Genomic DNA, 63,936 nt, shown 5'->3' with positions numbered 1-63,936 from the left:
TACTATTCAACCACATCAGGATGGATAGCGCCATTGCGAAACAGGCTTTCAACAGTAAACAGTGCAACATGCACCGTCCAATTCGTATAGGATTAGCTTCGGTACTATCCGTCGATGTAGCCGCAACTGACCGGCTGAAGGCGGGCGTAAACATGACGATTGACCGAAAGCAGCTACATACAGAGCGTTTAATGTATTGCCCACCGTGTGTCGCTTCCTGCCGCCGTCATCCGAATCGAGTCCATTAGTTCGGTCGACCGTCGGCTCCCGAAATCCGTTGCAATTAAAATCAAATCGACTTTTGCACCAATCACCAACCGGCTGGTGGCGACCACCGCGAGTAGGTCTGATTTACGGATTTGCCATTAGTAGCGCTTTGCCGCAGGTGGGAACTGTGTTCTGCTCTTGAGGTTCCAATGCGGATGTGGCTACAGTGAAGGTAAACAAAGCTCTAAATCCCGTCGGCTGCGCATTTCTCTGAGGCTACACTCGCGCGAATGGGACTAACATTGCATTGTATTGTTGCCTCGCCGATCACAACTGCACTGACTATCGGTCCAAATTAGGCTTATCCATTTCCGGGTATAAACAATGTCGCTTCAATACTGTGTTATACATAGTTGTCAGGAAATAGGGATGCCACCACGAGGTCACCATAACAACCCATGGGGGCCATGGTCTCGCAATATCATCCAGAGGCACATGGTCATTGTATTACACTTGTAACTGAAAATTAATGTAAGGATTTAAATGTTATTAATTTGAATTAATTAATGACTCGATGTTAGCACCATTTTAGTTGAAAATAATCACACCAATCATACCAGCAATTTGGACTGGCGAATTCCTTTAAATTAACGCATTCCAGAATTATTGGTAAAATTATGAACTAAAATGTATTTGCGCATGACATTTTCCTACTGGTTTTAATGTAACTTCATCATTTTAACTCACTTCCAAACATCCACCCTATACCAAATAAATCGATGATTCACAAACAGCTATAAAACAATTTATCAAACTAAAGGTGTTCGGAACAAACCCAGCGGAAGTGATTACCAATGAATAGTTTCGACAAACTGCTCTGTTGTTCAAGATCCAATTCCTATCATCACTCCATTAGCTTTAAGCGTGAGAAAATTTCCGCCGTGGAGCGTAGTAAAAAAAACTTTTTTCCGGTTGTCTTACCGGTTTTAGAACAGCACCACTCACCAGGCACCGCCTGAGCAAAACCAATAACGACCTATACTGCTGCGAAAAGTTCCATGTTGCTCAGGAAAAAAAGCACCGATTGATTTGCATAATTGGAAAACAGCATTGGCCTCAAGCCTATACAAAACAACACAGTGAAAAGTGTGGGGTGGCGTCGCGTATAGTATCACGCGGGCGGGGGCTTCGACTAGCGATTGGTAGCAGCAAGCAGCACAGTGAAGTCGAGAAGAGTGCAAATAGCTGATCCGAGGGAGCCCTGCAAATTGAGGACAAATAGTTTACATTTCAAAGATGAAGTTTAAATGTAATTACAACTTCCGGTTCGCGAGGTCGTCGCAGCTGGTTTTCCTCTTACTATTTTATAGTAGGTATGTAGGAACTGGCAGTACAGAATCAAATTGAGAGAATGTGCATCTTGTTTTTCCTCAATCAATTGTTGTTTGCTCAATCATGTGCAAATGAACTCGTTGTTTGTTTGTTCAGTGGCATTGATTTGTTGGGTGGTGAATTAAATGGCTGGCTAGTAGCTTGTACTGAGCTAGAAGCGTCGGTTTTGAATGTTCGCGGCACCTCACAATGTTGTTTGTCGGAGTTGATTACACGCGCTGGTTCTTGGGGATTGACCTGATAGAAGATGTTTTGTACGCGGCAACCACGAGTCCCTTCTGTTCGGGTATTCAAAATAGATTGTAAGATACTGGAATGACAACATTAATTTCTGAACCAGATTTATGTAATATCATTTTCGGTTGGTTGATCCTGAATATCGTGTATCGTAAAGGGACAACATGCCAAGGACAAGAGGACAACCCAACAAACATTAGGAGCTGAACTATAAGACTACTTGCTGATTAAAAGCAGATTAAAGGCTATTTAAGCTGAATAATACTTTCGCTGAACTATTTAAACATTAACAGTTTATTCAGCCTATTTAAACTCCAGTATTCGCCAGTTCAAATTAAGCTGAACTATACTACTAACAAATGTAGTAGCGGCAATATTAATGCTTTTATTCAACTATCTTAATTAGACTGAATTACGAGTTGAATGAATGATTCTGTTACCAATACTATTACCTTTAATAATTAAGCTGCACTACATGTCTTCAAAAGGTTGATTCTACCTATACATTTGCCATTATACCACCTGTGACTTTTAGCTGAATTATGTGTTTAACAAAAGTAATTGTACCTACTCCAAAAATTGACACGATTAGCGAACCATGACGAGTGGTAACCGACCTGGGTTCGAGTCCCAATACACGCACATTATTTTTTTTATTTTTAAGTGAAATACTTCTCACTTAGAACCCTTTTCTTATTCTATTTGTTGCTTCAACGGTTTGCTCTTGTAACATTTATACAGTGTTTTTTTACAATTTCATGCAGCTAATTTGCAATTTCAATTTTGTCCTGAAAAAATGTCTGCTAACAAAAAGAAGCTATCAAGTTGGTTCGATGCATTAGTAAACCTAAAAAATAATTCATACCAAGGACTTGCATATACATACACACTTAGTTGAACCCAGCCAAAGCCCCGCACAGTCGATTAATAAGTAATGATTTATACTGATATCTCGGAAAATTCTCGATTTTTCGAGACAAAAAGATCGATTGTAAGAAAATCGTATCTTTTTCAATGACAATTCTGAAACAAAAATTGATTTTACCAGATCAATTTTTTAAGTTAACAACATCGATTTTCAAAAAATCGTTTCGACATCGCCCATTCCTATTTCGTAGTAAGTTCCTATCTGTGGACTATAAAGTCCCTGGAATAACATATAATTATTACATTGGCGACAACTGTACTTGGAAATCTTTCAAGCGAGAAAACAGTATATTTTCTAAGTGTTTCGGTATATTCCAATTGAGATGTTTTCATATATTGCGGTTTAGAAGCAATAACAATAGCAAATTTATTTTATTGTTTTATATCTACTGAGTTTTCAGCATGTGAAACCTACGAATTACAGTTTTTCAATGTAAAAGCTTGCCAAATCATATGCGCCCTTGTTTATGTAAACTTACCTTTTAATTCAAAATGGTCTGTTTACTTATTGAACACAAAGAGAAAATTTTTGTTGTAAGTCATCTTGGATAAAAAAAACGTCTACAATCATTGGTTTTTGAAATTAGTAAATTGTCTAATTTGAAATTTCCGAGTGTTAAAAAATTATTGCATAAAAAAATTATCGTAGGTTGGGATTCGAACCCAAGCCAACTAGAATCACTCAAATCTATAAAAGGCTAGTGTAGTCTTTGTACAGACTCTATTCAGCAGTCTAGGCTTTTCGGTAAATCGGTGAAATTTTAAGCATTCGATGTATGCAAGATTGGTGCAGACAGTAAGGTAAGTGCTTAGTATTCAACAGGTTGCTGGTTCAGATCCAGATACGTGATATGATATCCAACAAGGTAATACATTTTGAATTGTAACGTAATACTAATAAAAGTATATGGCTTCCAAAGAGAATTGATAGCGTGTGTAACTTGAAATAAATGTCTTTTTTAATAATTTTTCTATGATAATTTTCTCAGCTGAATAGCGGTAACGAAAAGGTTTATTGATAAAGCTGAACTATGGTTTCCTTCAAGCTGTATACATGCTGAAGAATTGTTCTTTAATGTGTCTTAATCAGACAAGCTGAATAAATTCTCCAAATCCCGGATGCTTAAGGGTGGAATAATCGATATATGATCACAAGTATACCTCCAATGTTCAGCTAGAGCTGAATAAAGCAACTGTTAAAACGGTTATAAAACCACGAAATGTTTGTTGGGAATAGCTCGGAACCGAATATTATCGTTTGCAAAATTCTTCGTTCACGAGCTAGCTATGGTAGTAAGAAATAACTCGTGTAAAAAAGTTGATCGACCGGCGAGTTGGTTATGAAGTTTCGGGCAACGACCGTGGTTCTGATAATTTTTACAATTTTTGAATATATTTGGTTATGGAAAGCCGTGTGTCATATACCATTCGACTCAGTTCGTCGAGGTTGGAAAATGTCTAGGCGTGTGTTTCTTTATTATTAAGAAAAAATCTTCAAAATAGATTCGGGAGGGATTGTACTCTTGCACCTTTTCTTTCCTTGAACTTTTTTGCTCCATTGCGTTCTTAGACAGGGCCGGCGGAACACCTTTTTCCCGAAAAAGTAGTAAGATTTGAAGTGATTTCTGTTAAGATGGCAACAACTGCACTCTGTGCCCCCACTTTCTGTACTGCGCTACTGTGCGATGTGAACTGTCACCTGACAGTGTTTTTTTGTTTTTCTTTTTTAGGATTTGTAGGATTTTTATATCTTTTTTTATATCGGTGTACATTTTTCTGTCTTCCTGGCTCATCCGAACCTCTTTAGGATATGGGCCCAGTTACGGTTTATGGAAGTAGTGATCGGGAGTGCTTTTAAAAATGCAGGAAGACCGGTCGGATCGCGTGTTGTTGCCACTTTTCGATGGCTCTTATTTCTCAGCATGGAAGTTCCGCATGCTGATACTTTTCGAGGAACACGAGCTCGGAGAGTGTGTGCGGATTGATGTTGCGGATAATGAGGAGCTTCAGAAGAAGGCGGGTGATAGTGTGGCGGAAAAGACCGGAAAGCCAAGGCTTTGGAGAAGCGTGTAAAAAAGGACAGAAAGTGTAAATCTCTCTTGGTATCGCGTATCCACGACTCGCAGCTCGAGTACATACAAGATAAAAACAGCCCAAAGGAGATCTGGGACGCTTTACACCGTGTCTTTGAGCATAACAGTATTGCGAACAGGATCCACCTAAAAAGACAAATGTTGTCATTGCGTTTGGAAAATGGGACTTTGCAGCAACATTTCTTGCAGTTCGACAAACTGGTCCGGTTATATCGAGCGACTGGTGCTGTGCTAGACGATCTGGATGTAGTGTGTCATCTCCTATTGACCCTTGGATCATCGTATGAAGGTGTTGTCACTGCGCTGGAAACCATGCCAGAGGAAAACTTATCCATCGAATTCGTCAAATGTAGACTCTTGGATGAGGAGACGAAAAAGAAAGGTATTGAGTTGTCATCCGGAACGAGTAATGATGTAGCGTTTTCTCGTTCGAAAACGAAAAAGAAATTTAAATGTTTTAGATGCAAGAAAGAAGGTCAAAAGTTGACGGACTGTCTGGAGAAGAAAAAGAAGCAGTTCGGAGGTAAGGGACAACATAGTTCGAAGGCAAATGTTGCGGATGGTGGCGAGGGCAAAAATATGTGTTTCGTTGGTGTAAGCAACGAGGAAAATCTACAAGATTCGCACCGCACCCGGTGGTTCGTAGATTCAGGTGCAACGGATCATCTTGTACACGATAAGAACCTGTTCAGTGAGCTTCGTCGTTTAAAGAAACCCATCGAGATCGCGGTGGCAAAAGACGGCGAATCGATTATTGCTAAATTGTCTGGCACGGTAGAGGTGGTATCCGCTGTAAATGGTAAGTCGATCAATTGTACCATTTTAAATGCCTTATATGTACCCAAACTTCGCTGCAATTTGTTTTCGGTACTGAAGTTGAACAAGCCGGTATGCGGTTGATTTTCGAATCCGGGAAAGCGAAGATTTATCGAAACTCTAATCTCGTCGCGTGTGCTTCGTTTCGGAATAAACTGTATGAGCTTGAATTTTATTCGCGAAGGCACGGTGCAGGCGATGCCTCGATGTTGACGTGTGGTCGAATACAGAAAAGCTATGAACTATGGCATCGGCGGTATGGCCATCTGAGCGATAAGAGTTTGAAGTGTTTGGTACGGAAGAATACGGTATCGGGTTTGTCGGTTAATGCCAAAAGCGAGGACACTGGTACGGTTGTGTGCGAATCGTGTCTCGTCGGTAAGCAAACCAGAAAACCGTTTCTGTTGCGACGGGGAAAACGATCGTCGCGAGTGCTCGGACTAATTCATACCAATGTGTGTGGGCCGGTAACGCCTGTAGGGCTGGATGATGCGAAGTATTTCGTCACTGACGATTGGAGCCATTTTACGATGGTATATCTTATGAAATCGAAAAATGAAGTGATGCAGCATTTTGCTGATTACGAATCGTTTGTTACGGCTAAATTTGGTACGAAGATTTCCCGTTTAAGGTGCGACAACGGTGGCGAGTACCGAAGTAGAAATTTTGCCAAGTTCTGTAAGCGCAAAGGAATACAGGTTGAGTGGACTATACCGTACACTCCGGCGTCAGCGAGAGAATAAACAGGACGCTTGTCGAGAAGGCTAGGTCGATGCTAGAGGATTCTTGCGTGGATAAAATGCTTTGGGGACAAGCTGTTCAGACTGCTGCCTACCTGACAAATAGGAGCCCGTCTGCTGCGCTTGACGAGAAATTGACTCCGTTTGAGCTTTGGGAATCTCGGAAGCCGAATGTGTCGAACCTGCGAATCTTCGGATGCAGTGTTTTTGTTCACGTGCCGAACGAACTCAGGAAGAAGTTGGATGCCAAATCCTGGAAGGGCATTTTCATCGGATATTGTCACAACGGGTATCGCGTTTGGGATCATGTGAAGAAAAAGATTGTTGCCTCTCGTGATGTTGGCTTCATCGAAACGAAAGTGTCGACTTCGGAAAATTCCGAGGCCGGTTCTAAGCACTACCTGGCAGTAATCGCTGATGAACAGAAGTCGGAGGTCGATGTTAGTGATGTAGCGGAAGAGGAATCAAATGATGAATTCGACAGCTTCGATGAGAACGATGAACCTGCACCTGGAGAATGTCAAGGTGATGCTACTAGCGGTAGGCCACAGCGAGATAGGTCTGCCCCTGCATGGCACCAAGATTTTGATATGGAATATGCGAGTTTTGCTCTTAGTGCTGTGGACTACATCGAAGATATCCCTAGCTCCATAGCTGCTTTAAAACAGCGAGTTGACTGGCCAAAATGGAAGTCAGCGATTGATGAAGAACTACAGTCTCTTGAACGTAACAACACCTGGACATTGGTGAAGCTGCCACCAGGACGCACGGCTGTCACCTGTAAATGGGTTTTCAAGGTGAAGCGTGATGAAGCGGGGAACGCGAATAAGGCAAGGCTGGTTGTGAGAGGTTTTTCTCAAAAACATGGTTTTGATTATAATGAGACGTATTCTCCGGTGGCGAAGCTGGACACACTGCGGGCAGTGTTGGCGTTGGCTAACCGAGAGCGGATGCATGTTCACCAAATGGACGTGAAGACCGCGTTTTTGAATGGCGATCTGAAGGAGCTGATCTACATGCCTCAGCAGGGGCAAGGTATCGTTTGCAGACTGAATCGTTCAATTTACGGGTTAAAGCAAGCGTCGCGCACTTGGAATGAGAGGTTCCACGGATTTGTCGAAAAGTTAGGATTTGTTCGTTGCGAAAGTGATCAGTGTCTGTACACGCGCGGTGTTGGTAGAGAGCTGATCATCCTAGTACTCTACGTCGACGACGTTCTGTTGGCTGCTTCGTCATTCAAGATGTTGCAGATTGTGAAACATTGGCTGAGGAATTCGAAATGACCGACGATGGTGAGGTCAAGCAATTTCTTGGAATGCGAATAGAACGAGACACGCAAGCAGGCGTTATGAGGATGAGTCAGCGAAACTGTTTTGACGGACTGCTGAAGCGTTCGTTATGGCAAGTGTAAACCTGTCTTGACGCCGATAGAATCCCTGTTGAGGCTTGAATAGGGGGACGAGCAGAAGAGGACAACGATGCCCTATCGCGAATTAGTCGGTTGCCTAATGTATGCATCTCTAACGACAAGATCGGATCTTTCGGCAGCGGTGAACTATTACAGCCAGTTCCAGGCATGTCCGAACGATCAACATTGGGTTTATTTAAAACGGATGCTTAGATATGTAAAAGGAACGCTGGATCTAGGATTGGTATACAAAGCCGAGGAAGATTTGCCAATCCTTGAAATCTATACAGATGCGGATTGGGCGAATGATGTGTTGGACCGTAAATCTGTCACTGGTTGCGTGTTTAAGCTGTTTGGTTGTACCGTTGGATGGCTGACAAGAAAGCAGCAAACAGTTTCGCTGTCATCGACAGAAGCAGAGCTTGGAGCACTGTGTACGGCAGCGTGCCACTTTGTTTGGATGAAACGGCTGCTTGAGACAGACGACGGATAAAGCGATACCTGTTTACGAGGACAATCAGTCTACAATTAGGATTGCCGAAGATGCACGCGACTACAGAAGACTGAAGCATGTGGACACGAAATTCCACTTCTTGCGGGATCGGGTGCAGCAGGCGATTATCGACATCAGGTTCGTGCGGTCATCGAAACAGTAAGCTGAAATTATGACCAAAGGTCTAGCGGCTGGAGTGTTCAAGCAACTGCGGTTTAAACTGGGTTTGGAGACTGCTTGTGGTTGAGCAGGGGTGTTAAGATGGCAACCACTGCACTCTGTGTTCCCATTTTCTGTACTGCGCTACTGTGCGATGTGACTGTCACCTGACAGTGTTTTTTTGTTTTTCTTTTTTTATATCGTAGAACTGAATACACGTGTTTATTTTCAACCCGCGTTGTACGTTTTTCTGTCTTCCTGGCTCATCCGAACCTCTTTAATTTCTCCTTGTACTGACGAAAGTTCAGATATGGCGTGCGTAAGTGAAAATGAAAATTCCCTGATAATATCTGGTGGCTATTTAGAAACACACTCTATAAACAGGGCTGTTTATCCGACGGCTCAGCGCAAATATGTTTGCTGAATACTACACCCAAAATCCAACGGGCATGTTTCTATTACTTTTGGGTAAGATTCTATTGCCTTTTTGGTAACAGAGCAATTGCGCATTGCTGTATTAAACTCATATTACCGCAAAAGTTGTAAACGGTGGAATGACGATGTAGGATAAATCGGTCGATTTCTATAATAGTATTAGTATCGAGTCAAACCAGCCGGAGCTCTGGCGGATTTCTACCTAAATTCGCTATCTGCACCAATTTTGGCCGAAATAGGCGGAATTACGGATTTTTTACAGGGTAACTTGGATATTGAAAGAATTTTTTTTGGCAGTTTTCGGATCCGGTCTAGTTTCCCGATCCGACACAGCTCCCGATCTGGACCAGTTCCCAAATTTGGACCTCCCGGATCTGGATCAGTTGCCGGATCTGGACTTGTTCCCGATTCGGACCAGTTTCCGGATCCGGACAAGTTCCCGAATCTGGACCAATACCCGGTAATGGACCAGTCCCTGGATCTAGCCCATCCACTTTTCCCCTTACCAGGTCAGGACTTGAACCCGGCCTAGATTTGGTGCTTAGATACAGACAAACTATATGTTTTGCTTTCCGTACATGACGGGAAGGACTATTGACGTTCGTGATAGAAAAAAAATCAATTCATTTACGACCGAAATACCTCACCACTATTCCGAGTCGGTTTTTTTTTCTGACTGTGCTTTGAAGCCATCTGAGTGTGAGCCGACGGGTATCTCCGGCGACCGACATCCTTTCAGGCTTAGTGGAGGTCGTTTTGAATATTTCTCCGATGGCAAAAATAATACCAATAAGTCTCATTTTCGATACAAATTATATCTAATACAACTGGCCCCCGGATGGTCTTCTTCCGGACCAAAGACAAGCCATTTAACGTCATCGATAAACCGTGTGATCTAACTAAACAACACTCGACCGTGTACGAAAAAGTATTTTGTCTGCGTACCCGCCCGGGAAGTAGAGATTGTTGGTGTAGTCTCTGAGAGAAGGGCCTTGATTGAGAAATAGGGGGTGGCTCCTTCCAGATCCCTGTGCTTCTGTCAGTGTAAAGTGTCAGTGTATGCAAGCAATTGTGTTCAGTAAAAATCGAGGAGTACCTTTTTTCCATCAGCCTCATTTTGAGCCTTTCGCCGAATTTGTTCTTCCAAAATTTGTTCTTTTTAACGGGGCTCGTCTACTTGTTCGCCTTTTTGTAACCCGGGACATGAACTGAGGAACATATTGTAGAAATAAAGCGCGGTGTGGAAAAGTGCGGAGAGGATCAAAACATTGGCTCTTGGTCTCGGAAAGTCCACATGGGACATCCAAAACATCAAGTGTCTCTATATTTCTGTCATATTATTTTTCTAGGTTTACTTCCGACGTAGATCTTCCTCAATTTTAGCATTATTCGCCATGGCCGAAAACAATATTGAGGAGCGTTTTGGGGATCAAAACGTGCTATTATTTCAATCGGATTAGCCTTTGATCGGTACCAGGTATTGAAGTTGTCGCTTGTTAAATCCGAATCATCGGCAAAGATATATTGATATTGTTTCAATATACATCGCACCTCAACTGGTTCGAGAAGATTTTAACTCCCACGGCGTGTAATGAGGTTGTCTTCATGCTGATAACCGATCTATCTTACTGTATGATAGTCGCGACAATTTCAGTATGACCATCTTGAATACAGTGGAAATGACACGAATGCCAACCAGTGCGGCCAAGTGCGTTGGATTTATCGTTGTACTCTACCTCATTAGTGTCCCCATTGATTGAAAGAGCTACGTGTCCACTATATCCGAAACAATCGAATCAAAATTAGAAATTCCTCCGGTGGCAGTGTGCAACGTTTTGAATGGCTTGTTTTTCTACACCGAGATTAAAGGTCAGACGAAACGAATACCTGGCGCGAACAATCGTGGACGGTTTCCCACTCCGTTGTGGGCAGAGAGTGCTCAGAATTGTACGCGAAAAGGTCCTATGAGGACTTTTTGAACGTCAGATCGCCCAAATTTTTCCGAATATACGCGACGTTAGAAACGCAAATAAAAAACTCGATGCAAACTGAAAAACGCGATTATTGGCACCGGTTCGTCAACGGATTAACGAGAGAAACAATTAAGTTTTTGCTTTTTTTTGCGTTTCGAATTCATCTCGTCAGTAACTAGCACCATCTGGGTGTCTAGTTAGACGATGTATCTAAACTAGTACCCAAATTAGCACTAGTTGACACAAAAAATTCCAAACAGTTCACACGACGCCTGCGAACGCCTAAAGCCACATGTCCCGAGTGATGTCCCGGGAAGCAAATATAGCTCTGGTTTGCTAACGAGAAAGCGAAGACGAACTCTTGTCTTTTGGTTCAAGAAACCAAACGCTTGGTATTATGCAATAAAATTGCACTAAACCGTTTTGCGCGTTAAGGACACGAGACCTAATATAAATTAAGTTTTGCTTTTTTTGTGTTTCGAATTCATCTCGTCGGTAACTAGCACCATCTGGGTATATAGGAGTGTTGTGCTTAAACTGATATTATTTACGCAGACCTATCTGCCTCTTTTAAGAGAGTGAACCATGATGACAATCGTCAAAATTGAGAAATTTGGAATTAATGGTAGTTTTCGCAGTTGTTTCGATCCTAGCTTACAGATGAAGTGATATTGGTTATCATTGAAGATTGCCAAGAACCAACATTCTACGTCGGGAATAACCCAAAAAAGCTACTTGAAACCGTTGTCTCTGCTTTACTTCAATATCGTGTATTTGGTGCTGTAGACTCTTCGCCGTTCTTTCGTAGACGATCAGAACCACGTTTGTGTAAATCCGAAGAATTGCTCGGTGATCGAATACTCACGAAAGACATTCTGGTAGAGATTTTTTCATGACTACCAAAAACCTGGTGAAAATTTTATCACGCACGCTCTAGTGAGAGACAATGGGGTGGGCAAGGCGTCCCCTTTCGGCAGTCCTGGGTGTTTACTCACCTGATAATCTTTTTGACAGTAACCATTCATTTATCGGATACAATGAATCATGGAACAAAATCGTATCTAATTAATCATCACAAAGGCAATTGATAGTTACCTACCTTATCTATTTGAACCAGCATGCGCTTATTGTTGTGTTAAATTCCCAACCCCGACAAAAAACCACCCAGGGCATGGCAGCCACCTACTGGTGGTCGACAGGATCATTGTAATCTGATCGTTAAATGAACCGGCTCGCGAAAGGCTCGTAATTGGTTAGCGCGAAAGCTGCTAATAGTTGTGTAACCTGATGCGGCATACCCAAATTAGAACTATTTATGCTCGGCCAGGTAGGTCAGATGGGATGGATAAGCGGGAATCGATTGTAAATTGGAAATAAACCGACCGGATCTAATCGGAGGTAGTAAATTGCAGTATCCAGAGGGTTCGTGTCATCGAAATAGTTGTGGATTTAAAGGGGTAATATGAATGGAACAACGTGTCATACACATTATATTCAGCTACGAAATCACAATATGTCTCTTCGTCTTCTTTTTTTTTCTTTCTTTTTGGCTGTTTATTAAAACAAACCGAGAAATGACCCAGCTAACAAAGATCCATCTGTATTGCCAGATAATGTTTAATTTATAGTCGAGTAGACTTGACTTTTTCTTTGACTAGCGGTGGTCGTTCCGCTGCGTCCAGCACAACACGAAGAATATAATCGACCACTGCAGTGAAAAATCAATTTTCATTGCCCCAGGCGAGGCATACTGACAGTATGATACGGCTATCAACTCCACTTTTTCGAAGTGCACAACTAATCATAACACTGCGTGTTTTGTTAAAGTTTGGGACAACGTGGAATATCGCAGCACATTGTGGCATAAGCTATAAAGCCGATTGGTTACAGGTTTGTGCTAAGCGACTCACCGCTTGAGGAATATATAATTGAATTAGAAATTTAAAAACAAATCATGAAAATAGAAACGCTAAGGCTTGCCCGTTTGAGTACTAGTAATTTTTCAAGCGGTTTCCGCATGATTTCCGAAAATCTTGATTTGGAACAATAAAAGCATAACAATCATGACCAACTTTTCCGAACTTAGGACGATGATATAAAAACTGAGTCGAATGGTATATGAGAACTGGGTCCTCTGTAAAAAAAAAGCTGACTTCCATAAAGATTGCATACCCTTCCTTTTGAGAACGGCAAGAAGCTGTTCAGCGCCAACCCGTTTTCAGGGACCTCTGTTTAATGAACTCTTCATTTTATAGTAATGTGCAGTGTTAATGAGTTGATTGTGTTGTGTGTGTGCTTTTTTCACACTTTGCTTTTTTGGTTCAGTGCATTCTACACATGAAAAAATATGCTAGCTGTTTTTCGCCATGTTTGAGTTTGTCGAGAATCATAATTAATAATTTTATTTTACGAATAAAAAATATGTCAGGCGAAAATTCAATCGTGGCATTTCGATTAGATAATAAACAGCCAAATATAGAGCTTTTATTCAATACGACATATCTACAATGAGTGGCCCTCTTTGTTTACTTTCTCTTTAGATTTTTACGGCGTCACTATAGCACTTTTCACTTATTTTACAGTACAGATCGAATCGATATTTTCATTTCATTCATTTCACCCATTTCATCCATTTCATTCATCTCATTGATTTTATTTTTTTTATTCTTTTTATTCATTTAATTCATTTTTTTAATTCGTTTATTTGACACGGCTCGTTGCGTGAACCATGGGACTTTTAAATATTTACAGGAAAATAAATATTAAAATCATATTTCAATATGCTTTTTCGCACGCAGTTTACCTTAGCGAGCGAAGATTCTTTTCCTAGGCGGTGGAGCATTGTCCGCGTCACCAGATAACGCTGTCATTCAATCTGCTTCCTTGATAGTCGCTTTCGTCCATAGTATCATCGCTGCTGTTGTTATGAAGGTTACGGTCGATAGTTTTGTTATATTTCTTGGTTTTGCTGATTACGGTCGTGAGGCTTTCCTCCTTGTTGTCTGTATATTGTTTGGTGGTGATGTTTGTTGCTACCGGATACCGGAGCGTTAATACATCTGTTTTTCTTTTCTCAAATTTTGAACGAAAAGATCTCAAATGGTGTGTTAGTCTTCAACCAACCCCATACTTGCATAATACAATATCGAACCTCATTGCTATACGCCCTTAGCTATCAAGTGAAGAGAAAAACACATATCTATATGTCAATTACTTGTGATCGCTGCTGCAATGATGATAAGTTTATGTAGCTCATTCGAAGAACTATAGTAATCATATGTCATTATGGCGTTTTGAACAAATAGATGTTTTTCATATTCTAGGGTCACAATGGAAGGTATGGGGCGTTTTAGTCGCATTCTTACCACCCGAACACCGTTCGGAATGCCGGGGAAGAAATTCGTCCAAACATCAGTCTTAATGGAAACCACTTCGTCATATTGCGACATGAATCTGCGAATTGCACTATCAGGTGTGCCAGGAGACAAATCATATAGTTTAACATTGACTGCATTGACCATATAGACGGGGACCTTGATCTTAACGTCATCATGTTACATGATGGAATTGAACTAATCTAACATCATATCTGTCAATGCACATTTTCATTGCCTCATTCATTTAATTCACTCAATTTTCTGTAATTCATTTATCTCATTTTAATCAATTTATTCACGTTATTCATCTTATCCATTTTAATCATTGTCATCATTTTAGTCATTTTAATCATTTTAATCATTTTAATCATTTCAATCATTTTAATCATTTTAATTATTTTAATAACTTTAATCGTTTCAATAATTTTAATAATTTTATTTATTTTATTCATGTTATTCATTTTCTTCATTTTATTTATTTTATGTGTTTTATTTATTTTATTTATTTCATTTGTTTTATTTGTTTTATTTATTTTATCTATTTGATTTATTTTATTTATTGTATTCATGTTATTTTTTTGTTCATTTTATTAACTTTATTATAAATTTTCCTTATATATTATTTTTATGTAACTAATAAGGTGTTTACGGGTCATTTTGCACCGATTTCGAACTCCGTTTTAAAATACATTTTTCAGTCAAATTTATATGAACTTGCACCCAAATTGTTTGTTGGAATTTCAATTTTCAGTTTATGGTGAATATAACCGATTTTGACGAGGTTGGCCAGTCGGTATCGGTGCCGATTGGGTTCATGTTGGACTACACAGTTGTATGCAGAACCGGCATTATAAACTACAGATTTATTGACAGAATACTACCAATAAACACAATCAAAACAAAAATAAGAATGTATATATCAATTTTGTACATGTTACGAGCAATCTCGGATAGTCAGGGTTACGATTCCGATGCCGATTCCGGCGATGCAATAGCATTTCACATTGTAGCTCTACGTGAAAGAGGGAAAAGTCAAGAAATTCCAAACTCCGAAGCGCAAAACATAAAACCTGTTTTAATCCACCTAGTGGTGCAATTGTGCCCTTCTCAATCATGAACACGGCAAAGTCCCAAAAAGTCTATTCTCATGAAAAAAAAATTTCAGTGTAACATAAAATCTCGACGTTTCATTCATTTCAAAGATGTTTAATTTCATTACATTCATTAAATTCATTAAATTCATTAAATTCATTAAATTCATTAAATTCATTAAATTCATTAAATTCATTAAATTCATTAAATTCATTAAATTCATTAAATTCATTAAATTCATTAAATTCATTAAATTCATTAAATTCATTAAATTCATTAAATTCATTAAATTCATTAAATTCATTAAATTCATTAAAATCATTAAATTCATTAAAATCATTAAATTCATTAAATTCATTAAATTCATTAAATTCATTAAATTCATTAAATTCATTAAATTCATTAAATTCATTAAATTCATTAAATTCATTAAATTCATTAAATTCATTAAATTCATTAAATTCATTAAATTCATTAAATTCATTAAATTCATTAAATTCATTAAATTCATTAAATTCATTAAATTCATTAAATTCATTAAATTCATTAAATTCATTAAATTCATTAAATTCATTAAATTCATTAAATTCATTAAATTCATTAAATTCATTAAATTCATTAAATTCATTAAATTCATTAAATTCATTAAATTCATTAAATTCATTAAATTCATTAAATTAATTAAATTCATTAAATTCATTAAATTCATTAAATTCATTAAATTCATTAAATTCATTAAATTCATTAAATTCATTAAATTCATTAAATTCATTAAATTCATTAAATTCATTAAATTCATTAAATTCATTAAATTCATTAAATTCATTAAATTCATTAAATTCATTAAATTCATTAAATTCATTAAATTCATTAAATTCATTAAATTCATTAAATTCATTAAATTCATAAAATTCATAAAATTCATAAAATTCATAAAATTCATAAAATTCATAAAATTAATAAAATTAATAAAATTAATAAAATTAATAAAATTCATTAAATTCATAAAATTCATTAAATTCATTAAATTCATTAAATTCATTAAATTCATTAAATTCATTAAATTCATTAAATTCATTAAATTCATTAAATTCATTAAATTCATTAAATTCATTAAATTCATTAAATTCATTAAATTCATTAAATTCATTAAATTCATTAAATTCATTAAATTCATTAAATTCATTAAATTCATTAAATTCATTAAATTCACTAAATTCATTAAATTCATTTCATTGATTCATTTATTTTTACGCATTTAGTCCATTTTCTTTGTTCAATTCATTTGATTCATCTAAATAATCTAATTTATTCAATTAATTTAATTCATGTTTATACACATTTTTCCGGTTTCTACATTATTTCAGTTTATTTGTGTTTTTAATATTATTAGTTTGGTTTAGTCATTTCTTCCATTCAATTAACTCAGTTTGTGATTTTGATTCAATTTAATTTATTTTATTAATTTTGCAACTTTTTTTATTTTTCTTATTTATCATTTAATGAGCTGAACTAGTTTGATTTATTTATTGCGTAAATTTCATTTATATCATTCATTCTACAAACTTTATGAATTTGATACTGTTTTTTTCTTTTCTTCGTTTCATTATTTTTTTGAAATTTCTTTCGTTTTTTTAATTTTCTATAATTTATAATTTCGTGCACTCTAATATGTGACTAATGAATGATTCAACAGTGATATGTGTAAGAAATGTCTCATCTCACTGCCATGTGGATTAAGACGGTTTTTATTTTACAATCCTAGCTACCCAGACAAATAATGCGGAATTCCGGCTGGATTCAGCCTGTCCTTCGGTAGAAAGTTGCCAGAATTCCAGCAGAAACCAACCATATTTCAGGCTGGTTTTTCTCAGTACATAACTACTCATAAACTATTTGGTTGTGTGTGAAAAAAAGAATCTCTTCAATTACAAAAACTCTCTAAAAGTTATAATAAATCGGTTAGTTTTAGCATAAAATTAAAATACTAAATCAGCATTCTGGACCGCTACACAATGGTGTTCCCAGCTGTTCATACAATGAAATTTAATTTAATATAACCTGTCAGAAGGAGAATAATAACTGTTAAATATCGCATTACTCTGTGCCAATCTAAATGCATGCAGAGACAAGAACCGAGCGTGATTAACCAAACCATCCACTATACGGTTGCTAAGGGGTGGTGGGAGGAAAAGCTACGTCACTGCATGCCAACAATATACGCTAAACCTCTTAAACTACGTAGGGGACCGCGGGGCAAGTCCGACACCTTAAGCGCAATAATTTTTCTAAAATTCCACAAAGCTCCTAAAATTTATATTCTGTGCATAATCCTTGTTTAGGTAGTTCTTAACAAAATATAATTTTTTCAGCGTTTCAAAAAATTGAATTCATTAAAAATTATTGGTTGCAAAAAAATGGAGAAAAATGACATTTTAAAAACACTGCGGGTAAGACCGACACCCCAAAGGGGCAAGAGCGACCCCCTTTTGAACTTTCTTTTTGTCCAATTTTTTTCCATTAAAAATGTATTGTGTATGTGTGATAAAGTGCAATTATGTGTATATGAGTATGTGTGATGCAAACGCATGCTTTTTGTAGTTTCATCGCGTAGCAAGAGGAAGAACATTGGAATGCGTGGTGTTATGAATAAATAATGTTTAACGCATGGTTTATATTATGGTACGGATTTTCTCAAGTAATTCTTTCGAGCTTTATTGCCACTTGTATAGCAATTATAACGAAGAAGAGCTGTTCTGCAAGCAGATTATATACGCTGTTACTAGGACTCATTCACTTAAAAGTGACGCACGCTTCGTAGTGAGCTATCCGGTTCGTGTTGTGATTTTTCGGAACACTGTTGATCAATAATCCGACGGTCAATGAAAATTTTTCATCAATATTATTTGAAAATCTCATATTAGATTATACTTTTCATTTCTTTTTGTAATATAACTATGAATCACGTTCAATTTAATTCTTATTTTTTTGGTCGGTTTGAGATAATACTGAAAAATAAATGAAAAAAAAAAATAGTTTCCGTGTATTTCAATTGTTAACATGACGTAATTATAGTATAATTGAACACAACAAATATACCGAGTCGTTTGTATCGAATCAAAAACGAACCCAATCATCTAAACACCATGTCGGTCTTACCCCACCCAAAAACTGTCGGTCTTACCCCAACAGCGCACATTTTTGTTAAATGCTCAATTAACAGCATTGAAATACTCAAACATATCTTCAATACATACAAATAACGATATGAAGAGTAGAATAGAATGTGTGATACAAAAACTGGTTATTTTCAAAGCTTTTGTGTTATTAAAACCTTAAAATGTATCAACTAAAAATAACATCCAAAAGCGCATCAACTTTGCTTTCGCTTGTTTTGTTTATTTCGTTGACGTTTAATGAACCCATATGGCATCGATGTGTATCGAAATGCCTAAAATAATCGTACTAATAATATCCTGTCATTATTGTATGATTTAAAATTTGATATCTGGGAAAAGTCGTGGGGTGTCGGACTTACCCAGGGTGTCGGGCTTACCCCCAGTTCCCCTACCACGAAAATGAGCTTAGCTTAGAAGACACTGGTCTTCTTAACAGCATCACCAGCAGCAGCGGCTGCAGTGCTCAGCTCTCATCGAGGGTCGCATCGTTCGTAAACATAGTACGTAGCATGGCAGTATGTTTGTTTGCACAGCACGAGATGAATTACGAATCACGATACGGCACCCGAGCACCTTGGGCCATCAGAAGCTTCTATACCGCGTGGGATAGGGTGTGAAAATTCTTACATAAAGGGTTCCCTCTCCCCGCCTTGTTATTGCATTTGATCGGCTAAAAGCGAGCGCCAAGTTGCACCCAATTAGCCATTACAACAGATTCCGAGCGCAACTTTGTTTTCGGCGGATTGGCGAATCTTGGGAAAGCCCCACTCTTTCCTATAAATATAAGATAGGCGTGAACCGGTGGAAAATCTGTTTATTCTCGCGCAAAGCGTACGCCCAGTAGCTGCTTCAAGTTACTAGCCTGTGAGTGCAGTGATTAAAAAGTTTAACTTTCAATTTTCCACCGGAGGTGTCAAGTGTAGTCAAAGTCCGACAACAATGAAAGTGCTGGTGAGTGAAATCCGACATGGTTCTTTGCTGCTGAAAAAAGGGGAACTCTTCAATGACTCCCCGAAGTGAATTGTATGCCACTTCCCGGTTCGTTTTTCAGGCGCATAGAAATACCTACAGTTGTTTGTGGCTCAGGCTGGGCCGGGTAAAAAGTGATTCCGGAAGAAAAGTTTCTCACTGTGCGAGGGTCAGGTGCTGACAGCGAGTTAAAATTTCGGAAAAAGCAGAATCATGAAAAGCTCTCGGTGTCAGCAGTGCGAGTCTTTGTCCTTTCACTTAATTTCTTGGGGTCTCGCTTGTTGGTGGTGGAGAAAATGGTAAAACTCAAGCGGGCGATAGGAGCTAGTGCAAGTTCCGACGTTTTCATCTCTTTTGGGTCGGTCTGTTTCAACGTTCTACCTGATGCAATGAACGTTCCACGGCGGTGGTGACAATTCAAATGAAGAAAGAGTGTGAAAGTTAGAGAGAAGAAATTTCCTCGTCGGAGTAGGAAATTGTGGAAAGGTTTTTTTTCGTTAGGTAGCGTCGTTTACTACCCTTTTTATTCTATAGTGTTTTATTAACCTCACTATGCAGGAGCCTGTAATCAAAAATGAATGGCGACTGCTGGCCATGTCCATATACAAATAACAGTTTATTTTCTACGCTTTTTCACTTAAAAGAAACTATTTTTATCGTTGTGGTTCCATACTCGATATATCGAAATACACCTGAATCAATCAAATTTGCTCCAAAACACATTTTCTCACGAAAAATAGAAACTAAGTTTGAATGAGAATGTTGTTTGCTTAAAAGAAAGAACTGGGTTGTATATAAATTGAAACTTTTTATCTTCGTGGTTCTTGATTTCTGTTTCAAACTGGATTGACGGAGGAAAACAAGCTTTAAAAATTTTCCCAACGAGGTAACCTGCGCAGACAAGAAACTTGATAGTGTTTGCTGATGTTTCCTGTGTGTTCTTTCCACCCGGCGGTGGCGGTGTCTAGCGTTGCCGAGGGGGCAAAGTTTCAAGAGAAATTTGTTTTGCAAGTCAATAGAAAACTATGAGTGCAGTAGAGAAAAAAAAGAAGTTGATCTACCGGGGCTAGGTTTGTCACATGCTGCGGCGTAGTAGACTCTAGACGGAAAGTAGACTAGGGGCACGCTAGGGGAATTTAAACGTATCATCAGCTCTTAGGCTAAGGGGCAAGATGGAAGAAAATGTGACCAAAGTTTCGCGGACAGTTTCGTGTGATTTATGGAAAATTGCTTCACAGTTGTGGTGATGAATATGATTTATGTTAGATGGAAGTTGTTAGATAAAATGTACGCAAATTTTATTTTGAGGCATAGGTCATGGCTTCTTTTTGCATCGCATTGCGTTCCAAATATGATTAGAGTATTATTTTTGGTCGAACAGATTGCTACATTGGCTATAGACTAGAAATTTAGGGCACTTTAGAAAAAAATCGTAATAAGGTTAGACAATCCGGGTATCCAGATTTGGTTTGCCGTGTTGTTATTTTCTTTTATTCAGATATTCGAAACCCTTTATTAGCAGGGCTGTCCTAAGACCACTCGGAGCCCCTGGCAATTATTAAACTAAGGGGCCCATATAATTAAATAAAATCGATAAAGCATCTCAAAGAATTTTTCAGCATACCGTGTTTTATTCCAATGTCTCTAAAATCAGGGACATGAAGAATTTTTCAATTGGTTTCACTTCGTAAATAAAAAAAAAATATCTCTGTTTTTTTCCCTTTCGATCACTTCAGGGCCACTTTAAAGCTTCGGAAATAGTAGAAGACCACAAATACGTTCGCGGTGAATTTGACTGATTGATGGGTTTTGCTTAAAGAGGCTTTAACCTAACCTATATTGTATCCGAATAATGTAATAAACAGTATACTGATCGAATGAACGTGTTTTAGTATAATCTTGTTTCGTGAACACAAGATGTGTTACACTTTTGGATTTAGCGTGTATTTGATGCCATGTCGATGCCATTTACTGATAAGACAAAATTGAAAATCAATATTATGTGCTAAAACTCATGGATTTATCAAAATTTCATTTACTTGTAGTAGTACACGCGATTACTTTGCTCCGTTTGGTGGTATTCTTAAGGTCTTGAATGTGAGCAGTAAAACACTAAAGAAGTTTTGGTAGAAGTGTTGAAACTGGAAACAGTAAATTTCCAACTCAGAAATAACATTTTCTCTTACAACAAATATTCTACCTCGATAACAAATGGCCAAATCTTACAATCGTTGAAATCAATCGATATTGTGTTGTTTCTTGGCGAGTGTATTTCATTAACCCTAGAACGTTGAACTAGCGTTTTCCACCCTAGAACGTTGCACTGGGTACAAATGTACCCCACGCGTTTGATCGCAATTTTCGCAAGTAAAAATGCAAACAAAAGAAATGTGTAATACCTCATTTTCTTCGTTTTTTAATTGCAAAAACAGCTGTGTAAGTGAAAGCAAGGAATTTATTGAATCAATGATACTTAAATTGGTTTGAACAAAATAAAAAGCGAAAAAATCGCGGCTTTGACTTTTTTTTTAACAAAAATTACTATAACTTTGCGAATTTTCAACCGATTTGAAAAAAATCAAATATTTCTGAATAGTAATACATTGGTAACACGCAACGTTACTGTTACAGCAGTTATTGTGCGCAAATTATACTTGCGAGCCATTGCTTTGAAAAACTATAAAAAATAAACAATAAAATCAGCAAAAATGAGAACGATTTTTTGTTCCGCTTCAAAATTAAATTAACTATATTAAATAAATAAATTAAAACGATTATATAATACTAATTGTTACTTACGTAGTAAAACAACCAGTATTTAAATTGGTATTGTCACAAATCACATTTGCACTGACAGCACGATACCTGACGAAACACTAACGGCAACCGTACACTGGGGTATAAATGAACCCCACGCCAACTTTGACACCTGCTTCCACGAAGACTATAAGCAAACTAGCTAAACAACCTTTTCCTGCTTTTACTAGAAACTTCAAATTGAATTATGGTTAGGGTCCAGGTCGATAAATGCCGAATTCTCGTCTTCACACGGCTCCAAAGAAAGCGTGGGGTACATTTATACCCCAGTGCAACGTTCTAGGGTTAAGAGCCATAGTACCCAAGGGAGAGCAAGGGGTTGAAGGATGCAAGTTTTAGAAAAGCGTGGAAAGGGTCATATGAGCAAGCTTAGAGTTTACCGGCGACTTAACCCTTTGTCTGCTACCATGCTAAGAATCAGGATCTTTTGGCATTAGAAATGCGAATCACCTGAGTCTACGGCATGTCCGGACGAGCGTAAAGTAACTTGTTATTTCATGCTGTCGGAACCGACAAAAAGTTAAGTCACGGTAAACTTCCACCAACTATTTTAAATTAACAATATGGTCCACTCCTTTGTTTCACAACAGCCATCACACTGGCACCGCGGTGACATAAAAGATCACTAGTATACTACAAATTTTGTGATATGCAGATGACGGATCTTCATCAGTAGTTTTCCACGGTGCGATAGTATACAAGGTGGAAACATTAGAAAAAACCCACATGACATCATTCTCAAGATTGTTTTACAAGGAACTAATAGGTTTGTTCCAGTACACGGAAGTTACTCCCTGTTGCTCCGGAGCAAAAAATTCTTGCTCCTTTTCACTCCGGTTTGCTACCAAAAGAAGAAAAAGGGAATAATAATACAGGAACGTTTTTCTCCCTGTTTGCTCCGTAGTACTTCCAGTTTCTCCTGGTACTGGAACAAACCTAATAATGCAAAATACACACATTTGACCGAGAGACTTGTAGAGTTTTTCGTAGAAGCCAAACAAACTGTCAATAAGTGCTGCCAAACCAGTCATTGTATTGTACAACGTTAGAAATAACTCTTCTTTACAATACTGAAACAAGCTCCTTCAAGAGCTTACGCAAAGTGTACTCGATTTATAGTAAGGTCTGAATTTTATGCTGTTTTCGGTTTTAGAATCGAGTTGCCCTAGGTTCGTTCTAATGTTGACGATATCCATGTAAAAGTGACAGTTCCGAGCGAACCTAGAGCAACTCTGATCTAAACACGAAATCAGCATTAGTGTAGTTCATATTGTCTTTACTGGTTGCTATGATTAGGGACCATCCATATATGACGTAGCATTTTTTTAGTGATTTTTAACACCCCCTCCCCCATCGTAGCATTTCGTCACAAATCTCTAAATACCCCCCTGGTAATTACGTAGCTTGACGGTAACTCTCCCCCCCCCCCCCTTTGTCCCCGCAAATTAAAAAAAATAAAAAGCGATATTAGTTATTCCCCTTAAAAAGCTACGTATCATGGCATGACCCTCTACCCCCCTGTCGTCACACATCATCACAAAATACAAAACTCCCCCTCTCCCATATAATGCTACGTCATTTATGGATGGTCCCTTACTGGTGCTACGTTCGCATTTTTTTGTTTCATTAATGCAAAATATTGAAAGCTGGTTGAATTTATTTTGTGCATAAAGTTTAAGAAAAGTGATGGATAAACCAAAATGTGCGGTATCTGGTTGTTCCAGCTCCAGAAATACCCCGTCATCTTTGTCATTCTTCCAGATAAATACTGTAAATAGGTAATTTGAAGTAGAAAACCATTAATGATAGCGAACCAAACTGGATTAACATTTTTAATACACAGAGAAGTAGCTACCTGGGTAAGATTTTGCTGCAATCCTCACAGCAAAAATAGCAAAATCACCCATCTCTTTTTCTCGGTCAGAAACACTGTCTGCACCCGACTGTGCAACCAATGATGTTCATCTTATGGAAGATTAGAATAGCATCTGTTTCGAAGACGAATTGAGCGTTGCATATGAAATGGAAGTGAATGAAAGTCCGATGGATCATTCGGTTCTATGTATTTGGAAGAAATCTCCTGCAACCTGCAACTCAAATAGAATCGTCAAGCATGATTATTGCGGAGATATTGAGAAAATCACTCTTGTTTTCCTCCCAATTTGCCGTGTAAACGATTTGTTTTCCTTCCAATTCTAACGTCAAAACGGCACGCAGCAGCTGGATAAGTCTATGTGTTTTGACAGCTCGCAGTTTTCAGTAGCAGTTTGAGTTCTCACACTTTGAAAGCGCGGAGTCCAGGTTGGTGGGAAATGCGCTATAATAATAGAAAACTGTGGAACTCTGTGCAGTTTTAAAATGTTTGCAGCACATTTAATATTTGTGTAACACATAATCTGCGCACCTGGCATCCATGCAATTTTGACAGTTATCTTCACGGAACACGCTAAACGCAGGTAAGCTAAAAATTATTGATTACAATGCTTTTTCGTCGTGAGATGGCGTACGTTTTGTGTCTTCTATGATTCGTATGAGATTTGCAAGAGTGGACTATATTGTTATTTATAATATTTGCTTCCGCACTAAGCTTTTCACGACGTTGAAACTCATTGAATGAGCTAGTTTTTGCCCTCACTAATTGCTTGCTGAGATGTTTTTACACTTCTTATAAAAGAAATGTATAGAATTCGCTCAAACTTTCAAGATTTTTGTCCGAGGCCCGGAGGGCCGAGTCTTATATACCAATCGACTCAGCTCGACGATTTGGGACAATGTCTGTGTGTGTTTGTGTATGTAACGGACAAATTCTCATTCGTGTTTCTCAGCAATTGCTGAACCGATCTTATCCAAACTAATTTTAAATGAAAAAACTAAAAAACAGTATGAACGCTATTAATTTGTTTTTGATTCTGATGTTTAGTTTCCAAGATATGAATGTTTGAATGCGTAAAAATGGCGTTTTTGCAGTTTTTTTTAAATTATCTGCCGAAATTGACAATATAGATTAACAATTTATATGTTTTAAGGACAGCTTTAATGAATACCTTTCGAACAAGCTATAGATTGTTGAAATCGGACTATTATCAAAAGAGATATTTAACATTAAATGCGGACGAAAGATTTTTATCATTTCCCATTGCCAGAAATATGACCATAAACATGTAATCTATTATTAACGCCAAAACGGCTTATTTTAGGTCAATAGTATTTTCGGAGAATTTAATGGAGGCAATATGCCCTTTCTTTTGGTTTTGTGCTTTTGCTGATTAATCCCCCTATGAGTGAGATATTTTCACAAATTTTCGTGGAAGTGATTATATCGAAATGATGCCTTCAGGAAATTTGTAGCTCTTTTGCGAATAATTTTACTGAAGACTCCAAATATCTATTTTGAATACTTTAAAAGTTATGGCTTGTTGTTTGTGGATTACTCTTTGTCGCCTATTTATTGTTCAATATAGTAATACTCCATTGAAATATGCTAAACATTATTTCGATAAAACGAATTTTGTATTTCATTTTACTATCTACAACCGCTAGAAATAATCACCGAACACTCCCAAGTTGTCTGGAAGGAACTTGATAACTTATCAGTGCAAAAATGTTCATTTGCGCGAACCTTCTGACTGCAATTTTTCTAACTTATAACCATCGGATCGATCTGAAACATATCGGAAAATGAAAAGCTAAATAAATAACTCCAACCAACGGCGTACCCGAGCAGAGTCTGATAGCAAATTGAGAACTAAACTTGATGTTGTGATGTTGTAGGTAATGATTGCTCAGGTTGTTATCGTTTTGGTCGTTTTAACGGTTAAAAGATCAAAATCGAAAGCAGAAAAATTGTCCTATGACATCAAACAGAAAACTATTTATGCTATCAGTGAAAGCAAATTGAAAACTCATCGAGATGTTGAAATATTTCATTGATAACAAAATAAGTAATCAATTTGATGTTTGCCAAAGAAATAGAAACAAACTTTTTTTTTCTAAAAACGCAAAGCATGTAAGCACATCAAAATGAGATCAAAATATGATGTCATATCTGAAAAAATTTAAACCGATATCAAAATAAGATTTCAATTTGATGGCTGGTATCAAAATATGATGTCCACTTGCTGTAATTTTGATGTTCGACTTTGCTCGGGTAGCCAAGAGAAGGTTTTGGGGTTTAACACCATACAACACCCCCCCCCCCCCACCTCACCCAAAAAAAATTATTGGATTGAAGTTGAAAATTTATTGATGCTGACTGATTTAATTCAACATTACAATAACAATTATCTGATCCGTACATTGATAACCTGTTGTTGTAAACATCATGAGTACATTTAATTAATTGTCGGAATGGGGTCCTGATATGTAACTGATCTATTGGTCTTGATTTCACAGTTATCTAATAGCATCAATATCAAATTCCTGCCTGAAAACATTTCAATAGAAAATTCCAGAGTTCTGTAAACAATCATAATCCTCAGATTTCTTTTCAAATTGAGCTCGCTTTTGTAGAGATGTACTGTAATAAGGGTCTTTATTTAATAGGAAGCGAAGTTAAAATTGATTTAATATCTATGAAACATAGAACTGCTCACCAAAAAAATGCATAACTTTCAACATTTGCTAAAAATGTTTTTGCCTTTCTCATTCACTCTAAAATTTGTCAATCTAATCCCGACCCGGAGGGCCGAGTGTCATATGCCAATCGAATGAGTTCATCGAGATCGGAAAATATCTGTGTGTATGTATGTGTCTGTATGTGTGTATGTGGAAAAATGTGACCTCTGTTTTTCAGAGATGGCTGGACCGATTTGCACAAAGTTAGTCTCAAATGAAAGGTACAACCTTCCCATCGCTTACTATTGATTTTTTTATTGATTGGACTTCCGGTTCCGGAGTTACGAGTTGAAGAGTGCAATCACGCAGCAAATTCCCATATAAACTGAAATGAAAAATTTGCAAAATCAAATTTGTATTTTTGATGCCGAATGACTTTAATATGCATGAAACATTGAGATGTTTGACAAAACATCTCAATGTTTCATGCGCTTGCGCCGCTGGTTTCAAGCGATGTTTCAGTATCACATAGTATCTCAAGATCGCGGCTGTCGATCCATTGTATGTATGTGCAAATCGTACTGAATATGTATTATTCATTTCCACCATTGTATTGAACATAACCAGCCATGGTATCTGGAAGTCTGGACAAATGAGACAAGCACAATTGCACCACTAGGTGGATTAAAACAGGTTTTTCTTTTGAGAATGCGTCGAGTTGAGACGAAAACGTAATATGATTAATAACGAGGATAACAGTTTTCGAATGTAGAGAGAAATTTATGAAAAATGACGATTTCCATTCGACTCTAGCAGGTTCTGATCGATTTTGATGAGCATTTGATTTTTGTTGTATGACCAATAGGGTGGGGCATTATTATTTTGGAAAAACGTAATCATAACCTAATCAACTGAGCACAGCACTTTTTTGGTTCCATTTGGGGTCCCAAACAACTATGCGAAATTTGGGGTCGATTGGATTTGACCGGGCGTAGCGCATTGCGTTTGAAATTTGTATGGAAATTAGTATGGGAAAACTTACTTTTTTGCATTTTCGATTTTACAGAGTACAATTCTTCTTGCAGTATACCAACAATTAGATAAAAGTGTTGTACAGGATATACTGAACAACTTTGCCGAAGGATGGTTTGTGCTAGAATGTCTCTACAACAAGTTATAGCTGTTCATAGTTCGATAGATCGAATTAATTGCCAAAAATCATTTTTTTTGCCAACACTGCGGGTGTATCAATGATATTTCATATAGCATACCAAAATAACAACATTAGATTTACCACATTGGTATGCTTGGATGAATTATTCAAAAGCCTTAGCTCAATTTCATGGACGTAGGTAGTTTCGCAATGGGACGTAGTGAGGGGAGAGGGATGAGGGGGGGGGGGGGGTAACATATAGAAATTCTAGCTGAAATAACTAAAATCTTGTCGAGTTGAAATGTTCAGATGAATTATTTTAAAACATTTGCGCAATATTCTATGCATAATAGTAACGATGAAACGAAACATACTGTATCCTTCTGCATTGACTTTATATCAATGGAAGTAAAGTTGCAAACTGAATCAACGGATGTCGAGTTGATATGTCAGAGGAATGCATTGATTATATTTCAGTTAAATACGCACTATGATTTGATAGGATGCTCTTTTCGATGTTGTTCGATCACCTGAAGTAAAAATTGTTGTTGAACTGGGGCTCTTGTGGATTGTGTAAATGTTGTAAAATAATTCATCTGAACATTTCAACTCGACAAGATTTCAGTTATTTCAGTTAGAATTTCTATATGTTGAAGCCACCCCCCTCCCTCTCCCCTCACTACGCCCTATTGCGAAACTACCTACTCGCATGAAATTGAGCTAAGGCTTTTGAATAATTCATCCAAACATACCAATGTGGTAAATCTAAAGTTATGATGTTATTTTGGAATGCTATATGAAATATCATTGATACATCCGCAGTGTTGGCAAAAAAATGATTTTTGGAAATTAATTCGATCTATCGAACTTTGAACAGCTATAACTTGTTGTAGAGACATTCTAGCACCATGCATCCCTCGGCAAAGTTGTTCAGTATATCCTGTACTACACTTTTATCTAATTTTTGGTACACTGCAGGAAGAATTGTAGTCTGTAAAATCGAAAATGCAAAAAAGTCGGTTTTCCCATACTAATTTCCATACAAATTTCAAACACAATGCGCTACGTCGGGTCAAATCCAATCGACTCCAAATTTTGCACAGTTGTTTGGGACCCCAAATGGAACCAAAAAAATGCTGTGCTGAAAAAACGATCATTTTGCCCCACCCTAATGACCAATTATATGTATAGGTCAAATGTTTAAAAACAGTAATGTAAGGTCAAGATAGCATCATTTGGAAACCGCCAATTTCGGAGGTTTAGTATCTTCAATGAGTTTTACAAACGTTAAACAGCGCATCATTTGATAAAATAATTTTGAGGGTATATCGTCCAAAAAGTATTTATGGTGAATTTTCTCAGGTTAATATTCATGACTACAATAAAGTCTCAACGAATTCGCTAAAGACACGAACTCTGTTACTATTTTCTGAAAAATTAATTCTGCATAATTTTAAAACTTCAAAAATTACGGTTTCGGAATTATGCCGTTTGGACAGTATGATCGATTTTCACCAAACCCCCACCAAACCGAATTTCTGGCTACGCCGCTGACTTCAAGTAAGTAGAAACAAAGTCGTTCTACACTCGTTCACAAGAAACTTCTTCGAATGCTGAATATCTATTATAATACATTGGAACCCCGATTTTATCAGCCAAATATGAACATATGTTTGATGGGCTCTAGCAGACTAACAAGACTGAATTCGAGTAAATCCTTTCTTGAGCATGTTTTCCTTATCATGAAGATGGAAATATGCAAAAATAAAAAGTTCATCATAATCAGAAATAGTTATCAGACTACATCAAGGGACGGGAAGAATATTTTAACAGCTTCAGTTTATTATAAAGAAAAAAAATTGCCCGATTTAGTCAGTCTCCATTTTGTCAGCCTAAAATACACCATGAGATTGATAAAAATGGGTCTTTATTGTATGTATTATTCACTGTGTTTCACATTAATAGGTACATTTCATTTTTGGGGATTTTTTTATTGCATCGAACTACAACAATTTTTAGGTAGCTTTCAAGGGATTATTTTATAGACTTCTTCCAAAATTTGGCGAACCTATTCCAATTCGTATACCAATTAATTGGTATACTTAAGGGTTTATATGTTGCAGATAGAGAAAATACTGAAATTTTCATCTTTTTTCCTACACAATATTAAGAAAGCTTATTAAACAATTTTTCCCAATAAGTTTGTGAAAATTATAAACTATTTGAAATTTTTAATAGTTAAATTTTTTTTTTAACTCTGATTTTTTAATAAATAGTGACCATCGCTTCACAACGTAGTCTATTTTCCATGGCTTGCGGTGAGCACGATGTCTCGAATTGCTGAACTGAAAATTATGGAATAGAAATTAATTTTTAGTATTCTTTACAGATTAAACTCGCCGCGCAGATGGCTCGGAATGAGACCCGCTGGTGCCCTAAGACGATTTCGCTAGATTTTCAGAGCACTGTGCACCCAGTGCATTAACGCAAGTGACGGAAGGTTATCGAAAAGTTTCGTGAAAATGAAAATTCCAGTAATGATGATGATTTTCCCAAACGGTTCGTTTTCGTGAGGTTTTTATATGTTCTTTGTCATTAGGATTAGCGATAATAATTCAAATCAAGGATACTACTGAGAAGTCACCTTTAGAAAAAGTCGATGTCGAAGTAAAATTTGGAACTATGCACGCATGCACTTCAGAGATAGCGTGATATCAGGAGCTGCGATTTCATTTCAACGCTTTTTTTGTGAAAAGAGCGATACTTACAAATGTAAACATAAGGCTTTTTTCATACATGCGAATAAGGGCTTTGAAACGCAACACATTAACCTAAAAATTTTGATTCTACGATATTGCTTTCTTAAACTATAGCAAAAAGTACAACGGGCGAAACTGTATTTTTGTTTGTTTATTTAAAGTTTCGCCCTCCACGCTCCATGCAAACAAACAGGGCGATACTTTTTTTGCTAGCAGTTTAGAGGCGATACTGTTATTTTCGTATTTTTTTTAGGATTATCAAGCTGATACCAGCTGTAAATAGTAACAATGATCGCTATTGAAAAAACACGCACGAAATCGGTGGTGCAGAACGGTAGTTATTGTAAAAAACGTAAGGGCGATACTTCAATGCTGATAGGTGGGACCGAAAAAGTAAACAATCGCCAAAGGGGCGATATTATCATTTTGTCAATTTCAATAGCAAAAACAAATTTTAATTTAATAATTTCAAATACTTTATGAAGTTTTGGGTTTCGATCACTGAATCATGCAATCTAGGATGTAAAAAACACAATAGTTCTTAAATAGGAAATAAAACCATGTCTGGAAATATTCACTGTTGATTTTCGTTGAATGGTATCACTGCTAGTATCGCCCTTTTCAAGAAAAAGCGTTGATTTCTTAGTTCTCAGTCGTGTTGGAAATTTGAGTAAAGTATAAACTTCAAATAGATTAAAAAAATTTCGATTTTTTTGGCTCAGTACAATATGTGGTCGGTATTAAGTCAGACCGGACCAAGTGACAAAATATTGATTTCGAGAAAAACGAGTTTAAAGTTTGAATCGCAGCATCCTTTACATTATGATTGGAAATTAATTTTTGCCATTATTCTTGTTTATTGTTACATATTTCAAATCTGGCAAACGTCGAATGTAGATGACGATATTCTTTATCCAGTGCTATCAATATCTCATTTTTTGATGTTTTGCGACTTAGTCCGGTCTAACTTAACACCGACCATATAACCCCTTTAGGAAAATTCAGTTTTCCCACCACAATTTAGATATTTTATTAACAGAGCATTAACAATAATTCGTTGGAATGTCTATTTTATGGGCCATTTTTTCGCTTTCTCATTGATTTGGTTTGAGATTTCTAGCATTGATGTCCTATGCTGGTTTGAGCGATTCTCTGAGTCCTGCCACTATCCCATGTAGTATGTGTTATCAAAAACATCGCGAAGCATCAAGTTCTAAATGTTCTCAAACGATATAATATCCGAAGAGAGTGATAAGAGTTATAAGAAATGTCTCATCACACTGTTAGGTGGATTAAAAGCGTTTTTTAATCGGCATTTTGTGTTTGCATCAACATTTGTGGCGTATGGTCACTGTGTGCAATCAATCAGAACACGGCGTTGATAGCTATCACCAAAAGCCGCTGAATGGATCCCCATCATGGTACATTTTTTCCTTTTTTGTTAACGACTAAGAGTCAATTTTCCTGGAAAATGAAGCATATTTTTGAATATTTAGAGCCATAGTACTCAAGGGAGAGCAAGGGGTTGAAGGAAGAAAGTTTTAGAAAAGCGTGGAAAGGGTCATATGAGCAAGCTTAATTCACGACTGCGTAATTGACACACATGCTCGTGAATATCTTGCGTTTTTTGAAAAGGACCAATAAGCATGCTGTCAAAATTCACTTTGAAAAGAAATTTTGGAGAAACTATTAATCGCCGATTATAGAACACGGCAGACGAAAGAGAAAACTTTTCTCTTTCATAAAATGTTAACATTCATTCTCGGCGAGTTACGGTTTGTTCGGAATTTTCTCTCAAAGGGAATTTTGACAGCATGCTTATTGCCCGTTTTTTAAAAACCCGCGAGATATGTTCCATGGCAAAGCATGTATAAAGTTGAGTTGTTTGCAGATTAAATAGTATCGCTGTGTGTGATGACGGAAGTTCGTACAAACACCAATGAGCCATATTTGTGTAGAATACACACTGTCGGGCAAGTCAAATGGACGAACACTTTTACAAGCGAGGTTATTATACTGTAGCGTGTATTCTCACTCAATTTGTTTCATCATGGATTATGTTGTGTTGGTGTGATGCCGAGGCTCTGTGTGGTTTTTAATGCAAAGAAGGCATGATTTTAATTCGGTATATGCACAAACGATGTAATGCATTATTTGCATTGGGGAAATGTTTTGGGTGTAGAGGTGTGCGCAGATGAGAAGTATCGCTATCGACGGCGTTGATGCGATTTTGACCGGCGGCGGCGGCGTATCGGCGTGGGATTTTTTTGACTAGGTTGGATTGTGTGTTTCAAAACTAAGCCGAGCCTTACGAGAAACAAAGCCACTAGTACACTCGATTCTTTCAATTGTATCATCTGATGTATCTTGTTATCTCTCGATAGTACCTCGTTTCTCTTTTCAAATTATTTGGATTTGAGATTTCAGAGATGGAGGACAGATACAAAGATATAAAAGGGATTTAGTAACAAATATGGTTAACATTTCTAGTTATTAACGTTAAGTTTTTATAATAACATTAAAAAACAGAGAAAATTTTAATTTGTGATTTCCAGAGCATCTTCTAGGCTTACATTGTTTTACAATTCATCTCGTCGTTGATTCCGAAAAGGCACATCAACATTCTGCTGATTTCTCTTACGAACATCCTTTACCAGTGCCAGTTTTCCATACTGCTGGAAATCCGAGAAAGAAAATGTCGATACATTAATTGCGATCGTGGAAATACATCATTGGCCGCTGTCTCGAGTTAGTGATTATGGAACCATTTCAAGATCAATACAAGCAGTACCTAATCGACAAACAACAGCAACTCGCGCTAGTGCACTGAGTACACGCCGCTCTGAAAATCTAGCGAAACTGTCTATGAGCACCAGCGGCTGCTCGTTCACTAAGCCATTAGCGCGACTTCCGGAGGGATAACAAGGAGTTTGGAACACCGCGCTCAAACTGATATTATTTGCATCGACCTATTTGCCGCTTTTGGTTGAGTGTAGTATGATATAACAATACTTAAAATGGAAAATTTTGGGAACAACGGGACTTTTTGCAGTTGTTTCGATTCTATCTCACAGATCGAAAGGTAATGGTTGTCATTGGAAATTGCTAGACACCCATATTGACTTCTACGCCAGTAATAGCCTAGGGAAGTTATTTGGGACCATTGCTGTTTCTGCTGTGCCAATGACACACTTTTTGTACTGAAGACTCCTTGTCAGTCCGTCGCCTACAAATCCAAAATATATTGTCTCATCCGCTCAATCAATTTTTCCAAAAACATCTTGAAGCTTTCGTTGATTGTGGTATAGCATGTTAGTAAATCCGAAGTTGTACTCGGTGATCGAATGCTGACGAGAGACAATCTGACAGAGTTCTAGCTGCGAGACTAGAAAGTTTTTAATAAAAAGGGGAGGGGTCTCGTTTAGACTGTCCTGGGTTTTTACTCGCCTGATATGGTCACCCTAGTCAGTCGAGAAACAAGTCTTTGAAGAAATCTTGTGAGGGTGGCTGTAAAGGAATGTAGGTCGGCAATGTTGGATCGGAGCACGTCTCGACAAGTATCGATATTAACAACAGTTGTGTGTAGATCAGTTACACTGAAAAGGTCGATCAGCGAGCTAAGCTACGAAGGAAAAATAACGAACGAACAACACAAACTCGGAGAAAATCGCAATATCATTGTCTAGATAAATTTGAACGTAGGTGATCTCAGCACCAGAGCGGCTGGTAACTAAAAGGCTTACGAAAACGGGCATAGGTATCGGGAGAAATTCCGTCGCCGGGAAACTCTCAGCACCAGCGAGTAAATAATTAGGAACGAGAATCGCCAACAAGAATAAGAAACCCTGCAAAGCTATTTGTAAAGAGATATAAGTCATACTGTTTGATATCTCTGGATCGATTAGTGTCACGGCAGGTAACGATGTTTGCAGCCGAGTTGAGGTCAAGTGTACCACGAAGGTTGGACAGCAAGCAAGAAACAGCATCAATGGAAAAATACATGAACGATTAACACAAAACTAAAAGAGCGAAAACACAATCCATCCTGAAGTAATACTTTACGGTGGCCCCGAACGAATGAGGTTTGGGAGGAAAAAGAGGTTTAGGTTTAGTTGGTAAGCTTACTATAACCACCACAGTAACAATGCGACACTACCATGAACCAATGAATCAGCAGGCGGTGTGTTCTGATCAAGATTGTTTTTCGATAACATACATTGTCCGCCATTGAGCCAAGTCGACACAAGACTCAGCCCTCTAGGACACAGATAAAATATATAACGCTTGAGGGATTCTATACCTTACTTATTCAAGGAACGAAAAAAAAAAATCAAAACCCCTGCTTTGAACATTTTTCGTGCACGGACCCGACGTAGCGATATCATCAAAATTCACGATGGTTTTCAACCGAGAATTAATTATTTTTTAGTAAATATAAATGAAATAAAAATAAATAAAATCCAAATTGCGATTACAAAGTTAAACATAAATGACAGGCATGTAGTGTGCGATTGGCCGGGTTGGCCTCCGCCAAAGGCGCTGCTTTTGGGCGAGGGGGGGCATTTAAATCTTGATCTGCCATTTTCAGGTAAACACTAAATTATTGTCCGATAGTCTTTCACGAATGAGCTTTGTCCTATTAACCCTAGAACGTTGCACTGGGGTACAAATGTACCCCACGCATTCTTTGGAGCCGTGTGAAGACGAGAATTCGGCATTTATCGACCTGGGACCCTAACCATAATTCAATTTAGAGTTCCTAGTAAGAGCAGGAAAAGCTGGTATAGTCAGCTTGCTTATAGACTTCGTGGAAGCAGGTGTCAAAGTTGGCATGGGATACATTTGTAACCCAGGGTACGGTTGCCGTTAGCGTTTCGTCAGGTTTTGGTGCTGTCCGTAAAAATGTGACTCGTGACAATACCAGTTTAAATACTGGTTGATTTACTACGTAAATAACAATTAGTATTATAAAACTGTTTTCAATCATTTATTCAATTAATTTAATTTAATTTTGAAGTAGAAAAAATCGTTCTTATTTTTGCTGATTTTTATTGTTGTATTGTTTATTTTTTATAGTTTTTCAAATCGATTTTTAAACTTTCACTCTTCCAAATAATTGCACTTTTTTAAAAATATCGAAATTGGATTTTATACCGATTCTAGACCATTCTTTCAACTTTTAGAATCATTTGATTTTTTTCAAACCGGTTGAAAATTCGCAAAGCTTTAGCAGTTTTTGCGAAAAAAGTAAAAAACCGCGATTTTTTCACTATTTTTTGTTCAAACCAATTTATGTATCATTGATTCAATAAACTCCGTTCTTTCACTTACACAGCTGTTCCTACCTATTAAGCTGCGATGAGTGTCAATCATGAGCAAATAGCTGCTCCGCTATTCTATTCGAGATGGGGAACAACTGTTAAAAGTGAATAGGAAGCTTCGCTGTCAAACCATTCGGAACTCGATTCGGAATCCTGAATGGAGCCAATACGGAATCCTGCTCAAATGCAACAACCGATACTGAAGTCGACTGAGTCGGAATCGTTTGTTGCAATTGAGTTGGAATATATATTGACTCCATTCAGAATTCCGAACAGGTTCCGTTCCGGAATGGGTTTAACCGGGTTTATATGGCAGATGTTCGCACCTGCAATTTAACCATATCAAACATAATGAACTGATTATGTTCAGGACCATCACTTAAGCAGAGCCGTGCATCAAGAGAAATAACATGCAGCACGCCATCGAATACGAGAACGTTGAAGTCAGTATTCTCGTATATATGGATGATTATTTTGTATTATTATTCTGTATTTAGAAAAGTTGTGTCATTATTTCTCTGCTTGTCTCTTTTACCTTTTACCATCGTGAGTACAGTATGTATAAAAATTGAAATCTACCGTTGATTTGGGAGTATTATTTAGTTTCTACTAAGTTTTAGAATCACATAAGAGAGCCATCAAAGACGTTTATTACGTTTGAAAAAACATTTTCCTTGTTGCACACAAGTTCAAAGTATTTTAGACTATGTTTCACGAGTATGGCTATCGAATAACGGCGCCTAATTAGTTTCAATAAAAACATTTCGAAAAAATCTCACCTAAGGTACATGACGGATGTTTCTAAAGACTAATTAATTTAACACGCTCCTCTTTCATATACTACCGGCTAATTGAACTGATATCGTGGAAACGTGTTGTGTTTTAGTGAAATGCAAAGGAACCGTGTTGCACCCGATTATCTACATTTATGCTATCCCATTGCAGGCATTATTCACCATTTCCGCCGTTTGCCTGGCTGGTGCAATCCCGCTGGACGCGGTTCCGGCTTCGTCAGCCGTCGCCATTGAACCCAGCGCCAGCAGAAAAACTGAAAAGCGTGGTATCGGTCTGGGCTATGGACTGACCGGGTTCGGTTATGACGCCCCCCTCGGTTACTCGGCGATCGGTTATCATCCGGGCGGCTACGTTGCTCCAGTTTCCGCCACTACCACTGTTATCAAGGCTGGATATTCAGGCATCCCGGCCGCCGCTAGTGCTGGTGAGTTGATTATTTTTTCGTGGAAAAGAAACTCAGTCAAAGCCACCCCGCAGTGACAACTTGCGGAGAATTTTGGTGCGCTCACTATTTATTGAATTAAAACCGATTGATGGTGTTCGTCGAGGGAGAGCTAATTTGATTTCAATAAATTATTTTTTTTTCGCAGGTTATGGTGGATATGGTTACCATGGTTTCTATCCGGGCTACACTACCGGTTATAGCACCGGGTACAGTGGGCTTGGATATGGTGCCATTCCGGCCGCCAGTGGAGCTAGCTACGCGAAGGTTGTCCAGCCGGCTACCACGGCCTACAGTAAGGTGATCCATACCTACCCGCATTATGGATCAACGGTTGGTTCACCGGCTCTAGGTTACTCCGGAATCGGGGGATACCACGGAGGATACGTGTACTAACTAGTGAACCTCGAATGTTTCATCGCCATTCTGTAGATAGGTTACCCCAATCGTGTTACTATTTATTACGCTCCTAGAATATGTATTTAATAAGCAGAAGTAATTGAGACGAGAGCGGAATGAATTTTTGCAATAAAATTCAAATGGGCACTTTTTTGTTTGTTTTCACATTACGCCGATCAACAAGCTATCAAAATCGAACCCAGTCAGCGGGAAAATCCCTCAAAAGCATCATCGCGGATCAGATTGAAGAGTCTCATTTAAGCTGATTTAGCCGAAAATAGCGTATAATCGCATAATCACTGTTTCAAAAAAGTTTTCCAATTTACTTTTCTCTTCTCGGTTGATTTTTCCCATTCTTATCACATCCGCACGGAGGTGGACGACGGACGGTTCAGCAGCACACGCTGCCGGTCAATGAAACCAGATCATCCTGATCCGAAAGCCGTGGATCTATTCAGTTCAGTTCGATGCGGTGTAATAAATTAAAAAGTTTTGGCTGTGCCACCTCTCTCTATCTTTGAAGAATGCCGGATGACTGTTAAGCGAACCACAGTTTTTTTTTATTATTTTTTTACGCTTCGGATGCGGAGAAAACATTTGCTATTACGAAAATAGTTCACAATCTAAGTTTCGGAAACGCGATTTCGAGGTTTAGTAAGTTTTTATGGTGAAAAATGTACATCCGCAGTACGGATAATGTACTGGGATGTGTCAACAAAAACAAAGTTGGATTGCTCAATAATCAACGGCTGTGAGTTACGGAAACGCGAAGCAGACTGAGTTCGCACATCGCAAAATGATAATTTTCTGTTGACTTGCGTTTCGTTGCGTCAGCTCGATATACCTATAGTTTATTATAGTTTTGGTCAGGAATCAGATTTTAGCTCGCACCAACTTTTTGGGTTCCGATTGGATCTTATAACAACTGAATAAAATAAAATCAATTGGCTAATCTTGTTCATATCACATTTCATATGTGAAAACTGTCATTTCCAGAACAACTTCTCAATAGGTCAACCATTAACTCCTTGAATTAACCACCCGAAAAGAAATTAACAACAGTATTTAACCTACCGACAATCATAGATTACTACAAATTACAATTCTTTTAAGCAGATTTCTTTCAGTAGTTTGTGGAAAAAATGCATGAAAATAAACATGGGATCTAGCAACGCTGCTTGGTGGAAAATATGAAAGTTTGTCCATTAGGTTTGATAAATGCAGTAACATTCTTTAGGTTGTTTTCTAAGTCTCAGGATATACATAAAATAGACATACAAACGAATTATCCCTAATGCTCCGTTAATAAGATATCTAAATTCTTCAATCAATGCATTGTATAGGGAAAACTGAATTTTTCTGAAGGAGTTATATGTGTTGTGCTGAGTCAAAAAAATTCGAAAAACAAATTTTTGAATGTATTTGAAGTTCATACTCTCAATAGCGTTTAGTCAAATTTCCAATGCGGCTGAGAACTAAGCACTGATATTTCAGCTCTTGATACCTCGCTACCTCTCAAGTGCATGCGTGCATAGTTCAAGCTTTACTTCGTTATAGACTTTTTCTAGAAATGACTTTCCAGTAGTATCTTTGATCTGAATTATTATCCCTAATCCTAATGCCAAAGAACAAATAAAAAACTCTTGAAACCCGTTAAAGAAAATCATCATCATTACTGGAATTTTCTTTTTCATGAAACTTTACGATAACCTTCCGTCACTTCTATTAAAAAATTTCAAATGCTTTATAATTTTCATAAACTTATTAGGGAAAGTTGTGTAAGAAGCTTTTGTATTATTGTGTAGGAAAAAGCTGCAACATATAAACGCTTAAGTATACCAACTAATTTCGCACGAATGGGAAAAGTTCACCGAATTTTGGAAGAAGTCGATAAAATAACACCTTGAAATCTACCTAAAAATTGGTGTAGTTCGATGCAATTGAAATAAAATATCCTCAGAAAATAGGATGTACCTATTAATATGAATAATAAACACAGTAAAGACCCGTTTTTATCAGCTCCATAGTGTATTTTAGGCTGACAGAATGGGGATATTGACTAAATTGGGATATTTTTTTCATCATAATAAACTGAAGCTGTTAAAATATTCTTCCCTTCCCTTGCACAGTGTTTTAAAACATCGTTTTCGTGCTCAAAATTAATTAATTAATTTATTTATTTATTTCATTTTTCAACGGGCCTCTAGGGTCTTATTGAAATAATTAACCTATTTGACAAAATTCTTTTAACAATTAACACAGCATTAACATAACTATTGCTAACAAATTTGAACAAACCTAACTTATACAAGTCAACAAATAAAAAAACGGGAAATTACCATTAAAATTTCATAATCACAAACGCTGCGTTCTTCAATGCGATCATGGATTCCAGGGTGCTTCAGAATGGTTTCTTCGGAATTCGCGATACCGTATACCGCGTGGCCATGTTCCCCGCGAAAGAGCTTTCTCCTTCATCGATGCATCTAGTTGAACTTTAAATGAAACAAAGTCGAGAGTTTTTGCGTCTTGCCAAACTGGAACGAGTTTCTTAACGGACAAAGGTATTCGATCATCCAGGCATGTCATTACAAGATTTGACACTTGTTCTTCGTTGACGTCGTTACCGATGTTAGAAAGAAATAGTTCAAAACAGTTTACGGATTCCGAAATGTTAGCATGTGGACTCAATTACGTTGATGAAAACGGGTGCATTGTTTCATTTTCAGGGATACTAGCAATGTTCATAGCTGGATCGTTCGAAGTTGTCAATTCCATTAAGCCACGTGACAGACGTGTTCAAAAGTTCAATGCTGGACTTCAAATGTGCGATCTCCTCGTCATGTTTTTTCTCGCGTAGTGCATGAACGGATTCAAGAGATGTTATGGTACTGCGGAATCTTGCATTCTCCAACACGTCACGGCATCTATCACACATCCAGAAAATATTCGAATTATTTAATGCCTCTATTTCATCCTCGGTTAAACCAGCGCATTTTTTATGAAATACTCGCCAACCATCACAAAACCCGTCACAAATAATCCGTTCCGTCTTTCCAACAGCAAGGTCACATTTTCCGCAGATAACTTCCATCGTCACAGAGGTACAGCGGTCCCGTACAGTACAATATAAAGTGATCGTTTATTGCCAGCAGTGTGTTATTATGGCAAATCGAACAAAGACAAAAGGTTTCGTTAGCAATTGTTCGCACCGGTAGCTTTGCGGACAAAACAGACAAAAATCCTCACTTGCAGAGTAAATCCGATTTATTCAACAACAGTGAACGATGAACATTTAAAAACACCACAGTTTGACGATAAGACCAATTTTCCAAAGCGGTTAGAAACCTCCAAAACCGACGTTTTTACGGAGCAACAAAATAACGACCAAAACAACGCGAGAGGCACAATAATAGCGTCTAAACCGTTAATTTTAGAAGTATAGTTTGTTCAGAGAAGTTGTTGCCCTTATGATTGCACATCCACAGACGTATATCGTTCAGTGATTAATTCACCTATTAGTGATATACGCAATTTATTTTCTGAACTAATTAGGATAGAGACTTTCTGCCTTCGGCAAAGTTGTAGTAAATGTAACTGACGGATGACGGAGAAAGCGATTATCAAAAATAAAATTATTTATTCAATTTAAACAGAAAATATCAACATAATTAAACACATCCAAATCTACACCTTTGAATATTTTTGAAAAGCAAACCATTTACATTGCATGTTATTGGCGAACGTGTTCTATGCAATTTACCATGAAGAGATGAAGCTGCTTGTCGCAGTGCGTTTGAATATTTCATTTTATACCACTGCGATGGTATATTGTTTTGAACATAACACTCGGGGAGAATTCCGTCGACTAAGAATCGGGCCACTATATGAAAGCAAAAAGTTAGTACTTTAAGTATGTTATAGTATTGTTTGCTCCTTAACGACCGAATTTACCCCAAAAATATGATAAAATTTGGATTATCTTTTTAAATTCAACAGATATGAAGTAACTATGTTCGGCAAAAATATGTGTTTCGGTACCACAAACAACTTTCCAAGAAGATAGAAGAATGTCTAAAAAGGTTATCGTGAAAAAACCAATGCAAAAGGGTCTTCCATATAATATGTTCCATAACTGGTAAACCATTAAAGCTAGATATACGGTGTCTATAGCAATTTCTTTTGTAGTAACATTTGCTGCAACTTTGCCGAAGACAGAATGTCTTAAAATCTTAATTAGTTCAGAAAATGAATTTCGTATATCACTTATAGGTGAACTAATCAGTGAACGAAATACTCCTGTGGATGTGAAATTGTAAGAGTAACAACTTCTCCGAACAAACTATACTTCAATAGTTAACGGTTTAGACGCTATTAATTTTGAGCACGAAAACGACGCCTTAAAACACTGTGTTTGACGTAGTCTAATAACTATTTCTGATTATTTAATATAGTCTTATAGCGCAAACATTAAAATAAATTGATTCTTTTTTTTGCATATTTGCATCTTTAAGATAAAAGAAACATGCTCAAGAAAAGATTTACAGCCTTGTTCGTCTGCTAGAGCCCATCGAACATATTTTCATGCGAGGCTGACCAAATTGGGGACTGACCAAATCGGGTCTTCAATGTACTATAATAGATAGGCAGTATTTGAAGAAGTTTCTTGTGGACGAGTGTAGAACGACTTTGTCCCTACGTACTTGGAGTCAGCGTCGTAGTCAGAAATTCGGTTTGGTTGGGGTTTGGTGAAAATCTAACTTACTGCCCAAATGGCATAATCATGAAACCACCATCTTTGAAGTTTTAAAATTATGGAGAATCAGTTTTTCAAAAAAAACGTAACAGAGCTCTTATCTTTAGCACATTTGTTGAGACTTTCATTTAAAACAACTTTATTGTAGGCATGAATACTATGTATATGGAGTATATTGAGTTATAGAATGACATTTACGAAGTGTTCCTTAATTTAGTTTTTTCGAAAATACCTTTTGAATGTGAGCTTCACAAACTCAAGCTTGGGATTAAATGTAAATTTTATTGTTTATAAACAATAGAAGAGAGTTATAATAAACAGTAAAATCATAATAATTTATTTTAAAGGTAAATACAAATAGCCTTAAATATGTTGATACCCAAAACACATGGAGCCTTCATGTCTTAAACCAAGTGGTTTTTAGCAGCACTCCCCAAAATTTTGTTGAAGACATTAAGTCTGTAAATTATAACGCCAAAATTATTTTATCAAATGATGTGCTGTTTAAAGTTTGTAAAATTCATCAAAGATATTAAACCTGCGAAATTGGCGGTTTCAAAATGATGTGATGTTGACCTTAAATTACTGTTTTCCAATATTTATTTTACCTATTCATATAAATGGTTATACAACAAAAACAAATGTTAACACAAATCGATCAGGACCTGCCAGAGTCAAATGGAAAAGGCAACTGTTCCTAAATTCCCCTACTTTTGGAAAGTGTTTTTCTCGTTATTAATTCTATTACGTTTTCGTCTCAACTTGACGCATTCTCAGAATAAAAACATTTTCAGCAAATGTTGAAAATTATGCAATTTTTCGGTGAGCAGTTCTAAGTTTCATAGACATTAAATCAATTCCAATTTCGCTTCCTATTAAAAAAACATCTAATTCATATTATAGTACATCCCTTCAAAACTGAACTCAATATGATAGGAAATCTGAGGATTATGATTGATTTCAGAACTTTGGAATGAGTTTCTATTGGAATGTTTTTAGGCAGGTATTTGACATTGATGTTATTAGACAACTGTGAGATCAAGACCAATAGATCAGTTACGGATCAAGATCGTATACCCACAATTTTTCAAAGGTCCTCATGATGTTTAAAACAACAGGTTATCAATGTACTGATCAGATAATTATTGTTGTAATATTGAATTAAATCAGTCAGCATCAATAAATTTTTAACTTCAACCTAACTAATTTTTTTTGGGTGATGGCGGGGAGTGTGGTTAAACCCCAAAGCCTGCTTGGCTACACCGCTGCTTGGAGTTATTTATTTCGCTTTTCATTCAGTTTCATAGACATTAAATCAATTCCAATTTCGCTTCCTATTAAAAAAACATCTAATTCATATTATAGTACATCCCTTCAAAACTGAACTCAATATGATAGGAAATCTGAGGATTATGATTGATTTCAGAACTTTGGAATGAGTTTCTATTGGAATGTTTTTAGGCAGGTATTTGACATTGATGTTATTAGACAACTGTGAGATCAAGACCAATAGATCAGTTACGGATCAAGATCGTATACCCACAATTTTTCAAAGGTCCTCATGATGTTTAAAACAACAGGTTATCAATGTACTGATCAGATAATTATTGTTGTAATATTGAATTAAATCAGTCAGCATCAATAAATTTTTAACTTCAACCTAACTAATTTTTTTTGGGTGATGGCGGGGAGTGTGGTTAAACCCCAAAGCCTGCTTGGCTACACCGCTGCTTGGAGTTATTTATTTCGCTTTTCATTTTCCGAGATATGTTTGAGATCGATCCGATGGTTGTAAGTCAGAAGGTTCGCGCAAATCGAACTTTTTGCACCGATAAGTGATCAAGTTCCATCTTCCATTGCTAATTAAATACCCTAACAACAGTCCATCTAGACAACTTGACATTGTTCGGCGGTTATTCTAGCGGTTGTAGATAAAAAATGAAATACAAAATATTTTTATCGAAATAATATTTGCCTTATTTAAATGGATTATTACTATATAGAACAATAAACAGGCGACAAAGTGTAACCCACAAACAACAATCCATAGCTTTAAAAGAATTTAAAATAGATATTTGATGTCTTCAGTAAAGTTATTCGCAAGAGTAAGAGTTACAAATTAACTGAAGGCACCATCTCAATACAATCACCTCCAAGTAAATTTATGAAAATATCTCACTCGCAGGGGGATTAATCAGTAAAATCACAATACCAAAAGAAACAGCATATTGTATTCTTTAAATTCTAATGCGATACTATTGACCTAAAATTAGCCGTTTTGGCGTTAATAATAGATTTCTTATTTTTGGTTTTGTTTCTGGCAACCCTCCCGCAACTTGACGTTTACCATAAGTTGCTTGAAACCACCGTGTTTCGAATGATGTCGCCACCATAGAATGCCGTCCACTGATTGTGATACTGTAAATTTCTATGAGAGAAAATAATTCCGTGACGCCTTTTACGAACTTGTTTTCTTTATTTACATTCGGAAGAGGTAATCAAGATGATCATTTCAAAACAATTAATTCGTTAATTAATTCGTCACTTTGGAGTTTCATAAAAGGATTACACATTGTGCCGAATGTAAAATGTAAAATGCATGATTTGTTTTGAGTGTGCATCTAGTGTGAATGTTTTCTTCTCCCGTCGCCCTTAAAAAAAAATGCGTAAATGAAAACCGCGTAAATTTCAAAAGTGTACTGTCCTATATAAAACACTACGCTGCTGAACAGTGCAATAACTGCAGAAGCACGTTGTCAGATGCCTTACTGATAAAAACATATAACCGAAATATGAAACATTAAAGCCAATAGGCTCTTTACCCTACGCAGCTACAAAGCGGTGTAAACATGGATTAACAAGTTATAACGCACACGCATGCATAAAAATAAATATTTTTTTTCAACGCAACACTCTCAAGCAGCACACATAAGTCGCATCCTGCCGTATTGAATTAAATCCAAACCACTCACCCACCCACTTTGCAAATAATTCTGTAACACCGTGCTGGTACCCGAAAAATCCGCACATGGCCACTGCTGCCGAAAATGCATAGCGTCTACCGCTTAGTGTAGCGTCCAGACGCTGCAGCCTTGATCTTACCCGTTCGACATAAGAATAAAAACTGATTCAAACGTGTACGCGTCACCTCTATTTATAAACTAACCGTATATGGTTTTAGTCACTTAGGTGCGAGTGTGTGCAAATGCCGTTGCCGAAAATCGATAGCGCTTATTGCATCGCCCGGAGACGATGTTGCTCGTATGGGATATTAGCAACAATTGATTTAAACGGACATGCGTCGCTTCTATTTATGACTTTTCGTGTTTGCTTGAGCAACTAAGGTGCCCTCTAATGATGGCTGTGTCTGAGAAATCTGCCTCACGAATGGTAATTTCCCGTTTTTCGTGAACTTTTTAATTTTACCGATTTCCAAAAGTCTACTTTTATTGGGGAGATATTAAATTATTACCAATATTTAAGTTAGGTGTTTCTGAATCGGTTGGTGTATGAATGATTAAAATCCATCTAGTAATATCGGAGTTATAAGCGTGCAAACCTTACATAGTTTCGTTACATGGGAGATAGTTTAGATTTTAGAATGACACCTAGCCCCAGATAGTGGAGTAAGACATTTTTAATGTCAAAATCCGTACACTATGCGAACCACATACCTGAAAGTGATGAACGATTAGGATTCGTTGCGTAATAGTGTAGGGTTTTTCGTTGGCTTAGTCTAAATCCAGTATGACGGTTTAGAGGGTCCGCCAATTGAAGTGACACATGAAAAACAATATTGAAATAAATTAAAAGAAATGTTTTTTTCCAATTCAATTCATTTTACTTAAAAATAGTCTAACTTTCATATTTCATCGACCAAATTCAATATGTCCGCCTTTGAGTGTAATACTCTTTTTCAAACGACCTACACGGTTAAAATAAAGTACCCATTAATGAGTATTGAAAACACCCATTTTAAACTTCAAATCCCAGCTGTCACAAATTGTGTACTTATTCAATAAGTTACTGGGTAAAATATTACCCATTTCTGTATTGTTGCTCAACAAGTAAAATGGATAAAAAATAACACATAAATGGTTGAAAAACACTTGGAATTTTGAATAGTAAGAGCGAATCGACAACCATTTTTCTTTGAGAGCGTTTCCGTATCGATTAATCCGTTTAGAGTTGCCGGTTTGTGATCCTAGTGACAGAAAACCTTATTGGTGGCCATGAATTGGTGAGTTTCGATTAAGTGATTCTTTGACTCGAAACTACAACAAATTTTGATACAATATAATAAGAATTGTTTTGTCCATAACTCTCCGAGCTCTCGATCGAAGCAGTTCGTTTTCTGGTGCTGTGCATAAAGTGAACAAGAATATATATTGACAGTGAAGGTCAACTATTGTTTGAGGCAGTCTTTGTTCGCCGGTGCCCAGGCTGGTGAAGTGAATACCAGAATTGCCGGACACGCCGCTATATAAGCTAAGTATTATTTTTCTTTCTTTCGTTTCCCTTTCCCCGATCGGTCTACTTTTCCCTTTACCCTGAATACAAGTTTCATCTCTCGTTTACACCACGTGCTATCCTCGTGCCTAAATGGCCGAGGGCGAAGAAACAGGATGGGAATGATATTCCCATGGATTTACCGGATAAACCCGATATTACTCCCTCCCCTGATCCCCCCAGTCCTCCCCGTATTAAAACATACCCAGCCAGTTCAAATGGACCCTGGGTGGTGTATTTCCGGCCCAACACGAAATCGCCCAATATTCTAGAAATATCACGGGAGCTGACTGCTAACTACCCGGCCGTAGCTCAGATAACACGTGTTCGAGCTAATAAGATACGCGTTATAGTAAATGACCTCGATCAGGCAAACCAGATTGCTCGCAGCGAGCGTTTTACGAAACAATTCCGAGTGTATGTGCCTTGTAGGGCAGTGGAGATCGATGGAATAGTCGCCGAACCGGGTCTAAAGTGCGAAGACCTGTTGAAGTACGGGGTTGGCTGCTTTAAGGACCCTTCACTTCAAAAGGTGAAGATTCTGGAATGCAAGCAATTGTATTCCGCAAAAACAGAAAATGATAAGACGATTTATTCTCCGTCAGACTCGATTCGGGTGACTTTCTCCGGGTCTGCTCTTCCCAACTATGTCCTCCTGGATAGGGTTCGCTTACCCGTTCGCCTGTTTGTACCGCGGGTAATGAACTGCAGCAATTGCAAGCAACTGGGCCACACAGCCACTTATTGTGGCAATAAAAAACGGTGCGGCAAATGCGAGGGAGAGCATGAGGATGACGCTTGCGGTGGAGAAACTGAGAAGTGTATTTACTGCGGGGGCCCTCCGCATGCTCTTAAGTCATGCCCGGCGTACAAGCAGCGCGGGGATAAAATTAAGCGCTCCCTTAAGGATCGCTCGAGGCACTCTTATGCAGAAATGCTAAAGAATGCTTCGCCATCTGTCCCTTCCGAAAATTCCTTTGCTCTTTTGGCTGGCGTTGAGCAAGAATCTGACGACCCACAAGAGGGAACATCATTGGTTAACCCAGGGGAATCCACGAAGAGGAGAAATCCAGCCTCCCCTACATTGCCTCGTAAGGGTGCCAAGGTGTCGTCCACTCAGAGTGCGCCATCTACAACCAATAAATCCAACGGAAGTGATGCACAAAAGCCGAAGCAATTTGCTCCAGGACTTGGAAATATTAATTCTAACAAGGAGTACCCACCACTTCCAGGGACACCAAAAACCCCAAGTGTCCCCGTTTTTCAAACAGATACTCAGTCCAGTAACGGACTAATGAAATTTTCTGACATAGTGGACTTAATTTTCACAGCTTTCAATGTTACTGATCCTCTTAAAAGCCTTCTGATACGTTTTCTCCCTATAGTGCAAACATTTTTGAAGCAGTTGACTACTAAATGGCCCCTCCTTGCAGCGATCGTATCCTTCGATGGCTAAGTCATCAAACGAGGTCACCGATTCGATCACTGTTCTACAGTGGAACAGCAGAAGTATCCTCCCGAAAATCGATTCCTTTAAATTTTTACTAAATAGTTTAAAATGTGATGCTTTCGCATTATGTGAAACTTGGTTAACTTCCGATATAAATCTCAACTTCCACGACTTTAATATAATTCGTCTGGATCGAGAAAACCCCTATGGAGGAGTACTTTTGGGGATCAAAAAGTGCTATTCTTTCAACCGAATTAACCTCCCTTCAACACCAGGCATTGAAATTGTCGCTTGTCAAGTTTTAATCAAAGGTAAAGACCTTTGCATTGCTTCCATCTACATTCCTCCTAGAGCCTCGGTAGGGCACCGAACGCTTTGTAATATCACGGAATCCTTACCGGCACCGCGGCTAGATCTGGGAGACTTTAACTCGCACGGTACGGTATGGGGTTGTCTTCATGATGATAATAGATCAACATTAATCCAAGATCTTTGCGACAATTTCAACATGACCATCTTAAACACGGGAGAAATGACGCGGATTCCTACACCACCAGCACGCGCAAGCGCGTTGGATTTATCGCTTTGCTCGACATCGCTACAGTTAGATTGCATGTGGAAGGTGATCCCTGATCCCCACGGTAGCGATCATTTGCCTATCGTGATTTCAATTGCTAACGGTTCAAGACCATCGAAAACAATCAATGCCTCGTATGACCTCACACGGAACATTGATTGGAAGAGTTACGCGACCGCGATATCCGTTAAAATCGAATCCACTCAAGAACTTCCTCCGGAGGAAGAGTACAGGTTTTTGGCTGGCTTGATTCTCGACAGTGCGAATCAAGCTCAGACTAAACCAGTACCCAGCGCGAATACCCATGGACGGTCTCCCACACTGTGGTGGGATAAAGAGTGCTCAGAGCTGTACGCGGAGAAGTCCACTGCATATAAGGCCTTCCGGGAAGACGGGTTACCCGCTAGCTATCAACAGTACGCGTCGCTAGATAGGCGAATGAAGAGTTTAATGAAAGCCAAAAAACGCAGTTATTGGCGCCGGTTCGTCGACGGGTTAACGAGAGAAACAGCGATGAGCACTCTTTGGGGTACGGCTCGACGTATGCGTAACCGTAATAGTACCAACGAGAACGTGGAATATTCAAACCGTTGGATATTCGCTTTCGCCAAGAAGATCTGTCCGGACTCTGTCCCGGTACAGAAAACGTGCCGCGCCGCGTCTCCTCCCGATACCGCGAACGAAACACCGTTTTCGATGGTGGAGTTTTCACTTGCTCTCTTATCATGCAACAATAACGCCCCAGGGTTAGACAGAATCAAATTCAACTTGCTGAAGAATCTGCCTGACACTGCAAAAAGGCGCTTGCTGAACTTATTTAACAAGTTTCTTGAGGGTAACATTGTCCCTCATGACTGGAGGCAAGTGAAGGTCATCGCCATTCAAAAACCAGGAAAACCAGCCTCCGACCACAACTCGTATCGGCCGATTGCAATGCTGTCCTGTATTCGGAAGTTGTTCGAGAAAATGATCTTGTTTCGCCTCGACAATTGGGTTGAAGCAAATGGCTTACTGTCAGATACACAATTTGGCTTCCGCAAAGGCAAAGGGACGAACGATTGCCTTGCGTTGCTTTCTACAGAAATCCAAATGGCCTATGCTAACAAAGAGCAGATGGCATCAGTCTTCTTGGATATTAAGGGGGCTTTTGACTCAGTTTCTATCAACACTCTGTCAGAGAAGCTGCACCAGCATGGTCTTTCGCCAATTTTAAATAACTTTTTGCTAAACCTGTTGTCTGAAAAGCACATGCACTTTTCGCATGGCGATTTAACAACATCGCGATTTAGCTACATGGGTCTTCCCCAGGGCTCATGTCTAAGTCCCCTGCTCTACAATTTTTACGTGAATGACATTGACGATTGTCTTGCCAATTCATGCACGCTAAGGCAACTTGCAGACGATGGGGTGGTCTCTGTTACAGGACCCAAAGCTGCCGACTTGCAAGGACCATTACAAAATACCTTGGACAATTTGTCTGCTTGGGCTCTTCAGCTGGGTATTGAGTTCTCCACGGAGAAAACTGAGTTGGTTGTTTTTTCTAGGAAGCGTGAGCCGGCGCAACTCCAGCTTCTATTAATGGGTGCAACGATCAACCAGGTTTTCACATTTAAATATCTCGGGGTCTGGTTCGACTCTAAAGGTACCTGGGGATGTCACATTAGGTATCTGAAACAGAAATGCCAACAAAGGATCAATTTTCTCCGAACAATAACTGGAACATGGTGGGGTGCTCACCCAGGAGACCTGATCAGGTTGTACAAAACAACGATATTGTCGGTGATGGAGTACGGGTGTTTCTGTTTCCGCTCCGCTGCGAACATACACTTCATCAAACTGGAGAGAATCCAGTATCGTTGCTTGCGCATTGCCTTGGGTTGCATGCATTCGACCCATACGATGAGTCTCGAAGTGCTGGCGGGCGTTCTTCCGCTAAAAAATCGATTTTGGGAACTCTCATATCGATTGCTCATCCGATGCGACATTCTGAACCCGTTGGTGATTGAAAACTTCGAGAGGCTCGTCGAGCTTAATTCTCAAACCCGATTTATGTCCTTGTACTTCGACTACATGGCACAGAGCATTAATCCTTCTACGTATACTCCCAACCGTGTTCGTTTCCTAGATACTTCTGATTCTACTGTATTCTTCGACACATCCATGAAGGAAGAGATTCGTGGAATCCCGGACCATATACGCCCTCAAGTGATCCCCAATATATTTTATAATAAATTCCGAGAAGTCGACTGTGACAAAATGTTCTACACTGACGGATCAAATCTCGATGGGTCCACTGGCTTCGGTATCTTCAACAATACTATCACCGCTTCATTCAAGCTCAATGATCCTGCTTCAGTTTACGTCGCAGAGTTAGCTGCAATTCAGTACACCCTTGGGATCATCGACACTCTGCCCACAGATCACTACTTCATCATTTCGGACAGCCTCAGCTCTATCGAGGCTCTTCGTGCGGTGAAGCCTAAAAAGCAATTCCCGTATTTTCTGGGGAAGATACAGGAGTCCTTGTGTACGTTATCTGAAAAATCTTATCAGATTACCTTTGTTTGGGTCCCCTCTCATTGTTCTATCCCGGGCAATGAAAAGGCCGACTCATTAGCAAAGGTGGGCGCATTAAATGGTGACATATACGAAAGACCAATCTGCTTCAACGAATTTTTTAGTATTTGTCGTCAGAGGACACTCAACAGTTGGCAAACCTCGTGGAGCAATGGTGAACTTGGACGATGGCTACATTCGATTATCCCAAAGGTATCAACGAAACCTTGGTTCAGGGGGATGGATGTGGGTCGGGATTTTATTCGTGTAATGTCCCGACTTATGTCCAACCACTACACCTTAGATGCACATTTGCGGCGTATTGGGCTTGCGGAGAGTAGTCTGTGCGCTTGTGACGAGGGCTATCATGACATCGAGCACGTTGTCTGGGTATGCGCCGGGTATTTGGACGCCAGGTCTCAGTTAAAGGATTCCCTTCGGGCCCGAGGTAAACCACCCAATGTCCCAGTTCGAGATATGCTGGCAAATCGTGATTTCCCCTATATGTCCCTTATTTATACTTTCATAAAAACGATAAATATCCCAATTTAGCCCCTCTCTTTTTATTTCTCGTTTTTAGAAGTTTCCTCTTGCCGTGTGGAACCGATATGCTTCAGACTGCCACTATATAACCGCCGTCGCCCTTATCACTACGGAATCTGAAGCGAGAGCGACTCGAGGTCCGAAGGATTCCCTTTGAAGGATTCCCCGCGGGTCCGAAGAATACCATCCGCCAATCCGACCTACTAGACTGAGGCGCAAATTTGTTTCGCTGATCTCCCGTTTGCCCGAAAGTTGCAAGTTTTGCTCTTCTCTACCGGTCACCATCTACGCCTTCTCTCCCCTGTCCTTGATACAACTACTTCTACAACGATTTTGGAAATGACCAAGCATAAGTATCAGATAAAAAATCAAATTTGTATTCCGTATTCCTAGTTTTAAGATAGTTGCAAATTCTACTCTTTGTTAAAACTATTGTCCCCCATCTTGTAAATAGAGTTGTATCCCTAGTTTTAAAACATCTGTGAAATTTTTCATAAATATTTGTTCCCCCTTTTGTGTACCAAACTATATTGTTAGTTTTAAGATAACTGTAAATATTTCCTAAAAAACTATTACTATTGAATTCCTTGTTTTAAAATTTTTCATAAAAAAAATCCTTTGCCCCCTCTCTTATATATAGAATTTTTTTTTTCTAGTCTTAAGATAGCTGTAAATTTTTTCTCTTTTATAAAAAAAATATTTCAACATTGTAACCTCCTAGTTTTAAGATATTCAAAATGTAAAAACAAAAGAATTCGGCACCGCCAAGCTAACGCATTTGTGCCTATCAAATAAACGAAATGAAAAAAAAAAAATTGTTTTGTTTTCAGCGCCAACATCGTCAGAATGTTGTCGATCACAGCTTACAGTTGGTTTGGCCATACATTTGATCATCGTAGCTAACGGAGAAAAGCTTAGTAGTATTTACGACAATATTGGTGTAACAGGAGGATTGATCAGGAGTTGAATGCTCTGCTGGTGAAAAAGTCAATCGTAACAAATGGTACTATTGATGATGTAGTTTCGGACCAAAATTAGAGTCATCACTGCACAAACATCCAGAATATGTCAAAATATATGTAATTCAGTTAATAAAACATTAAAGAGGCATGTTTATATAATTTTCACGATCCGAACTAATTATTCCTATAATTATCCAACATCTTATGAGAAGATTCGAAAATGGTTATTGTTCTACCTATTTTCTGTTCATTTCATATAACTGGGTAAAAAACTACCCAATTTTTGACATATACTCGAATTACCCATTTTTGAGAATTTGATGATTACTCAATAAATGAGTTTTCCCAGTTTTGTCGGAGATGAGCATTATGGTACTCATAAATGGGTAATTTATTTTAACCGTGTAAGCGGGCATTGTACGCTGCCTGGAGATGTTCCTCTGGGATTTGATTCCATTCAGCTACAAGATGATTTTGAGAGCTTCTAAGCTTCATATTTTTTTGGAACAGATCCTGGCTTCCAACATACTCCATACACACTATTGGGTGGATTGTGTTTGCTTTCAATGACACCACCGATCCTTATTTTGTTTATTTGTGTTACAATCTACAGCACCAAGGTTTGATCTGCTGTTATTTGTCACTTTTACGATTGCATCTTTTTATTTTCGATCCAATAATCCGCGGCATACTAGAATTAGGGTGAGAAATTTTCGATATGTTTTATTTTTACGTATTCCTTATCCACGGACTTTTTATGTTCTGTTATTGGCGGGGGAACTCATTCGCTCTCAGGCGACAGCCGGTCGGTATGGACAATGGCAATCTTGACTTTCAATCGAATTAGATGACATTAATCAAGCAAATTAGAGTATAAATTCTTGTCACTCGCTTTGTCCGACCGAGACCGAATGGCAATTGTTACGAGGGGAGTGGGGGAGATTCGGTTTCGGTCGAAGATTTTAAATTAGGTAGCTATTCGTGAACATCAGAGATAATACGATAGGCAGGCTTCTTTTTGCGACTGGGGAGTGTGACTGAAAGTAAATTTGCATTATCTACGCTCTGTTGGGATTCCAATTTATATATTAACATGTAAATTCGTTTATGAAAGCCCGCTTTGAATAACGAACTGTAAATATTTGAATGAAGTATTTTGAATCGTTTCCAGTTACGCTATTAACTAGTATGTATTTCATATTTTGCAAAAAAATTATTCGGGAAAGAAATTTCTTTGTTAGGAAACCGCCATTGACCCCACAAATCCAAACATATCACACCGCACCGCTTGCTTCTAACCATCCAGAAACAACAGCAAACTTCTCGGCGTGTTACGTGTGTATACCATTAGCGCCATTCGCAGTTGCCTATCGGAGGGGGAGTGCAAGTGCAATTTCATGGAACACTAACTTTGGTATAAGACGATTTAGCTGGTGCAAACATTGGACCAACAACCCGCAGGGCTCCGGAGGTACTTCTCTTCCGCTTCGGCTCGATCTAACCAAACTCGCATAGTTTGGCAGAGAATGCAATCCTGTATCTCCCCATCCAACAGCCCAACACACGGGGCTTTGTGTCTTAACTACAGCATGCACATGTCAGGCATCCACCGAGAACTTTGCATCACACCAGCACCACAGCGTGAAAAATGGGAGTTTTGGAAGTGGTTTCAGTTCCAGAGAAGGCATCCACTGTTGCTGAATTTCCCCGCCAGCCATGTATCAGTAGACAATAATATCAGCAACAGCGAGCCAATGCTGTTCTGGCAGTACCCGGTTCAGGGTTAGACGATTGAGCTGTCTAAGCAATTTTCACACTTCATCAAACTATGTTCTAATCTGTTTAGAGTAATGGTTGGATCGGTACTGTTCTTCCCAACCGACAGGACCTTTTACACTGTGACGTTTCACGGGTGGTGGGAGAGCGTTGAGTTTTCCAAAACTATCATGTTTTCATCGCCACCACCCGGCGGCGATGCACCCGTCCGCTTGCTCGCTGGGAAATGGGGAGGCGTGTGACGAGACGCTTTTCCTCGCTAATGTGATTTATTCCTGCTTGAATAACTTTCCTGGTTGAGATAGTTTCTGAACACTTTGTCTAAACTATTTGAATAGTTCGAAACTGCTGAAGCGCGAGAAGGTGTACTTAGTCTGATGAACTATTGAAATTGTAGTAGCAGTAACTAGCAGTGGTAAATTCAAATGGTTTTGATGGCAAGGCTTCCCTTGAATCTGATGGTTGTGTAATGCGATTTGATTGACTGTTGTTGTGCAAAGTGCATGTAGTAAACATCATCTAAACGATACGATTGTTTTTGTTTGTTCACGTCGATTTTTTAAAGTTTATTTTATAATATATTTTACATCTTTTTTTTAATAAATTTCACTAAACATAACAAGGTACTATGATTTCAGGGTATTTCATTTATAAACAGAATTTGTCTATTAGCTCTAACGAATATCGTTACCTCACCTCGCAATGTCGTCGATCATCTCGTTTTACCATCACTAAATATAGTAAAGTTTGATCAGTCCCGGCTGCTTGGTACATATGAACCATATTTCTTTCTTTTCCGGCAAGTTGACGATTTTTTTTTCGAACAAGTGTTTTGCAACTCTTGCATCTCATCTAATGGCTCTCCAGTCCCCCACTTCAGTCAGCCGAAGGTTGTTAGCATACATCGAACGTTCGTCCGTGTCCCGTCTTTCCTATTTGGAGGGTTATTATTACACCCAGTCCCACTACCGTTTCTCCCTGTATGAAAATATGTTTTATGCGCTATGTTCATACATTTCTGCTTTCCATACCGTTTGCGTCAGTGTAGTGTACTCGTGTTTTTTTTCTCGAAAACTACAGATAACAGCAGTGAAGGATGTTCAGTTGAACCTTTTTACGCTCCAGCAATGTCACGACATGGTAGCACACGACACCGGCGTGTAAGCATGACATAGTTGATACATAACGTATTACAATCTCTACCACCTTCCCCAATGAAAGGGAGGATACTGTCCGATGTATGGGACTAGTATTTGGCGTACACCACATCCATTTGCCGGGTGCGTGAAATTTGCTGTGGCACTGCAGCGAAGGGACTTTCGGGTAAGATGGTTACTTTACCAAAGATATCTGTCGAGTAGCATCATCTAAACTAAAGTTTCCAACCAAAACATGACTTGTATTATTTACCATAATTCTTCGGAACATACTATTGAGCAAAACCTAACCGTTATTTCAAAAAAGGTATAGTTCGTAGGAATCGTGTACTAATACGCAAGACGTCACTTCATTAAAAGTTTCTTTTAACGAAGCCGGATTGACTAGTAGTCTTCGATAAAGCTATAGACAATTATCTTTCTTATTTTTACTTACAGTGATAATATGATGCATGCAGTGCCACCTAGTGGTAAAAAGGCGAGCTAGTAGGTTTTCTCCATGTAAATTGTCGAAAAATCCCATACAAACTTCAAATACGTTGGTCCGGTAACTAGACTTGTCTGATTTGCTTCAAATTTAGAGTAGGGACTAGGAATCAAATTAGGGGTGGGCCGATAGGGATCACTTTTTTTCTGGGCACTCTAGTATACACAGTATGAAGACAAGAGGATTTTATGTCACGCTCCAACCAAGTCACCAAGAAGGATTATCAGACGATACATCAGCTTCCGTCAACGTCAACGGAACGTCACCGTTCCGTCCGGGTAAGTTAAATGCGTTTCTCGTGTGCCCGTTCATACGTACCGTATATCAAAACGTTCCGTGCCGTCGATGCTCAGTGCTGCAAAGCTGGCCAAAATTAAAAATATGAAATTCAATTTTCATCATCAAAAATATTTTTCATATTGTCCAAAATAGTTGAATTAATAATCTGCGAAGAATCGTGGTGTTTGAAGATCTCCAAGTCTTTTTGGATGTTGAGATCTGACTAGAAATGAGGTATTATCTGGTTTCCAGCTTATTAAACACTTCTAACTCATAATTCAATTTAGAACATATTTATCGTAAGTTAATTCCAAATATCTTTAAAATTCATGCATGCTAACTCAATATGCAACAAAAATGAACTTTGGATTAAGAAATACTTGAAAATTTGAAAATGTTAGCATCAGACTTCCCAAATGAACATCGAACACCATGTTCGCTCTAGTTCTGTGCTCATCTTAAACCTACATTTCGTGTGCAAACTCGAACGCGCTAATGCGTACCAAAACACGTTCGTCTGCACAACCGAACCCCATGTACGTACGCGGTGTTCGTACACACAGGTGCTTGACACTAGTTTTCTCTTTCTATCACTCATCATTACTAGTTTTGAATCCTTCTGCTTTGTGTGTGCCGTTCTTGTGTACGCACACGGTGTACGTACACGGTGTTTAAACCTAAGTTTGCACATCGTTCGCTTGGGTTCGGTGTTCGAGGCGAACCTGTACACAAAGGCAAAGTAAGTTTGAGGTTGAACGCGTGCACGAAATCTTGTACATAGGTGCAAACCTATCGATGTTCATGGGAAGACTGCCAAGCTTGATAGGTAACTATTTTTCGTCAAAGGTTTGATGAAATAACAACAGAAGCAAGAATTTATTGCAATTACGTGTGTTTCCTATCGTATTCATTTTGCATAAACCGAGCTGGAATAGTTCGCTGCAATTAGGGGCCGTTCATATACCACGTGGACAAAAAAAACCTTCGTTTCAATTGCTGTATCCCTACTCCCCTCTCTACGATGTCCACGTGAACTTTCCAATTTTTTGGTTAGTTTAATAATAAATATTTATTTAGAAAATTTGCCTATGCGTTAGACTACTATGGCGAAGAAGGATTTAATAAAAATTGTTCAAACTGCAACCACAGAATATCATACACTTCTTTAGTCTTTCGTGAAGTTTCTATGAAAATATGTCATTTCTGAATGACAGTATGATCTTTCATATTTACGTTTTAAAGATTCATCTAATCCAAAATAAGTAGTATTTCACCAAGTTACAGAAGATTGAATCAAATGAGTCAGACAGAATATTTTTTCTCAGATTTTGTTTCGCAAGATTTCCTCTGCCTTTTTTGATGATAATTACTATCACACACTATGCTGTTATTGACTATTTTAAAATCTTCAAAAATTTGAAGGTAAGCCTCACATCAATGACGATACAAATTTATTTCATTTTCTCATAAAAGACAAAAATATAATGAGAAGTCCACGTGGACATTTCCGATATCCACACCCCCCCCCCTCCCCGTGGACAAGCGTGGACTTTCTCGTGACCCCTACCCTCCCCTACATTGTCACGTGGTATATGGATGGTCCCTTAGCTGCTTCGATAAATTCTAGGGTACAATATCCGACTGCGTACACAAATTCATTATGTGTTTTACTGTTTAGTATGTTGAAAAATCGTACTATAAATATGTTTAGAAATGTTTTCTAATTAAATAATAACAGAAAATGAAACGCATCGATGATCTATAATTTTTTTTGAAACTAATCAATATTTCGAGGCTGTTGAGGTAATGTACGGACATTCGAAAGTTACCCTTACATTAGCTGTAGCACCGGTATCGGCGCACGGATGTACAGCTGTGGAAGTGTAGAATGTAGGAGAAGACCTGTTTTAATGCACCTAGTGGTGCGATTGTGTCTTTCTCATTTATCCAAGCTATGATTCAATAACTGGTTATATTCAATATAATTGTGGAGATGTCTATAGCAGGAGTTTAATGTTATCTTTATTTGATAATATTTTGGAACGCTGGGGGAATGGGTTTGGAGGGAATGGGGGTCAGTAGAGTGAGTGAGAATCGAGGATATGTTAGAAATCCTTCATATTATTTCGGTATACAGGGTGGATGAAGAGAATGTGGGTGTAAGGGCAGTCCAAAGGAGGTGGGGAAGTGGAAGGTGAAGTCATTTGACAATAATCTCTTTGTGGAAGCACTTCAGCAGAGAAGAGAAGGGCCACTCGAAATCAAAACTTCTCACAATTCTTTTTAAAATCACTAGCGGCACGTGGTGTCGAAGCCCTGCAAAATACACTGTTAATCAACACATTAGTTAAATATTATACGAGGTTACTGGTATAAAATGTCTAGCAAATTCATCCCCGATAATCCGACAAGTGGTCAGAATATGTTCTTCCAAATAAAAATTGTCATGCAATAATTAACCCATCTTTCAAACATTGACTGCGTTTTTGGGTTACAAACGGATATTTTACTTTAAATATTAACCTATCCTTTTCCATCGAAAAACGAAAGTTTTATTGTAGAAGTATGTAAGCATATATTTACGTTTAAATATCGAAACTTTTAACTACATAGTTCATTCTTAGTGCACTGACCAAGAAAGATTTTCAATGGATATCTTCCCAAGGGTTATAGTATGTCCTTTCTTTTGAGAACCACCACATAAGGATATTAAATTTAAACACAAACAGCATTTTGATAGCCAACCATTTTCCTTTTCCAGGATTCGATATAAGTTTTTTGGTCCTAATAAAAGTAGAGGAAATTAGTTTTTAATTATTTTCAATCTTTAATATTAAAGGCTGCTTTGTATAAATTCTCATGAGTACCTTTTCAAGGATTTAACGTCGCATTACAATTTTTAGGAAATGTCACCAAGGTCTGTAAACCATGATAGGCTCGAAAACCTCAGCGGATTAATTCGTATGAAAAATGCAAACGACAATCGGTCTGACTACTCACCAGTGTTGCCACAATTAAATCTGCACTGGGAGTTGAAAATTTTTCGTTTTCTGTACTGACACAATGACAAACAAAATTATTTTATATAATTATTTTTGATTCGAGATAGTAATATACTGAGTTGGTGCTGATGCTGATATTTGGCTGCGAAAAATCAAAAATTCCGACTCGGAATCAGTTATTTCATTTGCGATAAAATTTCTCCAAAAACCAGTCAAAATTCCAGAGTATTTAACTGGGTAATTTCAAAATCAGCTCCAGTTCAAATTCTCGTTGTAATTTTGTTTTCAACCTAAGCTGAGCTGCGGCCAGGGCCACATTGGAAGCTGTGTTTCAGTCTAGAAAATCATTTAGCCATCTGTTTTGCTTTAAACAGAAGGAAGATCTGTGTAAAATTTCCAAAAAAATATGAAAAATTGAAATATTTCCAAAAATCAGTGGAAATCGGTGAAATTTTCATAAAAATGTTAAAAATCTGTCTGCTGAATAAAAGAAGCTGTGACCAAAAATTTGGCAATCTATGAGACGTTTGATTGGCAACTCAGTGATGGGTTTTGTCAACAAGTTTGATTTGCTTTACTCCTGCGAACAGAAAAAAAACCCTTCAGACAAACATATTTCATTGGTTAGGATTTGTTGGATGTTGGATAGAAACAACGGTTTTGTCGGACGCTGTGCCCAGCAGTGCGGAGTAACGTCAGAAGATACAATCAAGAAATAATCAGCAACACGTCTCATGGATTGCCTAATTGTTAAATAAATCTGCGACATTAAAGAAAAATTTGTGAATGTGGCAACTCTGTCTGTGGCTTGTACTAACATTTGGATGCGAGATGTGGCAAACCTGGATTCAGCAAATCAAATGAAGCCTATAGAGCTCTATGCAAATCATTTCACACACACTAATTGGAGGTTTGTTTTCCGCCAACTGTCATATATAAAACTGTCAGTCAATTTAAACATTTGAAGCTAAGACAAGACGTGACAATAGGGGGGGGCGTTTTTGTTCCAATTTTACGTCAGAATGGTCCAGCTCCTGATTGGTTGATTCTGACTTTTTGCACCGTACGCAATGTTACTGCAGGGATAGCGAAATGATGGTTGGCAGTGTTGCTATGTTTATAGGAAAAGATTGTCATTACTTTTGACGAATAAAATTATTATCATTAAAAAAGTAAAAATGACTAAATTGAACATAAATTATTTGGCAAAGTGAAACAAGTATTTATCATGCATTTACCTTAATCGTGGTTGATTAACTTTAACAAAAATAAGACAGAAACCACACCACAATCTAAACATTTTCAGAAAATAGTTTCATCAAACTTTACTAAACACCCATGACATGGAAAAACGGTGCCCTTCATCAATATAGTGGAATAACGATACAAAATATTGCCGGCATAAAATAAATTAACAAGACTCCATTTTCATTAATAAAAATAGCAACACTGTTCGGAAGATTTCGGCAGGGTGAAAATGTGCGAAAAGAAGAATGTCGAAGAAAAAATAAGAAGCCGATTGTCGCGTCTTGTCTTAGATTTGAAGTAGCTCGCTTAAAGTAGTTTTTTCAATGGTGTTGTCATGATCTACGCCGCCGTAAAACTTATTCCAGATACGTACAATACTGATTAGTTAGGACCAGTATAAATAAATAGCATTCCAGAAATCTTCGGAACCATTTCCAAACTATTCGTATAATGCTCACCATATTCGGAATACTACTGATATATTTCACCATTATAATTTAACTGTTATACTACCATACCCATTTTAGTTACCATTTCCAATACCTTCCGTGTATCCTATATTGAAGATTTGTATACTGCATTGTCCTTTGGCGCCAGAGGTTAATATTGCTCTGGTGGGCTTTGTTATTCGTATATCTGTTTACCACGCTCCAAAAATCTGTAGTTTGAGATGGTCAAAAATCCTCGTCTAACAATATTACGGAGATAGCTCAATTGGATAAAATGTCAGTCCACTTAGTGTCAACGAAGCATTCTTCAGAAAATGGCGAGTGCAAAATAATATTTCATCAATCGATAGAATTTAAATGTGAAGGGGGAGAGATTTTTTTCTCCAGCTAATATTTTATCCATCGCTAGACCTAAAATATGCATGCCACTATAATCTGTATGGTTCTTGAATGGTATGTTGTCAAAATGTATATGGAAAACAGCACATTTTGGTATGGTGACTGTTCTAAACAACCCGTTGTTTGTATGGTCGAGTATGGAAAAACGACACTGGTTATGTTCGATATGATACTAGGCAATGGTTAATCTATTGTTGAACGAACCATATTGAAAATGGTTTTGAAACGATTGATGCAATGGTTGGCATATGGTACACATTTATGCGGGGCGATCCATCATGAAAATATTCCGACCGAAAAGCTATTTTCGATTTGTTTTTCTCCACTTGTGACAGGTGGAGTAAAGATGCTGAATTACTGAAGTCGACTAAAGACTCGCCATCTTATCCCAACTAAATAAAATGGTTTGGCAACATTATTTTCCGCAAACTAGCACCGTAGAGTTGCAACGTCGATAATTTCTTCATCATGAAGTGCTGTGTGAAGTTTTGTACCAATAAAACTACCGCCGGTTTTAAAAATATTGGTTTTTTTCGCTTCCTGGAAAACTACGACCTTCGTGCGGAATGGGTCTGATTCGGTGGTTTACCAGAAAATAACAACATTGCGGATAGCTGCAATGGTTGATGCAACTTTTAAAGGGCACTGTAATGATAAAAGTTGTGTTTTACCTTGCCTTAGAGATTCGAAACAGAAATTTATTCAAAATATTTTAACTCACTATCACAATACTTTCCAAAATTCATTCATCAGATTGCAACATTTGCAAGTCTTCTGCTCGATTGGAATGACATTGACAGGTCTCGTGCTCGATTGGAATGACACTGACAGATAAATGGTAAACAAACGATTGACGTGTCGAGCCTTCATCCAGAAGGATTCAGCGTCGTTAAAGTGAAGGAAAACAAATCGTTGAACACACTAATACAGTTACAGATTGTCAAGTACTCTATGGGTGCTTACAGAGTGGCGGCGAGAAGCTAAGCTGGGGCTAGAGCTGACATTATAATGCGAGAAACCTGCTTGCTGCAAACCAAAGGGATGATGTCAAAGTGAAAGCCGAGCGGATCTGCACCGGTTACCTACTTTTACTCTGATAGGTTCCATTTGATACCCGAATAGAATTATACGGTAACAAAACCATGATTTTCACTGTGACAGTACAGTAATTTTACAATAATTTATAGTAAATTCTAGTGTTATGCTACCACGCAAAAACAATAAACTTTAACGTTTCTACAGTAAATTTCAATGTAAAATCGATTTTTGCAATAGAAAAGGGGGGTGGTTATGTATCTTAACATCAAAAAAATTGATTTTTCTTCATACTTTTTTTTTCTGGAAAACAGTCAAATTTAATGTGAATTTTCTTGTATCAGTTTTTTTCTGAACAGTAAAATTGATTATTACATGAAATTTTATTGTAAATATACTGCGAGAACGCTGCGTCGAACCATGTTGAAACAGTAGAAACTATAATATTTATTGTTTTATGATTGTTTGTAGGGTAAATGCTATTGTAAAATTATATCCGGGTAGGCTGCAAGCAGGTTTCTAGCATCTCGCATCCTACTGTCAGTACCAGCCCCTACACAGTTTCTCGCCGCCACTCTGTAAGCGGCCTATCACAATAAACGCAAGCAATCCGCGCAGATCCACTCGGCTCTCATTAGGTTTGTTTCAATACACGCTTCTTGCTCCTAGCTGCTCCGTAGCAAACAGGAACAAAAAAACTTGCAAATTTTTAATTCGGTTTGATACTAGAAGTAGAAAATGAGAAGTACTTCCAGTTTCTCCCGGTACTGTAACAGATCTATTTTGACATCAATCCTTTGATTTGCTGCAAGCAAGTTTCTCGAATCCCGCATCCTAATGTCAGTGCTAGCTCCAGTTCAGTTTCTCGCCATCACTCTGTCAGCGGTCTAACTCAACATTTACAACCTGTTTACTGGTATTCATCGCAGTGTTAAATTATTTTATATGTCATGTTAAAAAAAAAATCAGTACTTTTTTTACAAAAATATGTTATCCGTATCGTATACAATCTGT

The 63,936-nt window shown here is 38.0% G+C and overlaps 1 protein-coding gene across 1 annotated transcript; it reads left to right on the top strand.

The window, feature by feature from the left end:
- The first annotated feature begins 19,340 nt into the window (after nucleotides 1-19,340).
- On the top strand, nucleotides 19,341-37,877 carry LOC131681758 (shematrin-like protein 1). The gene is made up of 3 exons (XM_058962767.1): nucleotides 19,341-19,479; nucleotides 37,047-37,320; nucleotides 37,487-37,877. The coding sequence occupies exons 1-3, from the start codon at nucleotides 19,468-19,470 to the stop codon at nucleotides 37,732-37,734; spliced, it is 534 nt and encodes a 177-aa protein (XP_058818750.1). The 5' UTR covers nucleotides 19,341-19,467; the 3' UTR covers nucleotides 37,735-37,877.
- The last annotated feature ends 26,059 nt before the right edge of the window (nucleotides 37,878-63,936 follow it).

This window comes from Topomyia yanbarensis, chromosome 2 (genome assembly GCF_030247195.1).
Source record: "Topomyia yanbarensis strain Yona2022 chromosome 2, ASM3024719v1, whole genome shotgun sequence".
Classification (NCBI taxonomy): Eukaryota; Metazoa; Arthropoda; class Insecta; order Diptera; family Culicidae; genus Topomyia; species Topomyia yanbarensis.
The sequence above is the reverse complement of the archived record's forward strand: the minus strand, read 5'-3'. Positions and strand labels throughout refer to the sequence as shown.

Bases quoted from the DNA above. Each gene is read 5' to 3' on its own strand.
- LOC131681758 (XM_058962767.1), top strand. The intron at 37,321-37,486 runs GTGAGTTGATTA...TTTTTTTCGCAG, and splicing joins CCCGGCCGCCGCTAGTGCTG to GTTATGGTGGATATGGTTAC.